The 72,089-nt window shown below is 35.4% G+C and overlaps 4 protein-coding genes across 6 annotated transcripts; 2 read left to right on the top strand and 2 right to left on the bottom strand.

Moving 5' to 3' along the window:
• The first annotated feature begins 2,053 nt into the window (after window positions 1-2,053).
• LOC144979534 (syntaxin-6-like) lies at window positions 2,054-16,261 on the top strand. The gene is made up of 9 exons (XM_078926244.1): window positions 2,054-2,214; window positions 2,971-3,147; window positions 4,291-4,460; window positions 5,111-5,205; window positions 5,704-5,757; window positions 6,850-6,951; window positions 8,290-8,396; window positions 8,991-9,085; window positions 10,084-16,261. Exons 2-9 carry the CDS (start codon window positions 3,113-3,115, stop codon window positions 10,158-10,160), a joined length of 735 nt encoding a protein of 244 aa, XP_078782370.1. The 5' UTR covers window positions 2,054-2,214; window positions 2,971-3,112; the 3' UTR covers window positions 10,161-16,261.
• Window positions 16,262-20,655: 4,394 nt separating this feature from the next.
• On the bottom strand, window positions 20,656-36,696 carry LOC144979533 (selenocysteine-specific elongation factor-like). The gene is made up of 9 exons (XM_078926243.1): window positions 36,427-36,696; window positions 32,068-32,370; window positions 31,251-31,420; window positions 28,931-29,020; window positions 27,672-27,854; window positions 26,175-26,258; window positions 24,539-25,138; window positions 23,608-23,794; window positions 20,656-23,105 (listed from the first exon to the last, which is right to left on the bottom strand). Exons 2-9 carry the CDS (start codon window positions 32,348-32,350, stop codon window positions 22,918-22,920), a joined length of 1,785 nt encoding a protein of 594 aa, XP_078782369.1. The 5' UTR covers window positions 32,351-32,370; window positions 36,427-36,696; the 3' UTR covers window positions 20,656-22,917.
• A 721-nt stretch (window positions 36,697-37,417) lies between these two features.
• LOC144979532 (uncharacterized) lies at window positions 37,418-54,937 on the top strand. Of its 3 annotated transcripts, none has more exons than XM_078926241.1 (8): window positions 37,418-37,446; window positions 42,302-43,219; window positions 44,376-44,530; window positions 46,759-46,882; window positions 48,437-48,477; window positions 49,525-49,575; window positions 50,261-50,521; window positions 53,104-54,937. In XM_078926241.1, exons 2-8 carry the CDS (start codon window positions 42,349-42,351, stop codon window positions 53,164-53,166), a joined length of 1,566 nt encoding a protein of 521 aa, XP_078782367.1. In that variant the 5' UTR covers window positions 37,418-37,446; window positions 42,302-42,348; the 3' UTR covers window positions 53,167-54,937. The 3 variants fall into 3 exon arrangements, with proteins under 3 accessions (XP_078782367.1, XP_078782366.1, XP_078782368.1); XM_078926240.1 differs by having other exon boundaries at window positions 37,422-37,668; XM_078926242.1 differs by lacking the exon at window positions 37,418-37,446 and adding an exon at window positions 38,384-38,470.
• Window positions 54,938-63,964: 9,027 nt separating this feature from the next.
• On the bottom strand, window positions 63,965-67,585 carry LOC144979531 (uncharacterized; the record flags this gene model as incomplete). Its single annotated transcript, XM_078926239.1, is given in 3 exon segments — window positions 63,965-65,568; window positions 66,084-66,194; window positions 67,401-67,585. Coding segments are annotated over 3 exon segments (347 nt in total), but the record flags the coding sequence as incomplete, so codon positions are not given.
• Between the last annotated feature and the right edge of the window lie 4,504 nt (window positions 67,586-72,089).

Raw genomic sequence — 72,089 nt, 5'->3', positions numbered from 1 at the left:
GTACCAGTTCGCTGATGCGCGTTGTACTCTGGACTTAGTGGTTCTGTGTTCGATTCCGACCGAAGCCAATTTGTACTGCTTTCCTAGAGCACAAAAATTTACTCCAATCACTCACTCCATTCAGGTGTAAAAGGGTGCCTGTCAAGCTGGGATAGTAATCTGCGATAGACTATTGTCTGGTCAAAGGTTTTCAAACAAATACGTTAACTGTCCGCTTCACGCTATTGAAATCGGTATAACTCCTGCACCATTGGCTACAAGTACATGGTTCCAAAGGACTTAATTTGTCTTACAATGAGCCCAAGTGGCTCAGAAGGAATAAGGACAATATATTTTCATTGAGAATTCCCGAAATAAATAACGATAGAGATAATTGATCTCACAAGTTACCAAATAGATGTGCGACCGGTTTAGACAAAATGTGACACTTCTTAAATTATATTTATAAACATACGTTATTAAATTGTCGAAAATGTTTATGTTGCTATGCATTCTATAGTGGTTTCATCATATAGAATTATTTTTTGAATTGTTCTCGCTTTTTTTATATTCAGAATTGAACTAAATAAATAAATAACATAACAAAATGAAATTGAATGCAAGCTTCAGTTTATTATCCGAAAACAGATAAAACGGACCCAAGAAGCTATTATAAACTTCTTGATTGTTGTATATCAATTATTCACGAGATTCACGGTAAGAAACTCGTGAATAATTGACATGATATACAATCAAGAAGCTTCTCGATAGCCATTGGCCTGGCCAATGTGGCCAAAATTGGTCTCACAGAGAATAATATTTCTTCAATTAATTAAAAATTAACATTTATATCTTTTTTTTTTAAATTCTCCTAGTCCGATAGAATTTTTGTGATTATCAAAACCGATGAGTTTTCAAAGGAGATCAGAGTTTTAGTATTGTTTGCCCAAGTAAGGTTCCATTTGGTCACTTTTCACATCGATCACTGGCTCAAGCATGGCTGTGCCTCAAGGCCCAGGACTTCCCCGCCCCGAGCAGTCTTGACTTGTCTTCTTCCAGTATCCTTTTCTTTCAAAATTTTTCCTTGTCCTTTGTCTTGTAGGGCTAGTCTATTGTTCATTGTCTATTATGTCTTGTAAAACTAGAATGTTTTGACTGGTATCCCATTTCTTCCTTTCTACTAGCCCTTAAATGGCCTCAATGTGTTATAAGCGTCATCAAACCTTTAAAAACAATAGAGTCCTTAAAATAATGTAGAGTCATCTTCCATGCGTCTCTCTCTCTCTCTCTCTCTCTCTCTCTCTCTCTCTCTCTCTCTCTCTCTCTCTCTCTCTCTCTCTGACGCTCCCTGAAACATATTCAAGACCCTATAACTATAAAGTTGTTCTCTTTCCTTTTTTTTGTTTTGTTTTGTTTTTTTTTGTTTTGTTTGTTCGTTCGTTTGTTGTTTTTATTTTTTGGTTTTTGATTTTGGTTTTTTTCTTCTTGTTTTTCTCCGGACTCATATTGTTACGTACAATGAATACACAAGGCAATAACAACTGTGTTATAAATTAAAATAATCTTAAAAGGGAGTACAAGTAAATAAATAAAACATGTTAAAAGTTGATCAAACTTCTCGAGTCACCAGGAATGGTGTCAACGTGTTGAAGTTGAAAATTAAGAAATTCTTATCCAAGGGAGTACAAAAAAATTGATATATCGGTATCGAGAATTGAGATCTATTTCAGAAAAGACTTTTCGCGAGTAAATAAAATGCTGTGAATTATATTATTAAGCCTTTGAATTACCATAAATTTTATGCCTGTCCATTTCTGATGATGCCTATATTAGGCTCAGTAACAAATGTCGTCAGTGTCGATTAAGGTAAGTATAGACGATAATTGGTCCCTTTTTAAAATGCCGTATAGCCAAGAAGCTTATACTGTAATATATAATCTCTTCCGGTGGACTGAATACACAGCTGTGTTTTCGGTCCACTGGTGGACTGAAAACACAGTTCCATATATGAAGTGAATAGAATAAACTATCCGAAGTAGTGTGACTTCCGTTATGATGCAGTTGATCCGTCTCCGTTCTTCTTTCAAATGGTAAACATCCGGAACAGATCATAACATTATTCCACATTCGCAGTTCCTACAATTACAATTTTAGAATTATCGAAATTACATATATCAAGTTCTGTAATGTAAATTTTTAACACGTCATCGTTAATACTGATGAAAGGAATAAATGGTAAACTATATCATCGTACTTCATTAGAATTGAATCTTGAGTCGGTCTGTATCGTATCATCTGTGTATCTGACTGAGGAGAAAGTAAAGAAAAGACTTTGGCGACTGATTTAGAATTTACTTTCGACTTGACTTAAACAGTCGTGGCTTACTAAAATAAAAAGCTGGTTATCTTGAATCAACAGAAGTCTCATGTCCTTAACATTTTATTTATTATTTCTTTAATTCAATTGGTCCTTTGATTTCTTTACTTGGCATGACGACAATGTTGAGCCTGGACTTACCGGACCGGCTGATACTGATAGTGATAGATTTTCATAATTAAAATTCTTCCACGAAGTTCATGATGTCAGAGTCAAACACAGGCCTCCCCCCTGATTTATTGATTGACACGAACACCTAATTATCAACATATTGACCACTTTCTTTGTCTCTAACCACTACTGCCACTACCACAATTTGAAGTACTAAGTATCAGTCAAACTCGGAAACTGCAAAGAATATTCATTATTCACCACACACTTATAATCACCAATACTTGTGATGACATTGGAAAGAAACTTCGTCTTGTCCTATTTATCATTTGACACTACACTAGTACTAGTGCACTTCCCTTCAACCATTTAGTTGATTCAGTATTTTGTACAGATTAGTCTGTGTTTGTTATACACTAAGGGATATTTCATCAATCCTAGAATAATTTATATATGTTTTGTAGTCCGTATGTTTATATTTTTATATATACTTGTATCCACAGATCAGAATGAGGTTTTAGAATCCCAATGGACATAAAATTGGATGTCATTATTTCTATAACCAATACTAAAAGACATCACTCAAGCACATCGTGAATCAAGATAGGATTTCATTTTTAATAGAATATAAACAAATCAACAGACATGTCTGTGGAGGATCCATTTTTTGTCGTGAAAGAGTAAGCTTTTATATATCTGTAGATGGGCATGTTAATTTAAAAAATATTTTTTTTAAAAATTGAGCTTTATATAGCGCAATATCCACTAAATGTGCTCAAAGCGCTTTACAAGGGGTCCCTGGTCAACAGCAACATTTAACATGTAGGACGGGACATGACGCCTATTAGGCGATAGTACCATTTTTCAGACAAAGACAACGCTGTTAACGGCCAGGTACTCATTTTACACCTGAGTACGGTGAGAGAATGTGAGTAAAGAGCCTTTTCCAAGGACTCAACTATGCGCCGAGCGCGAGGCTCGAACCCAGGACCTTCCGATCCGAAAGCAAGTGTCATACCACTAGACCACATAGCCGCACAAATTTGAAGGAGAGAATCTAAAATTGATGTTCCCTCAAATTAGTAAAAACCAATTTTCTCAGCCCATGTCTGCATCAGTATGTTTTTAATATTTATGATTGTTTGAAGTAGGAAATTTTGTCCGTACATGGATCCATTCAAAATTGATGAAAAGTCTTGTAATTTAAAAAACAACATCCAAATGTTATATGAGTAATGTTGCCTTGGGTGGTATAGCATTCTCTATATACATTTATCATATATACCACTTGCTTTACTTTAATGTTAAATCCAGATAGCTCAATGGTAGAGCACACGCCTCACAAATAAAAGGACTGGCATCGATCCTGAGATCAGTTGAGATTAAACATTAACATTTTAAAAATGTTTTATAACCGTCTTTATGTAGTTCCAGATATTCTGAAACTATAATTTAAATGAATCGAAATTTGACAATAGAAAGTCTGTGGCCAACCATCTCAAAGAGGTCATAATAAACACTGTTATGTAGAGCTCACCTTATATATGCTTTGTTTTATTAACGGCTTTCATAGCGGAGATTAATTGCAGTTTCTTGAGCTGAAAAATACTTCCCAAAGATTGCAAATGCAAGGAACAATATTGTAGAATTTAAAGAAAATTATACTTAGAATATTTTAATAACAATCCCTTTTATCAAAAAGTTAAGCACTGTTATTTCATTTAAAAAAAAAAATTATTTTATCTATCCATCCATCCATCTATCTATCTATCTACATATATATTTTTTTGTTTTGATATTTGTTTTATTATTCTTCATCACAGTGAAGTTCAAAAAGCATTGCTTGTGGTAAGAAACCTGTTTTCAAGATGGAGGGAGTTGGAGGAAAATGGAGGACTTACATCAAGGGAAGAGGTGGAGTATACTACAAATGAACTCCGTAACAGTCTTCGCAGTATAGAATGGGACTTGGAAGACCTGGAAGAAACAGTCGGTATCCTTTGTGTCAGGCTGCCAAAATTATAGACTTTATTTCAAGTCGTTGAATGTTCTTTAGTTGATAACAATGGGAAAAAAAGAAGCGAAAACAAAATAACGAAAAAAAAAGTGCTAGACTTGAGAAATGTTGCAGCTTTGCCTGGGCCCAAACCAAGGGAAGTTACTCTCTACGGATAATGAGCCTTTAAAATCTTTGTAACAACGCTTTTCACTTTACATTGTGTAAATTAATAAATGTAGCCTCCATAAATGTAATTAATTCTCTTTTATATATATTTTTTTCTGTATCGCGTGTTAATTTTTACTGAAACGCTTAGTTCTCCTCGGCAAATTTTGGTCTTTTTGGCAAATTTCTTGGCAAATTTTGGCAAATTTTAGGTCCCAATTTGGCAAAAAATGCAGATGACAGATAAACTCTCAGTATATTTTCCAATCACCTGCTAAATAGAAAAAAGTAAGTACATTTAATGTCATTTCACTGGAGTTCAGCACTCAGAAAAGGATAGGTCTATGTGTTTACGTAAAAGTTCAGTAAATTTTTCCCTCCTGAGTTGGCATCCCTGTTTAATCTGTATTCATTGAAGGGAGTCACAGATGATATTTTTAGAATTTTGCAGCCAAAAAGTTTTCCTTAACTCCGAGTAGGTATTGTTGAAAAAAATCCTCGTAAGTTTAAAATCTCAGAATATGAGCTGGAGGAAAGGAGAAATTTTGTGGAAAGGACCAAGACCATTGTCAGAGTAAGTAACCAATTAATCATCTCGTTTTCTTGTTTATTTTGCATCTGTTATTTTAATACATTTTTTTTCTTCCTTTTCGATATAATCATCACTACCATCATTATGATCAATATCATCATCATCATTTATCATCATTGATCATTATTATCTTTATTGTTAACCCTCATTATTATCAGTATTATTGGACCATCTAATTATTATCCAGTTTTGGTCTTAGTCAAGGTCAAGAAAAACTTTTTTTTTTTTCACACACACACACACATTTTTACCTATAATATTGTTTTAACCATTATGACAATCTTATACATATAATAACATATTTCGTGTTTACTTAAAGAAGGCCAAAGGCCGAAATGTTGTTTGTTTTGTGTTGTTCCCTTATATATGAGTCACATTTACTCCCTTTATCTTTCTCTCCATTTTATGTATTTTATAACCCAGTCAATAATTAAAACTTTTGTGACAGTTTTATTGGTTTATTTATATTTTGTCTCTCAGGAGATGAAAGGGCAAATAGTCAACAACGGAAATCAGAGAGACGATTCCAAACAGGTATTTCGCTGAACATTCAAGAAAATGTTTACATTTTTATTTTCCCTTTGCTTCTTCTTTGTTGTAATTGGTATTGTTTCTATCTTCTTCTTTTCAGCTCCTTCTCCCACTCCTCTTCTTATTCTTCTTCATCTTCCAATTATTGATTTATTATTATTGATATTTGTGCGGCTATGTGGTCTTGTGGTATGACACTCGCTTTCTGATCGGAAGGTCCTGGGTTCGAGCTTTGCGCTTGGCGCATAGTTGAGTCCTTGGAAAAGGCTCTTTACTCACTTTCTTTCACCGTACTCATGTGTAAAATGACTACCTGGCCGTTAACAACGTCGTCTTTGTCCGAAAAATTGTAATATCGCCTAACAGGCGGCATGTCCCGTTCTACATGTTAAATGCTGCTGTTGACCAGGGAACCCTTGTAAAGCGCTTTGAGCACATTTAGTGGATATTGCGCTATATAAAGCTCAATTTTTTATTTTTAAAAATTTTATTAGTGTTGACAGTAATAATTGTCATCAAGGACCTCTAAGCAAGCTCAGAATTCTTTGTTTTGATGATGATAAATTAAGGAAATGTTTGATTCTTTAAGGTGGATGAAGATTTTATAGTGCCAGGTGACTGACTGGAGTTGGGAGTCGACTAACTTTAGGTCAGAAAATTTGTTCAAACTGGAATCTATTTATTTCTGAACACAATCTCTGGCCCAACCTGAAGTCTTAAACCAATCAAAATGCAGAATTTATACTGAACAAAGTGGAATGATTGGCTAATACAATATTCAGTACTGATGTTATACATTAAACATGTTTTAAATGTTGGCATTTCGCCCAAACGTGTTCATATAAAAATTATTTCAATTACCACCTTTATATATTCCAGAGAACATGCTCATATTTATTTTGTAAGATTTGTATTTTGATTTTAAAAAACTAATTTTGCTGAGTTTATTATTTCATAATACATTTATCAATATTTTATATCAAGAATGATGGTGTTATGATAAGCAGTGCTTGATTGTCTACTTAATGTACAAAAGGCAAACATAAGTTCTATCGTCTATTAGCATTAAAATAATTGCCTTGATTCATCTTTCAGCCCATGACGACCACATCAAAGGGAGATAAGTACATGCAGTTGGACAGGGAAATGGAAAAGGCCAATCAACGTTACATCGACGACACACAGCAGCAACAACAGGTAAGCTTCTTCTAATAGTCATAGTTTGCACAAGGTCTTGATTTTATCATTCTTCTTCTTATTTTATTATTATTATTCAGTCATACCTCGGTAGGCCATAAATGCAATCATTAAGAAGTTGCACATTTCTGCATGTTTTAATGCTGAAGATGAGAAAGTTGGGAAATTTTCATTCTTGAATTTGAAGAAATCATTGATGGAAAAAAAAGTCATTGATGGTGATCTGCTAGAATTTCTCTTGGAAACTCTGTCTCCAACTGGGGGAGTGAAGTCAAATGGGGCATCACTTTTGGGATGTTTTTGGGCAAAGCTACGCAGGGCCTTGATTGCTGCAACTGTGGCTCTGCCTCATACAGGTTGTGTTGGTGGGGGAAGATTTTGTCATTGTCATCATTGAGCTTTTATATAGCGCAATATCCACTAAACATGTTCAAAGTGCTTTACAAAGGGTCCCTGACCAACAGCAACATACATATAGAATAAGACATGACGCCTATTAGGCGATACTACAAATATTTTACCCGACAGAAACAACGCTGGAGTCAGGTTCTCATGTAATGTCAGCAAAAATTGCATCAATGGAGATGACCTTGCTGACTTCCACATTTTGACCAATGTTAATTTACCATGGGTGCCAGTTTTCTGGTTCATGCCGGAATTCCGGTTTCGCGATATCTCAAAGTCAAATACCTCTAGTTTCAGTGTTTTGAGTAAAATAACCTAATAGCATCGGTAAAAATTCAAAAACGTGTTTCAGCCACCTTTTCAGGTTGAGCAAAGTGTCAAGATTTTAGTTTCAGGTTTCAGCACTTCTTCCTGCTGGCACCCGTGTAATTTACTCCGTGGGCTTTGTTTCAATTGGATATTGGAATGATGTCACTGTATTCACTGAGCCCAGGAAATAAGCTCCCTATTTCTGTGTATGGTGGAAAACATTGATATGAAAATGTGGTAATTTTTCATGCAACTGGAGACTTCATTACTTTTAATTTATCCAAACCAGCGACAAGCTGTGCTCTTGCCTTTCAGTCGTGTGCGATGACGAAAATATTTGGTTGTCTTTTGTAGTTGGATACATGAACTGATAATCTCTTATTGTCATTTGTTTCAGATCTATTATTGTCCTTATCAATAAACTTGCAATTTCAATATAAGAGTCTTCTGCTCAAATTTAGGTTGATAAAGCGCTTTGAACACGTTTAGTGGATTTGCGCTATATAAAAGCTCAATTTTTAAGTCAAATAACTCACGATTGACTGTCTACTAATGTAATGAATTAGAACAAAATAATTTTATAATATTATGTATAATGTCTCATTTATTTGTTGTCTCGACCAGATGTTGATTCGCAATCAAGATGAGCAACTGGATGTGATTGGGTCCAGTGTCGGCGTGTTGAAAAACATGAGTCAGCAAATCGGCAATGAACTAGAGGACCAGAATTTGTAAGTTTCACAACAGAAATGGCAAACATAAAATTCTCAATGAATTGGTTTTGTTTCTGGTGTTTTTCATCTGCAAATTAAAAATTGTATTTATCAGTTTTGATGTCTTTTTTTAAGTTTAGCAAATTTTTTTTGAACATGAATTGCTGTATTGGGGATATAAATATCTTTTATTAAGTTCAAGGGAAATCTGTCCTAAGGATTTAATTTATATATTATAAACAAAAGACCGATAAAGGTGCCAATTTTCATGAAAGGAACAAAAGGTAGTCCTCAGTTTATCCCAGTTTTTATAATGTGAAATGGACAATAGGAATTGCTTGCTATCCTATTGATAGGACACTAGTCTATCGCAAAGTAATGTCTACCAGATCTCACAGACCCAATCACTGCTGGGTGGACAAGGGGGTGGGGGCAGAAAAAGAAATCGTTGACTACACCCGGAATCGATCTAAGTCTCTTTGCATGTGAAGTGAGTGCTCTACCATCTGGGCTTCAGGACCCCCAATTTGCGATGTAATTGTGTATCATATTTATTTTTTAAATTAGTTGTTATGACAATTAAAAAAAAAATTGCATTATTTTTTTGTCTAGAATGTTGGATGAGTTCCACCATGAGATGGAAAACACAGAGAGTAAAATGGATATCACAATGAAGAAAATGGCCAAAGTTATGCGTATGTCAAACGGTAGGTTTATGGAATTCGTTTTTTAATGATTTTTTGTATGTATGTATGTATGTATGTATGTATGTATGTATGTATGTATGTATGTATGTATGTATGTATGTATGTATGTATGTATGTATGTATGTATGTATGTATGTATGTATGTATGTATGTATGTATGAATGTATGTTTGTATGTATGTATGTATGTATGTATGTATGTATGTATGTATGTATGTATGTATGTATGTATGAGCAATTGTTTTACCACCAGTGAATCAATATAATCATTTGTAGTACTTATCACATACTGTTGCATTCTTTTGGCCCATATGTGGCTGTGTGGTCTTGTGGTATGACACTAGCCTTTGGATCAGAAGTTCCCGAGTTTGAGTTTTGATTTGATCTGCATAGTTGAGTCCTTGGAAAAGGTTCTTTAATCACATTTTCTCACTATACTCAGGCGATTATCTGGGTATGAGTACCTGGCTGTTAACAAAATTGTCTCTGTCAGAAAAAATAGTAGTATTGCCTAACAGGCATTTTGTCTCATCCTACATGTTAAGTGATGCCATTGGAAAGGAACTTCTTGTGAAGCGTTAAGTGGATATTGTGCTATGTAAACGCTCAAGTTTAAAAATAATATTTTATTCTGATATAGGCGTGTTATTTATAAATAGAAGTAAATATTATAAAGCCATGCGAGCATTAAACTAAAACATAGATACAAGAGTGCTATTATAAATTCAATGACTCTTCTTCTATGCCGTGTTTTAATCCTTTGTTTTTAAAGGTTATCTTTTATTTAATTTTTTGAAGTGTGTCAGAGCTCAATTTTAGACTGGTTTCTATGCTTCTCCAAATTCTATTATGGAAGGTAAAAACCCCACTACTAAATCTATCAGATCTTAGGGAAATGTTGAGAATTATAGATTATTAGAATGATAAAGAAAAAACACATCTTACTAAATTCAACACTCCTTGTAACAGTCAATGATATTTTAATTAATTTTTTTTCAGATCGACGACAGTGGTGTGCTATTGGTGTGTTGTCCGTCATGCTTCTCATTATCCTCATCATGTTTTTCACTATATAACAATATATAAGATATTGTAACATAAGACTTGGAGGAGATGATAGATTAAGGAAATGTTTGATTCTTTAAGGTGGATGAAGATTTTATAATGTCAGGTGACTGACTGGAGTTGGGAGTCGACTAACTTTGGGTCAGAAAATTTGTTCAAACTGGAATCAATTTATTTCTGAATACAATCCCTGGCCGAACCTGATGTCTTCAACCAATCAAAATGCAGAATTTTTACTGAACAAAGTGGAATGATTGGCTAATACAATATTCAGTGCCGATGTTTTTCCTTGGATCTGCAGAAATCTGCGATATCGTAGTCAGAGGTCTGAATTTTCTCCTTTTAAAAGGTTAAATTTCCCTCAATCAAATGTACTGGCAGTGAGATACTTGATGTGTGGTGGAACAAATAGGTGCTGTTTCCCACTTGCCTGGAGTTAGCTAGTTTATCATCGGAATTGCTCTAAAAGTGCAGTAAAAATGGGGTTTAAAGGCAATCATGAAAAATTTACCTCCTTTTCCATTTTTTGTCACCATCATCACTGATGTTTTAGGTTTGGAAGGGCGTTTGGTCAAATTTCTGACAGAGCCCCTACTAAATTTCTTTGCTATTTCCTGTAGGGGTATTTTCCATCTGCCAATCAGAGCTGAACCAATAAATGGAGTAAAACAATTGGTTACACAAACAACTCCGAGTTTGATGGAGATGGTCCAGAAAGATGCCGAACCAGGTTAACAATGACACAAGACTACTGTCTGATTTTAACTTTTTGCCAGCCCCTATATTATGATATTGAGTTGTTCCTTTTTACTGTTTGAATGAAAATGAATTGCAAACCTGCCACATTTATTGATGAATTTAGAATTCACATATTCATTTAGTATTTAGAGATAATTTTATTTGAAATTATTTATCTCAGATTTGGATTTTATTACCTGCCATTGTGTGTCAGAGGAAAGTGTTTGAAAGTATGATAAGTGAAGTCACCAAAGTAGTTTGTGTCAGAGGAAAGTTTTTGAAAGTATGATAAGTGAAGTCACCAAAGTAGTTTGTGTCAGAGGAAAGTTTTTGAAAGTATGATAAGTGAAGTCACCAAAGTAGTTTGTGTCAGAGGAAAGTTTTTGAAAGTATGATAAGTGAAGTCACCAAAGTAGTGTGTGTCAGAGGAAAGTTTTTGAAAGTATGATAAGTGAAGTCACCAAAGTAGTTTATGTCAGAGGAAAGTTTTTGAAAGTATGATAAGTGAAGTCACCAAAGTAGTTGATGTCAGAGGAAAGTTTTTGAAAGTATGATAAGTGAAGTCACCAAAGTAGTTGATGTCAGAGGAAAGTTTTTGAAAGTATGATAAGTGAAGTCACCAAAGTAGTTTATGTCAGAGGAAAGTTTTTGAAAGTATGATAAGTGAAGTCACCAAAGTAGTTTGTGTCAGAGGAAAGTTTTTGAAAGTATGATAAGTGAAGTCACCAAAGTAGTGTGTGTCAGAGGAAAGTTTTTGAAAGTATGATAAGTGAAGTCACCAAAGTAGTTTATGTCAGAGGAAAGTTTTTGAAAGTATGATAAGTGAAGTCACCAAAGTAGTTGATGTCAGAGGAAAGTTTTTGAAAGTATGATAAGTGAAGTCACCAAAGTAGTTGATGTCAGAGGAAAGTTTTTGAAAGTATGATAAGTGAAGTCACCAAAGTAGTTTATGTCAGAGGAAAGTTTTTGAAAGTATGATAAGTGAAGTCACCAAAGTAGTTTGTGTCAGAGGAAAGTTTTTTGAAAGTATGATAAGTGAAGTCACCAAAGTAGTTTATGTCAGAGGAAAGTTTTTGAAAGTATGATAAGTGAAGTCACCAAAGTAGTGTGTGTCAGAGGAAAGTTTTTGAAAGTATGATAAGTGAAGTCACTAAAGTAGTTTATGTCAGAGGAAAGTTTTTGAAAGTATGATAAGTGAAGTCACCAAAGTAGTTTGTGTCAGAGGAAAGTTTTTGAAAGTATGATAAGTGAAGTCACCAAAGTAGTTTATGTCAGAGGAAAGTTTTTGAAAGTATGATAAGTGAAGTCACCAAAGTAGTTTATGTCAGAGGAAAGTTTTTGAAAGTATGATAAGTGAAGTCACCAAAGTAGTTTATGTCAGAGGAAAGTTTTTGAAAGTATGATAAGTGAAGTCACCAAAGTAGTTTGTGTCAGAGGAAAGTTTTTGAAAGTATGATAAGTGAAGTCACCAAAGTAGTTTGTGTCAGAGGAAAGTTTTTGAAAGTATGATAAGTGAAGTCACCAAAGTAGTTTGTGTCAGAGGAAAGTTTTTGAAAGTATGATAAGTGAAGTCACCAAAGTAGTTTATGTCAGAGGAAAGTTTTTGAAAGTATGATAAGTGAAGTCACCAAAGTAGTTTATGTCAGAGGAAAGTTTTTGAAAGTATGATAAGTGAAGTCACCAAAGTAGTTTATGTCAGAGGAAAGTTTTTGAAAGTATGATAAGTGAAGTCACCAAAGTAGTTTATGTCAGAGGAAAGTTTTTGAAAGTATGATAAGTGAAGTCACCAAAGTAGTTTGTGTCAGAGGAAAGTTTTTGAAAGTATGATAAGTGAAGTCACCAAAGTAGTTTGTGTCAGGGAAAGTTTTTGAAAGTATGATAAGTGAAGTCACCAAAGTAGTTTGTGTCAGAGGAAAGTTTTTGAAAGTATGATAAGTGAAGTCACCAAAGTAGTTTGTGTCAGAGGAAAGTTTTTGAAAGTATGATAAGTGAAGTCACCAAAGTAGTTTATGTCAGAGGAAAGTTTTTGAAAGTATGATAAGTGAAGTCACCAAAGTAGTTTATGTCAGAGGAAAGTTTTTGAAAGTATGATAAGTGAAGTCACCAAAGTAGTTTATGTCAGAGGAAAGTTTTTGAAAGTATGATAAGTGAAGTCACCAAAGTAGTTTGTGTCAGGGGAAAGTTTTTGAAAGTATGATAAGTGAAGTCACCAAAGTAGTTTATGTCAGAGAAAGTTTTTGAAAGTATGATAAGTGAAGTCACCAAAGTAGTTTATGTCAGAGGAAAGTTTTTGAAAGTATGATAAGTGAAGTCACCAAAGTAGTTTATGTCAGAGGAAAGTTTTTGAAAGTATGATAAGTGAAGTCACCAAAGTAGTTTATGTCAGAGGAAAGTTTTTGAAAGTATGATAAGTGAAGTCACCAAAGTAGTTTATGTCAGAGGAAAGTTTTTGAAAGTATGATAAGTGAAGTCACCAAAGTAGTTTATGTCAGAGGAAAGTTTTTGAAAGTATGATAAGTGAAGTCACCAAAGTAGTTTATGTCAGAGGAAAGTTTTTGAAAGTATGATAAGTGAAGTCACCAAAGTAGTTTATGTCAGAGGAAAGTTTTTGAAAGTATGATAAGTGAAGTCACCAAAGTAGTTTATGTCAGAGGAAAGTTTTTGAAAGTATGATAAGTGAAGTCACCAAAGTAGTTTATGTCAGAGGAAAGTTTTTGAAAGTATGATAAGTGAAGTCACCAAAGTAGTTTATGTCAGAGGAAAGTTTTTGAAAGTATGATAAGTGAAGTCACCAAAGTAGTTTATGTCAGAGGAAAGTTTTTGAAAGTATGATAAGTGAAGTCACCAAAGTAGTTTATGTCAGAGGAAAGTTTTTGAAAGTATGATAAGTGAAGTCACCAAAGTAGTTTATATATGTTTTATTTTTAATATAGCATTTATTGTGTAAAGTAGTCCGAAGCAATGATTTAAATTTAGAATGGCTGGAAATATTGGATTATGGGGCGATAATGATTGTCCTCCATATAATTTTCATTCTTTATACAAGAGATTTGTATGCTAAGATTTTTTAATAGTAAATGTCTGAAACAAGTCTGAATTATGAAAAGTGAATAAAACGGTGATAAGTTGTTAGGATGTTAAAAAAATAATATTATTTTAATTTTAAAGGACATATATTTTTAAAATATCATTCTTCACATATTTTCCAAGTCTTCCCTCATCGTTATCTCACAAACAATCTGCATACATTCTGACGTTACCATTTTCATTCACCTTGGAGGATTCATGGTTTTCTTAATTTTTCTTTCATCCTTTTAACTGTAAATAATAAATTGTCGTATTTTTGTAGAGATTAATTTATTGGTCTGTGTGGTGATTGTCTTAATTCAAATAAACAATGAACTGAGCAGAAATTAAATTTCATTAATCATTCATTTAATTAAGTTTTGGAAAACTGACCTGTCTATCCAGCAGTTGTTTGGTCGATAGTTTTGGTATTTCATAAGGTAGAACGTACTCTGTCAAGGACTAGATTTCCACTCAGATGGTGATCAAATGTTGGTAAGATATTGATATACGTGCTGGTCAGGATGAAGGAAGATTAAGATGTATCGGGTGTTTCAAACTTAATGTCTTCATGGAAATATCGAATATCATATAAAATTCGTTGAACATGAAATACATTAACATTTTGGAACCATTCCAAAAAACAGTTACATGTGTTTTAACCAAAAAAAAATCAAACATATCCACTAGTATATTATATGGTGAATTTATTAAAGGAGATGCTTGAAATGACCTTCTTTGCTCCACACACATTTGCGTATTCTCGTGATGAAATGGTGTGTGGTTCTCTCACAAAGCTGCTGAGGGTCAATAACCTTTACTAGTTGTTCAACTCAATTTCTAAATTCATGAAGACTCTGGAATCTTGCACCTGACATTTGGTCTTTTTAATAACCCCAAAGAAAAAACCCCAGAGGTTTCAAGTCACGGATGTGAGAGACCCAAGGATCCTACGTACAACGGCTAATGACACGATCACTAAAATGAGCTCAGTTCCTGGTCAAGGAATGCTTTGCTGTTATGGGAGCTGCACCATTGCTGTTGTCGTTCTTCTTTGCCACACAATCGTCCCAAAGACCACCAAAATTATTCCAATACTTTGACATAACAATCTGCAGTAACAATTTGTGTCTCTCCATTTTCATCACAAAACGAAAATGGCCCAATAATGCCCTGAGCCCTTAAATCCACCCATGGTGTTGCTCTTTGTACATGTCGATCTCGTTCGATGACTTCGTCTGGTTAGATAAAATTGTGTTTAATCGCTGAACTAAATGGTCCTTTAAAATTTGTTCTTTCCCATGTTTGTTAGACACCATTGACATATGATCTTTCTCTGTTGGGAAATGTCTGGAGTGATTTCTTTATGAATCAAAACTAGGGCTTTTTAAGAAACAATATGTTGAGCTGTTTGACAAGCTCAGTTCACGAGACCGTCTATGTACAGACTTTTTTGGCGTCTCACATAATTTCGAACTCTTGCCAGATTTCCATCAGTACAAGAATGGCTGCCCGATAGACAACAACTTTGTCTTGCCAGATGGTACATGCGATTTCAATCTGGAATCAATTCGTACTCCCTGCAAAATTCAAGTTGCACTTTATTTGGTGACTCCAGATGCAGGTATCTTTCAACACAAAATGCTTTTCTGTTGATGTCGAAAATAATGCTATTGTGTCGGTAGTTTTTACAATAATAAAAAAAATTGTGACCCAGTATGGCCTCCGGATGTTCATATTTACTTCCTTTCAAATTTGGTGCAAATTGGTTCATAAATAATGAAGTTATAGAAAATTTGGTGAGGGACATTAAGTTTGAAACAGTAGGTACACAGCTTGAGTTAAAATTGAACATGGGTAAAGTTTCTTTTCAAAGAAATGTATGTTAATTGTCACCAATGCATGTTTTTGTAAATCCAAAAGGTGACTTAGTTTTATCAACTTATTGTACATAATCATCATTATTTATTATTGTAGTTATGATACTTTGTCATAAATTATTATTATCGTCTCATAGATATGCTCACGATTCTATTCACATTTTCAAGATCTATTATGATGAAGGTGCTGGAAATATTTTTAAAAAATACAAATTTGTGAATGATTTGCGCAGTTGTATATTTTGTGTGTGTGTGTGTATGTGTGTGTGTGTGTAGTTGGATGGGTGGATGAGTGTGTGTGTGTAGTTGGATGGGTGGATGAGTGTGTGCAGTAGCGGTTAGATATGGTATCAGGATAGTAAAAAATTGTCAATATTAATACTGTGATGTTTATTAAATCGAACTCCTCGGTACACTCAAGTTCAAAATGTTGCTGGATTATTTGTGTAAATATTTATTCTATTTCATTTATTTAGCATGTAACTGATTTAAAAACAAAAACATTTCCTGTCCCGTTAAATTAAATTTGTTTTGTGATTGGATTTGATCTTTCCAACTAAGAGACTGAAACTGACTAAGAAGATAGTAATCCTTTCTGATGGAAGCCATCCACACAATTTCACCCCCCAGAGTGGGGCCCTGCTGGGTGACTAGTCAAAATGTCACCTTATTACCAAAGTAAATTTATAAAAAGTTTGTTTAAAGAAATAAAGCCATAAAAATATACATTTTCTGAAAGAGGAATAAATTCTATGCATTATTAGCATTGTTGAAAGTATAATTGATGATATTGAAGCTCACATGAGTTGTGATTTCAAAAGAATTTTAAAAAGTAAAAAAAGCATACCTTGACCACCCACCACCACTGGTCAAAACATCACTAGCACCACCATCATTTCACTGAAACTCAAGTCCACTTTCATCATCACAATTACTATTGTCAGTCTCCCGCTCCTCTTTATCAAGACAATTTCATAGAACTATCCCGCTCTTCACCTCCAATTTTTACTTATTCTTCACTCAAACTCATCACTAGCTTTCAAACGATGCAGCTTGACCACAAGAATGAATACAACTATAACAACAAGACAAACTGAAACTGAAAGAAGAAACTTTCCCCTGTTAGAGTTAGTCTACAATCATTCATTACGGCACGATGGAGCAGAGGGATCAAATTGTTTTTTTGTTTGTTTTTTTGTCTGTCAGTCTTGTTTATGTTTTTTTCCCCCAATTATATGCAAGCCATTAAATTTCTCTTCTAAGCACGAAGCTGATGACCACATTTTATTTCACTTCAGCTAAAGATTTTATCCAAGGGGTTTTGTTGTTTTTGTGAAAAAAAGAGTTCATTCCTGAAACACTTTTTACTGGTTTCTTGTTTTGACTTTGACTTAAAATATTTAAATTTCACCTTATGCTTAAGAGTAATGATGCAAGATTTTCTTTTCTTAACACTTAAATAAATGAAAATAATGTGAATTTAGTTTTGAGGTTACTGATCTGACCCCCGTAATTCCACTGTTTGGTCTACAATTGTGATTTTGTTTCAATTTTGAAGCCATCTTTTGTTGCTTACTATTTTTTTAAAAGAGTGCCATTACAAACTAATTGTTTCTTGGGGTTTCTTCAGTAGTGATTAATATCGGTAACTAGACTATTACTATTAACATATTTTAATTATTTTTTTAAATATAATAATAACAATTATCATCATCATCATCATCGCTACTACTACTACTGCTACTACTATTACTAGTCCTACCACTACTACTACTACTATTATTATTATTATTATTATTATTGAGGGGATCTTGTGTGGCCATTTGTCTGTGACTTTGGTTGGTTCGAGAATAGGCACACGGCTGTATTGCTTGTGGGAGTAGGATCAGTTTAGATGAACTCTTCCCCTTTGTATTGTATTGATTTTTTTTTTAAACTTGGCGACCAATGACCTTAGTGTTTTACAGCTGGCTTTAAATCTACTGGTTCTTTGTTTTATAAACTAATATCCTTTTCTTAGACACTCTGGGTGGGGTTCCTGACCTCCCACAGTGGGCAAGGGGGTACATACTGTGTCTTCTATCCCCTTATATCTGTTTTCCAACATGCTTTCTGTCTTTGTCTTGGAATGAGATTACTTGGTTTTGTCCTGGTCCTGGCCGGAGTCCTAGCTGGGAGGGAAACAGTCAAATGCGTAGTTATTATTTTGGGAGATGATATTTTTTTCGTGGTAAATCATCTCTCTGTTATGTATTATTATGTTTGTTAATTTGAATGTATGATGTAAGCACGCTTTATGAAACTGTATTCAATCTCCTCAATAAAACATGACATTACGAGTTTCCTATTTTTAAACAGATCATACGTATCATGTATCTCTCACTTGATCATTCTCATTATATGTAAAAATTGTGCAAGCTATGCAATTTTTGATTAGATGTCACAATGTAAACATATCCATCACCCGTATTAAAAAATGCATGGAGGCTAAATTTTTACATAATATAATGGGAATGATCATGTGATAGATACACGATGCATGATACAGATAAATATGAACTGATAAACCTCTCTAATGATTTCATTTTACAACATCAAAATTACCCCGACATAATAATGTTTTGAAGGGACGGGTTGCATGAGAAATCTGATCCAGTCAGACCAGTGCTGTAACTGTAACTGAGAGATAAAACATGTAGATGTGAAATGGAACGAGTTAAACTTAAACATTAAAACCAATCAAGTGTCACTTACTCTGTCAACTTGGGTCGCTTTGCCTTTAAGGGAAACTTTTCCTCTGTGCAGGGGGCGAATTGACCAAGTGGTTAAGGCATTGCACTGTGAACCAGAAGGTCCCGGGTTTTAGCCCTGCTTCAGGCACTTTCGTTTTTTTCCTTGGGCAAGATTATTAACCCCAATTTGCTCACTTGGACAACAAGGGTGATTCCTGTTGATATCCGACATCTTGTTTGATGAATTATCTATATTCCTTCGTGGAATGCCTAAGCAACGATATCTTATGATACGGCGGGTGGGCATAGTTTTTAAAAAAAATTTTGCCACTGTGCATTCAGAGCATTTTGAGTCATCTCATCTGGTTAAAAGACTTGACTGTATATCAAAGGAAATAATTGACACAACATTAAATGATGTACTCTGATTGGTCCAAATTAAAGAGGCAAATTTTCCCCATATCAAATTTAGAAATTAAGGAGCAGGCACCGATGTAAGATATAGATCTGAACAAGTGTGTAGAAAACCTCTCATACACACTCGTTCAATTCTTTATCAAATTTTCCCCTTGTGGCAAAGTTGCCCCCGGTTGACGGTATGGATTTCATCACATCTGTCAAGTTTTTTTGTAGCTCCCATTGATTGACAACGAGTTATTCAAAGTCAACTCTTCTATGCTCTTTCTTGGTCTTTGTTAGAAATCGACCAAAAAAGATTTTTTTTTTTTTTTTTTTTTTCTTGTTTGTCTGAACAATCTTGTAATAAAAATGTTTATGTCCAATTGCTTACCATTGTTTGTGAGTTCTTACATGCAGATGTTATTATTTTTTAGTTTATTTACAGTATTTATATTTTTTTTTGCTAAAATGAATAGACACCTAGTGGAAGGTAACAACGACATCCCTCGACAGTCGTATTGTAAACACTCGGAAATGTAAACAAAGGCAGTAACTGCGAAACTGAGCAAACTACACAGTATTACCTTCAATGGTAGAATATTCACGAGTTCTACACACCTGATCAATCATACCATCACAGAAAACAATGTGTAACCTTTAATGTTGTTAGTCTGATAGAGCAAATCTAGTGAGAACTTATCACACAAAAAAACCCCCCAATAACAAAGAGCAGAGTGATGTCAACTTCCTTCATTCTATTATTTGTAAACAACAGGCTTTATTTGTCCGAGCAGGCTTGAGGGTGTGTCAGAAATCCCACGTTTTGATTGGACGAAAATCTATTAGTTACTATTAGTTAATTACAGTAGTCAAGAGAATATATTTGGCAGTGGATATAAAGACCACAGGGATACCCGCATATCCGAGAAAGACTGGATTTTAAATGAAAAAAACTCATTATACTAAATTAACAAGAATACCAATTTTACAAACATCCTCTTGCTGGAATGTTGAGGTTACAATGTTAGTAAATTGTAAACATAAACAAGAGTAAATATAGTAAATGATAACGGAAAAAAATGCAAGTCCGTACTCACTTTTCCATTCAGTTTAGTGTGGAAACCAACATGCCCATATTTGCAGGTCTGATAACTGATTGTAGTTATAGGCTTTTTCAAACATTGTTGTCATGTAAAATACAGCGCAGCACAGAAATCTCGAAACCACGCAAATCTCAAACTTGTCTCAATTCTCCGTTTCACTCCTTCTATTTTCATAGTATTTGCAACGCAAAAATCTCAAACACTTTCGGACTCAAACACAGAATTCTCGAACAAATGGGAAATTCACTTGTGCAGTTGTGGATAAAATTCTTTTGATTTTTGTTTGTATTGAACGGAAACATGTGGGAAGTTTGGTTTCGTCAGGACCCTGCATAGAGTTTTTTGCTGAGAGGGAAACGGAATGTATCTTTTGGCAAGATGATTTCATTCCCCCCTAGTAAATATATAAATAATTTAGCAGACCTCACTACTCACTCAATGCTGAATGGATGGAGAGGACAGAAAAAATTAAGATACACAGATGGGTACCATTTACTTGGGCAATGAGGTGAGTGTTCTATCACTAAGCTGTTGGGATCCATAAAATCACTGATGCAAAGAGAGAAAAAAAAATTGTAATTCAATGTGTACATTTGTATTCATTTAATGTTAAAGGCAACTGTAGTGCAAATGGCAAATTTAATATGGCAAATTTTGTCATTTGTGATAAATGTTGTTAGTTCATCACATTTTAATGATTACATAATATGTATTGTTTTACTGAATACCATTAGAATCCAATCACTGAAGACATACAAAAAAAAAGATTTCAAATAAAAAATGGAATAAAAGAAAATGACATTAAAAAATAAAAGTACTCATCTCTGACTGCCAAACTTGTCGAGTCAACAACAACAACAACAAAAATGAAGAGAGTAGAGGACAATAATAGATAATAGAAGCATCGGGAAGTCAAACCCACGATCCGACTGTTACGACACCTCAACTTGGCTATAGAGGGACGCTCTATAATCAACGCCATCCACCACTCCATTAAAAAGTGGTTTCAGACGTAGTGTCTATCTCAAAAGTCTCCTGTGACTCCTTGAGGTTATGAGGACAACACACAAACACCACGAAGGTTGTTGGCGAGCTAGCAGTAAGCTGTGAACTCTATTCTCATCAGGAACATATTATTATAATACAGAGACGATTGAGATATTGAGTTAGCTCCGATATATTGGGCGAATATTAATTCAGAAAAGTGAGTTAAATGAATTTGGGAACAACAAACATCATCTCACAATGCACTGTATTGGGGAAGAGAGTGTGTGTGTGTCGTCTGTGTGTGTGGGTGTGGGGTGGGGGGGGGGGGGGGGGGGGGGGCGGTGAGGCACTATAGGATTGGATCACAGCAATCAAAAACATAAATAATATGTTGATAAATTTCTCTCTCTCTCTCTCTCTCTCTCTCTCTCTCTCTCTCTCTCTCTCTTATATATAGAAATTGCTAAATGTCTTCACGTAAATGTGACCAATCTCCTTGAATCGGTATTGTGTCATGGTGATATAGGGGTGGAAAATGGAATTAGCAATTTTAAAATATTAGACTTCAATGAAATGTAAAAATGTTATTGAAACAATTGAGATCAGTTTCTAAAGGTCGAAAAACTAAATTTTCAAATTTCTCAAAATTTACCCTTAAAAAAACATTACACTTCAATGAAGTTAATGCAATTCTTAAAGGAAAGTGACTTAGATAAGTCTCTATAAAGTTTAATTCATTTTTAAAATTTCTTATCAATTTTACTTTATATTCACTTTTCAGCATCTGATTCAATTGACACAATAATAATTCTTAGCATTGGGTCACAAACATTGTTTTGAACCACATCAGTAATGGTAAAAATTGCACATTGATGAATACATTGACAAAACACACACACACACACACACACATTTTCTCTTACTCTTCTCTTTCTCTCTCTCTCTCTCTGTGTTCTCATTGTGTGCTCAGACATATAAAAAATCCCCTTAATTCATCTCTAAGATCTATTCCAAGTTAAGACTGGAATAACCCAGGCATCTGCCGCAGTGCAGCGCTGCAAATTGAGCTAGGGCAAGGTGACTTGCTCAAGGCCATACAGCGCAGCGGATATTCAAACTCGGTACACAATGTTTTTAAAAGGAAACTGAATCAGAGAATTAGAGTAGTAGTTGTGTACAAGTGACTCAAAACAGTCTCGATAACTCACTTGGTAGAGCACTTGCTTCATGTGCAAAGGCACTGGGATTGATCCCAAGTGCAGATAAGATATTTTTTCTCACCTTCCTTTCCGCCCAGTAGCTATTGGGCCAATGGGTATGTTAGATCTGATAGAAATTACGTGACAATAGACTAGCCTCTTACCTAAAGGGTAGCAAGCAATTGCTATTGTCCGTTTAGCACTATAGAAATAGGGACAAAGTCCTGCTGTATGGGCTTATTGGATCTGAAGGACAACTACATGTTCTCAAAGGATTTCTACAGAATCAGACATGATTATATGAAGTATCAATAAGATGCAGCTCACGGTATGTTTCATAAAAGATAAATAAAATCTGATTAAGTAGATTGAGAGGAAAATAAGAATGAAGATAAGATATAAACGAAAACCATCTTATTTTACATCAAAATAATTGGACTCGAACCATCAAACTTGCTCTGTGTGTTATAAAACTTATGCTTGGAAAAGAATATGACTGTTATGGTTAATTTCTCTAAAAGTATGTGCAGAATCACACATTCTGCTACACTCTTAAAAACAAGAAAATTTAACAAGAAATGTTTGTTTGATTTATCACTCATGTAAAGTCACTAAAATGGTTTACGATTTGTGCTATAGTTCACATAATTGCATTCATCTGATGCTATGAAGACTGGATCATCTTCTTCTTTGGATCATAAACGTAACGTTTAAACGTCAAAAAAATCTTCACATGCTCTTTACTACTTTCTGATGTAGCTGCCTCTTCCATCTGGTTGGTCTCCCCTTTGCCCTTCCCTTTCTTCTTGCCAGTTGCAGAATACCGTTGAAATGTCTCGTCGCACAGTCCCTCTGAATAGGATAGATGATCAAGGTTCTTAATTAAATTAATATCAACAGCTGAATGGGTAGCACATTTTGTAAAGGTTAAGAAACAATGGTATTGAATAGTGACTGGAGTTTGGGTGAGGATGGGGTTGCAACAAAATGCTTTGAAACTTTGGTTAAAGAGCCATGTAAATTATAAAATGTTATTATATATTATCATCGTCATCATCATTATCATTATTAATATTATTATTATTATTATTATTATTATTATTATCACTATCGTTATTATTATTATTATTATTATTATTATTATTATTATTATTATTATTATTATTATTATTACTATTATTATTTATTATTATTATTATTATTATTATTATTATTATTATTATTATTATTATTATTATTATTATTATTATTATTATTATCATCACCTTTATTCTTTATTGTTATTGTTAATGTTGGCATTATCATCATTTAAATTATAAAAATCATCACTATTACTGTTATCACTGCAACTTACCTGGGATTCTAATTTTGACCTTTCCACTCTGACCAAATCCTCCTTCAATGACCCCCATCTCACCAGAAGACAACGTCACACGTAGATTGGAAAAGGCCTCCATGTTCGTCTCTTTCTTGAACAAATTTTTCCCGATGACAGAGTTTCTATCACTAGCCCTTTCTACTACTCCTTCTCTGACCTTCGTCTATAAGAAAAACAATAGTATCAGATTTAGTTTTTGATATTTGAAAAACCACTTCTGATATTCTGCTGTTGCCAGATTGTAAGTTTTTAATTATTTTCTTTTTCATTTAACAACCCAAAGAAAGTGATGAAAACAAAATCCAATCATATATTTTCAAATTAGGTTAACATTGAAGTCTTCTGAGCCAATTGTAACAAAATGCATATATTAAAATGCACTTCTTTTTATCTTTCTCTCTATATAATTCTTTTTTTGATAATGGTATAGGCAGATGGACCAGGAGATCCAATAAATGGATTTACTTTCCAATATCAATAAAAATCAACATTGAGACAGTGGAATAGTCTCACATCTCCACTGAAAGAAAAACACTGTAGTCTGTGGAATCTTCAAAATTGAAGTTACCGACTTAATTTGATCAATGATTTTGCATATCTCGCCAAATATAGCGGATTAGACTACCTATTGATAGTTACTAAAATCGTAATTTTGATTTGCATTAATTTTATGTAATTATCAATAATTAAAAAACAAAAAACAAAAAAATAAAAATAAACTGCCACGGTTGACTATTCAAACTGAGTCTGAATAATCATTTGATTGCACATGCGCATTGGAATTTGAGTCTGAATAGCCATGGGAGACTATTCAGTCAGACTCGAGTCCGAATATCCGCAGCCTTTAAAAAATAATGAATTCATTACAAGCATTCAAACAACAATGAAATATTTCAATGTCAATTACCTTAAATACTTTGATGGACGGCAAGACGGTGTCCTTGTATTTCAAGTCGGTGATGGCGTGCAGTATCACCCCATGGAATGCAATCCGGCAGGCACTAGAATGGATGTCTGCATCAAGACGAGAACCGATAATAAACGACCTTGATGAACATGTGACGGGTTTTTCTAATTCAATCAAAGCAAATTGTTTACCACAGCTTTTTTCTCCCTCATTCTCAACACTCTCCTTCCCAGAATTCTCAGGAACAAGTTCATCAGAATACCGATACTCTTTTGAAAAGTCAAATTCAGAACTTTCAACTTGTAATCCTCCTAAAGTTAACTTTGCTTGCAAATCTTTTTCCATAGAATTCTTCTCCTTCTCACTTCCTGTTCCTGTTTTTAAAACTTCTTGAAAGAAAAATACCCTGCCCATTACAGTTTCATGGCCGAGGGTGATGTGGAACTTGGATTTGGTTAGAATTGGACTTTTATAGTAGCTGATTTTAGTAGTTGATACAATAACAGCCTCCATAGTGACAAGAGCTCCTGGTGAGCAGACCAAGCCTCTCTCCAACTGACTTGGGTCAAACTGGGTCACACAAATACCTGCTCTATCCCCCTGGAGAAAAAATAAAAAGTTAAATGACTTACCATATAAAAATAAATATAAATAGGAGCCTATATATTTAATTTTTTTTTAAAAATCAGACTTCTGAGAACTAAAATTTGATATTCACGAAAGATTATATATCTAAAAACTTGTGCAGGATCAAATAATCCCTTTTAACTAAACACAAGTCTGGCACCAAAATTTCATTTCCTTTACAACTGACACAATTTTAACTTAATTGTATTAAGCAATTAATGGTTCGAGTATTTCTAAGTATTAACCAATCAGAACATTTCTTCCATTTAGTCCGTTCTGTCCCCTTGACCATTTATTTCCAGTCAACAAACAGGACTGTCAAACATTCCTTAATACCATAGCTACTTTCAGTACATGCCAAACAGACAAATAGGTCAGTCCTGCAGTTAATGGGTATTTATTACAATATTTTGACACACTGATGGAAGAGTTACATTACAGAAAATGAAGAAGAATTACATTGCACGATCTGATGGCATGATGCAGTTTTTTCAACAGTCTGTGTTAAAAATGAGAGTGTTGCTCAGGATCTATGGGCTGTTTGCTTCCAGTGATATGCAAAAGTACTTAAGGTGGCTATGGGTCGTCTGTTCACGGTTATTGATTGATATCAGTCAGGGGTAAAATATACTTCATGTTAAATTTTTGAGTCAATAATAAAACCACTGAAATGTTTATCCGACTACTTTTAATAAATAAATGATATGAAAACATGTAATTTTAAAAAGTGTATGCATGGTATGTTCATTGAATAATCTGAGACTCATCCTATAAAATAATAGTAAAAAAGGCATCCGTGTTGATGGCTTGCCAGGCATAGCAACAAGAGTCCACACACATAGGAACCACTAATTGTTAATGTCGATTTCCAGCTACAGAAACTGGGATAAGCTCCAGGTCGGTAAGGCTTGACACCTTGAGAGGGCTATTGTTACTACCAACCAATATAATGAGAGCGAATAAACATTCATAAAGCGATAACCATCCTTAAAGTTTAAGATATTCTTACTTGTTTGATGGAATTGACTGGTTTGCGAAACATCTGCATGGACTTTATTTTCTTTGTCGTAGCCAGTGCTGGAATTTCCACAGTCTGAATTAAAATAAATAAATTTTAAAAATTCAATGGAAGAATTAGAATTCTTTACCTGGCTCTGACAGGCAAAAAATTCCTTGTGAGATTCCTTTTTGAAACAATTCTATCTACCCCATTTTTAAAAAACCCACAAAAAAAAAAAAAAAACACAAATTACTAAACTAACACATGAGGTCATAGATATTGTGATATAGAGCCATAATCTAACACTATCCCACACCACACAAATGTTGCGTCTGTCTTCAGTCCTGAAATTGCAACGATATGGATTAGATTGGATTGGGCATAATTGTTCATAGACTATCCCATTTTCACAATCAAAACAGGGAAAGCCCACGCAGTTGCTCAATGGATTAAGAGTTTGTGCTGCTTAAATTCAAATTTAAATAAGGAAGATAGGGATCTGGGCTAAAAAGGATCTTCCTTATTCGTTTCAATTCATCCACATTAAAGCGATGTTTATTTTCTTGTAATTTACGAACATCAAAGTCGTCGTTTCCTAAAAAGAATAAAATAGTATTATGACATTATAGAAAATTGTTATTTAATGGTGTCACAGATTATACTTTTAAGTTTTTAAATTGTTTATGCAAAATAATGACAGTGTTTAAAAAAAGTACCTAGTCATCAAATCATAATTTCAAAAAATATGAGCAGTCCTCGTGTTAGGATAGTTAATAGTATGATCTTATGTCTATTGGCATAAGATTATTATTATTATTATTATTATTATTATTATTATTATTATTATTATTATTATTATTATTATTATTATTATTACTATTATTATCATTATTATTATTATTATTATTATTATTATTATTATTATTATTATTATTATTATTATTATTATTATTATTTTTATTATTATCATTATTATTATTATTATTATTATCATTATTATTGTAATATCTCCTTTAAAAAGTAAATAAAAGTGTTGCTTTTTAAATGGAATTAGGGAGGGAGAGGGCAAACACACACACACACACACACACACACACACAGAGAGAGAGAGAGAGAGAGAGAGAGAGAGAGAGAGAGAGAGAGAGAGAGAGAGAGATAAAGATAGATAGATAGATAGAGAGAGAGAGAGAGAGAGAGAGAGAAAGAGAGAGAAAGAGAGAGAGAGAGAGAGATATATAAAGATAGATTGATGGATAGATAGATAGATAGAGAGAGAGAGAGAGAGAGAGAGAGAGAGAGAGAGAGAGATAAAGATAGATAGATAGATAGATAGAGAGAGAGAGAGAAGAGAGAGAGAGAGAGAGAGAGAGAAAGAAGAGAGAGAAAGAGAGAGAGAGAGAGAGAGAGATAAAGATAGATAGATAGAGAGATAGAGAGAGAGAGAGAGAGAGAGAGAGAGAGAGAGAGAGAGAGAGAGAGAGAGAGAGAGTCCGTATCAAAACTTACATCATTGACAGAAATCTTTCCACAAATAGCAGTGCCCGTCATGACAGTTCCCTGACCTCGTATAGAGAAACAATGATCTAGGGAAAATATAAATGGGCCTTCCTCTGTACGATCTGGAAGAACTGTGCTGTCTTGAATTGTCTTCACTAGTGTGTCAACGCCTAAGGCCTCTGTGTCTGTTGCCTGAAAATTTAAACCTTAATCATTATTCAAGACACCATCACAGCCACCAGCATAAAGTCCATAATAAAATATCATGATAAAAAAATCAGAATTTTATCCAGTGGGGTTCAACAGTATTGGATAACGTGGCTCAGTGGTAGGTCTTTGTTTCTTAACCAAAATGTAAAAAGGTTGACTACTGACAACACTGTGTGGCCTTGGGAAAGTCACCTCACCCTAGCTCACTTCGTGGCTCTGCACTTCGGCTGATGCATGGGTTATTCCAGTCTTCTCTTGGAACAGATGCTACATATAAATTTCCCCCTTTGGATGAAAAAAGGGAATAATTTGCTAGTCAATACAGCATAATCCTGTGACGTGCAAGGGTCATCTCCACACACACAAAGTCCAATTTTTTCTTTCTTTAAATAATTTTTCTAAGAGAGAGAGAGAGAGAGAGAGAGAGAGAGAGAGAGAGAGAGAGAGAGAGAGAGAGAGAGAGAGAGAGAGAGAGAGAGAGAGAGAGACAGAGAGAGAGAGTCCCTGGCCAGTTGACCGCAATGCTTTATGTCTTACTAAGAGTATAAATGAGGCACTGGAAAGCTTTTGAAAATGTGCTGCAAAAGGATATGTTTTGTTTTTGTATCGTTCTATATGTTAAGTGTTGCTGTTGGCTAGGGACCCCTTATAAAGTGATGTGAGAACATTTAGTGGATACTGCACTATATGACCTATATGCGACTATGTGGTCTAGTGGTATGACACTCGCTTTCGAATTGAAACCATGGGTTAGAGACCCGCTCGGTACATAGTTGAGTCCTTGGAAAAGGCTCTTTATTCACATTCTCTCACCATTCTCAGGTGTAAAATAAGTACCTGGCCGTTAACAGCATTGTCCCAGTCTGAAAAAATTGTAATATCGCCAAACATGTTAAGTGTTGCTGTTGGTCAGGGACCTCTTGTAAAGTGCTTTGAGCACGTTTAGTGGATATTGTGCTATAAAAAATCCAAAATTTTTAAATTTAAAAATAATAAATGCTCACAAGTTTGTTTTTTTTGTTTGTTTGTTTTTTTTTTTCTTTGTTACCATACAATACCTCTTGGCCTCCTGGCTTTGCAGCTACAGCAATGATTGGACATCCTGAAAACCTTGTTGATTCAAGAGTCTTCCCCATCCGTTTCTTCATCTTCAGGAAACAAATAATAAAATAATGGAAATTTATAATCGAAAAGAAATTTAAAAATTATTCAAAAGAGGCCACATCTTTTTCAATTTATAATTTTATAGGCAGCATCAATTTTGTTCTAAAAAATAATAAAAATTTTGTAAAAACTGAAGCAAAAGTTGTTGTATTCATTTTTAAAAACCATTTTATTTATTATAACATTTTCAATAACTCAAGGAGTTATAATACATCTTTTTATTTGAGTTGAATGTGTTTGAATAGGGCCAATGGGAGCGATCTACATTCATATCTTCGTCCAACCAAGTCATCAATCACATGATTTGTTGCTGTACAACGATTGGATATTTCTTTAAAACTGTAAACACGCTGCTTTGTTTATGAACGTTATAAACATACCCATGTGTCAAGCTGAACAAAATGACCAATCGTGATGTTAGCTTTTTCAAAAACTGTGAACACTTTTCACTATGTGGGTCACTTTGAGCACATATTCCAATGTGACTAATGACCTCGAGCACATGGAAATGTAATATAGATCATGCCCATTCTCTAGAAATATGTAATTTCATGATATGACAGGGCTGATAACTCTTTTGGTTTTTTTACACTGTTATCAAGGTGTTCTAGCTGACGATATTTATATTGTCTGAAAGAGATTAAATTCCCTTCCAGATGATACCAGATATGATAATATAATCATCCATTTTGAAAATTTGCCAAATTTGGTCTGAAAAAGTAAATCTTGAAATTTCCCCTGTAGAATCGGCCTAGCGTCATAACATAGCCATGTGGGAACCATTAGAAACTGCCTTAGACTATAACAATATTATATGTATATTTTATGATTTTTTCAGATGTGTAATAGGATCAGTTTAATTATACATTTATTTTGATCATTCCTATCCACTCTCTTAACTCACTCAATGCTAGAGACTTTGGCTACTTTTCAAAATGTATTAAAATGAGCATGCACATAGATAGTTTTATTCAACTTCCATTAACATGTAAAATCTAAAAACATATCCTTTGATACTTCGGCTATAATTTGTCTCATTAAAAATGTAATAAATAGGCATGGGGTAAAAGTAACCCGGATAAATTACGGATATAGTCGGTGTTAGGGTTGAGTGAGTTAATGCTTTATAATTATCATTTAGCCCTAATTGGCTCAGCGGTACGGTCTTTGCTTCGTACCCTAAAGGTACCGAGTTCGATCACCCGCCACTGAACTGTGTGGCCTTGAGCAAGTCACCTCACCCTAATTCAATCTGCAGCGCTACACTGCGGCTGATGCCTGGGTTATTCCAGTCTTCCCTTGGAATAGACCCTAGAGACAAATTTCCCCAATGGGACAAATAAAGGGAATTATATAGTGAGAATCGAATTTAAATTAGCAATATTGTGCTATAAGTGCCTTAATGATCAAGCACCATTGTATATTACTGAATTTTTAGAAACTTATAAGCCAACGAAGAGTCTACGTTCTGCACTAGATTCTACAAACTTAATTGTTTCAAATAACATAAATATAAATTTTACGGTGGCAGATCGTTCAGCCACGTCGGACCTTCCATCTATAAGAATAAGAGAAGTGAAGTCCTTATCAATATTTAAATCAAAGTTAAAACACCATCTCTTTGTTAAAACACATCTTGATTAATGCTCTTTGTAATTTGACCCCAATATGAATGCAAATTTAGTTTATGTTATTATATATTATTTTAGTTTATGGAGAGATGTACTGGAGGGCATGGCGGAGGGCAAAAGAGGCAGAGGAAGACCACAAAGAAGATGGCAACAGGATATACAGGAATGGCTCAACAACGGCGTGACGGAATGTGGCAGATGGGCACAAGACAGAGACTTCTTCCGAAGGACTGTGTGGGAGGCTACGTCCAAGTGATATGCCACAGAGAGAGAGAGAGAGAGAGAGAGAGAGAGAGAGAGAGAGAGAGAGAGAGAGAGAGAGAGAGAGAGAGAGAGAGAGATATTATTTTATATTATTTCCGTATTTGACATAGCATGTGGATGTATTATAACATATCTTGTATTAATGACTTTATGTTTATCAAAATCGTTGATAATGATAATATTATGTTGATGTAGTATGCATAATGTTTCATTTGTATAATAATGTCACTGTATTATTGTTTCACGCATTGAGCATCACCCAGTGATGAAAATGCGCGATATAAATGTCATGTATTATTATATTATATTCAATTTTGACCTTTTCAATTGATCCTGCCTGCTTCTCTTGTGGAATCATGTCTATTTTGTTGAGGACAACAATCATTCTGCTGCAGGTGATTTCCCCAATGATAAGGCACTCGGCAGTCTGCGTCTGCATCCCCTTTGTTATATCGACCACTAGAATCATCAAGTCTATGATTTGAGCACCTGAAGTCAAAGTAAAAAGAAATGACGGCAGACTTGACAATTTTTCAGAGACAAATTTTGTGAAAAGATTTTGGGCAAATATGGGTTTTAAATGAAGATGTGAAAATGATGGTGATGATGATGATGATGATGATAATAATAATAATAATAATAATAGATGACATTTCTATAGCGCCTTACCTTGATTACAACAGGCTCTAGGTGCTTTCCATTCATACAATTACAATGAAATGAAAAAAAATTAAATTAAACCCAAACAAAAAACAAACAACAAAACAAAACAAAATAGCAATTTCAACTACATAGCGCAATTTACACACATGATAGGTAGGTAAAACTTCAGTTACAAAATAGAAATCATGAGACAAATAGGTGAGTTTTCAATTCTGATGATGATGATGATGATGATTGCTACCCTCTGGATATGACGCTAGTCTGTCCCTAAGTACTTTCCACCAGATCTAATTTTCTCAGCTACCCAATCACTGCTGGGTGAACAGGGAGATGAGAGAGAGGGGGGGGGGGGTCAGAAAAAATCTCTTGTGAAGCAAGTACTTATATCAACTGTGCTGTCAGGATCCCCAATGCAACTGAGACTGGTTAATTATCATGCAACCTCCTTTTCAAATAACAAAAGAATCACTTACCCCCAATGATAGTCCTGATCAAGCTGGCATGCCCAGGGCAGTCGACTAGTGTGTATTGAATTTTATCAATTCCATTCAACTCCTTTTTCTTGTGCTCAGGGCAATCAACGGTGAAAGAAGAAAACCCCAAATCCAGTGTAATGCCCCGCTCTTTACTTTGAGGGTTTTTATCAAAACATGCAGTGCTTGCTACTGTGCTCAAAGACTTTGACAAGCTTGTCTTTCCACTGTCGACATGTCCCAGAATGCCAATGTTGAAATTTAGAACACGTTCCGATGCCATGACCAACTATATGACAGGCTCTATAAGAAGAGGATAAAATATTTAAAGTCAACCTGTGACAAAAATTCTTTGATATTTTGTCATTGTGCTATATAAATGCTCATTTCTTTTTTTTTTTTTTTGGTTTAATATAGGACAATTTACTCCAAAGTGATGTGGTATTGGGGGTTGTAATGATAATGATGTGGCTATGATTGTAGTAGTCGTAATAGTGATGATGAGGTGTTGCTTGAGGTTGTACATATGATAATGATGATGATGATGATGCTGATGGTGATGATGATGATAAGATAAGATAAGAATTGTGAAGATGATGATGATGCCGAGTCATCCAAGTTAGTTTCAGGCCATTCATGCTTGCTTCATTAATGGCAATTATCTCTATCTACTGAGAAGGTTTTGTGTAAAATTCTTGTCATTTTTCAAGCTCCAGTCATAATCTTTAAAAGCACGTTGTTTATATAAATTGTTTCTAACATTTTCTCTAATTTCATCAAAGTCACGCATTCCTATTTTCCCTTTGTTTTCAGTCACTATTTTATACACTTCCATACAGTTTATCTAATTAAATTATATCGTTCATCAGATCAGTTTATAAGTCAAATATCAATGGTTGTCAGATAGTTGTGATCTCCTCCTCCTCCTCCTCCCCCTACACCACCACCTTCTTCTCTTCACTCAGAAGGCTCACGGAATGGGACTTATCTACTGCACCCTTATACTTATAGTTCTTCTTACAGGGTTGCATAAGCCCACGCCTATTTTTTCCTGCCAGGCTACCAGGATACATTTACAGCAAAATTGAAAACTCTTGTTTGGAACACATAGGCTGCAGCATTACCTCCTGATGATGATAGAACAATACTGAAGGGATGGACACAAAGTAGTTTGTCTACAGAAATGGAGAGAGAAAGAGAGAGAGATAGATAGATAGATAGATAGATAGATAGAGAGAGAGAGAGAGAGAGAGAGAGAGAGAGAGAGAGAGAGAGAGAGAGAGAGAGAGAGAGAGAGAGAGAGAGAGAGAGAGAGAGAGAGAGAGAGAGAGAGAGAGAGAGAGAGAGAGAGAGAGAGAGAGAGAAAGAGAGAGAAAGGGAGGTTGTTTTTTTTAAGGGTTTCACAGCGCTTGCACAACACGTTTAGGTCATATCAGCACCAGTAAAAACATTCTAGATGTACAATTAAAAGGACTTGAGGAAAAAAGACATAGGGGAAATGGTTCAAATCGGGAACAGATGTAGATTCCAAGAGCACACTATCAGTGTACTTAGTTTGAGATCACCTAAAAGTCTCACCCAGACACAAGCACAGGATCCCACGTAGAAGAATATACTCAAATGTTTAAAATAAAAAATTACAGTATATAAGAGAGAGATGATTTACAAGTAAAAAAATATAATCTTCCAAAACTATAACTATACATTTGACTGTTTCCCTCCCAGCCAAGGACTCCAGCCAGGGTCAGGATAAAACTAAGTAATCTCATTCCAAGACAAAGACAAAAAGCAATTGGAAAACAAATACAGGGGGATAGAAGAGACAGCAAGTACCTCCCTGCCCACTACGGGAGGTCAGGAACCCCACCCAGGAGTGATCTGTGCTAGGCTAGTGTGGTCAGTGAAGGATGTAACATGCATGCATTTGAATAGCAGAAGATGGAGAAAGAATGGGAATTATAGTCTTTTGAAAAAAATGGTATGAGTTGATAAAAAATAAGAAAGAAGGAAAAGTAAAATACATTTTAAAATCACATTATTAGCGTTTGATTGGTGACGAATGACAGTAATAGGAATTTTTGGAAAAATGTAAAAGGGGGGTAATAAAGCATTGCTTATGCAACTTGTCATATGTATGCAACCTTATTGCATTGTACTCTCATTTCAGAAATTTAAGGTCTAATGATCATCTCCGATTAACTGTTCCCCCCCCCCCTCCCCCCCCCCAAAAGGCTATCAAAAGTTTTCTGAAAGGTCTTTTTCTCATGCTGCCCCTTCTATTTAGAAATCTCTTCCAATTTCCTTAAGAAAATGCAATACAGAAGCTACTTGTAAGACAAATATAAAGATTTATTTTATTAGGAAATATTTGATAGATTAAAATCAGTTTCCATTTATGGATTATTTTTCATGAAATGAACATCTTAACTTACCCAACCCTAACACCGACTACATCCGTAGTTTACTCAGGGTTACTTTTACCCCATGCCTATTTATTACATTTTTATGAGACAAATTATAGGCGTAGTATCATAGCTAATGTTTTGAACTTTTTACATGTTAATGGTAGTTGAATAAAACTATCTATGCACATGCTTATTTTTAAAATTTGCTCCAATTTCGAAAAGTAGCAAAAATCTAGTAAGCTCCTCTTCCTCCTCTTTCTTCTTCTCCTCACTCAGAAGGTTCAAGGGACTCACTCACCCACTGCACTCTTATATTTATGGAAGTGTATAAAGTAGTGAACGAAAACAAAGAGAGCAATTTTGCTACGCTTTGTTGAAATAGAGAAAATTATGTCAGAAAAACCTTGGATATATACGCTTGGTATAAGTGCTTAAAAAGGCTATCTGGGTGGGGTCCTTTGACCTCCCATGGGCACGAGATCTTTTTTCAGAGTTTCTTTCTGTCTTTGTCTTGGTATGGGATTGGGACTTTGTCCTGGCCCTTGCTGGAGTCCTTAACTGAGAGGGAATCAAATATTCAGTTTTAGTTTTGGGAGATGATTTTTTTCCTTGTCAATCATCTCTCTGTTATGTCTTTTCAGTTATGCTTTCTGTTTTATATATATATATATTCTGTAAACATTTGAGTGTATTCTTCTCAGTGGGAGTTTGTGCTAGTGTCGATAACTTGATAGGAGTTTTTGGTGATCTCAAACTAAGTAGGTACATTGATATTATGCTCTTGGAATCTTCATCTGTTCCCTATATGACTAGACAATATGAACCGGTCTTCTTTGTCAAAACTTTGTCTTACTTTTACTTGGGTACTTCCAGAATTGTTCACTGTCTCAATTTCTTTTTGGTGGCGTTTTTATACACCTCCGTTGGAGGTGTACAAAAACGCACCGTTTTTATGCACCTCCGTTGGCGGTGATGGTAAATTAATGAAAATGTTGCTGCATACGTCCATGAGGTTTAAATAGTTTTAGATTGTAGTTTAGCACGCTGCTTAGTGATTACCGATGTACAATGACAATAAATTAAAGAATAATAACAATAATTTAATAAATCAAAAGTAAAAAGAAACATGGCACACAAATACTGATCTCAAATAAATAAATAATTTTAGAAAATTAAAATCGAAGACTTTTAAAACCATGATAAAACGTTTTTGAAAAAAAAAAAAAGAAAAAAAGCAAACAAAAACAAAGTAAATCCAAAAAAATAAAAGAACAACAACAAAATGTCAACAATCGGAATCGAACCCAGTACTTTCAAGGTTGGAGTCTGACAGCTTGTCCACTGCGCTACGGAGCCACCTAACTGTTCATCACATTTAATAAGGTCTTTCCTAAACATTATTTTACCTTCAATGCAACTTCTATTTTCTGGTTTTATATTTCGATTTTTTAAATTATTATTATTTTTATATAAATTTATTAACAAAAACATCCTATAGATGTCACAATATAACTTTCGCCATATCCAAATACAGAAACACAATATCGCTAATGAAATTGGGTGGAATGCGCATGCGTGACGGAGGTGTATAAAAACGATCCGTTAAGATACACCGTCAACGGAGGTGCATAAAAACACTACGTTTCTTTTTACTGGTGCTGAAATGACATAAATGTGTTGCAAGCGCCGTAAAACCTTAGAAACAAATAACCCGACAGGCTACCATTCAGGCCCCGTGTGTTGAGTGAACGTAGGCGGCAGGCGGGCACCACTGCCACTGCTCAGGCTCAGTAGTGACTCCTGCTGCTGCGATGGATAGAGTTAGAGTTAGAGTGATGGCACCAGCCATCAGAACTCTAAATCTGGAGTTAAGTCTAAGTTACTCATGTACGTTTACATCAAATTATTTTGATCTCGGTCTTTGATCGAACAAATTGTTAACATTACAATGTACCTCTTATTCTTATTCTTTAGTCAATCAATTTAGCTTTTTAACAGCTTTATGGTCACGTCTTTTGTTGTTTACTTCAAATCGATTATTTTGTATGGACTTGTGGCAGTCAGAGCAGTTTTCCTATTTTCAATGTATGAGGGAACCACATGAATGCTTTGCCATTAATTAAAATTCCACCACGTCTGAATCGCTAATTTAAATTTGATGATGATAGTGCAATATCTTAATCCTATTAAAATACAGGTTTATAGATAGCTTCCAGTTAACCTTGACCGAATACACGTAAGCAATGTTTCCATTTGTTTGCCTTACATGTGTATTGATTCATTTATTTTGCGGATCAAAAGCAAAATAGCGTCCTTAACACCATACAATTACTTCGACCAACATCTACTCGCTCACTCTCGCTCCAGGGTTGCCAGTTTGGCATTTTAAATGCCAGATTCCAAAAATCTGGCATTTTTGAAAACCGTTTGGCATTAGAAAAATCATTTGGCATTTGGCATTTTCATTTGGCATTTTCTTTTCTTGTATATTATACTTCAAATGGCACCTTTTCTTAATTATATCTAAACGCGTAAAAACAAATCTCTTCACATCGGAAAACTTTGTTATTAAAACTCACACCCTGAACTAGCCCTGCCTCCCTCAGATATTCACTCAAATTCAGCCCTCGACAAGTATTTAACTGTTTACGTATTTACCTTTCATGTTAATGTATTTCTTTTTCATTCTTAAAATCCAACCGTGGTGTAGTGGTTTAGCACTCCACTAAGTAGTCAGTAGGTAAAACATTTAGTATAATTTTTTAAAAAAAGAAAAGAAAACACGCAAGCCACCAGGATATGATAGTAAATTGTCTATCGAAATATATCAAAAGTGAGTAGTTTTCTTAGTAGGGGTGGGAGTCAACAGACTTTGGCATTTTTTTGAGTGTTTTGGCATTTTTTGAGTCTTCCCCTGGCATTTTGTTGAAAAATAATCTGGCAACCCTGTCTCGCTCTAGAAGGTACGAGGAAAGTAAGTTACCCTACTGTTTTGCATAGTTTCCGAGTGTAAAACCTTTATCTTCTCTTTAATTTTTACGTTGGAATAGAGGAATAAGACATTAGCCATGCATAAGCGTCTGAGCTGACTTTTTCAGCGTTCCTCAATCTCGAGATTCAAGACTATTTTTCGGATTTTTCCTCTTCACTTCGCCAAAAGTCGGGATCTGGTGGCTGGCCATTCTCATTCATTCAGGTATACGTCCGTGTCGTGGTCCCCGAGTCCCTGCCGAGTGGAGTAACTTTACCGATGTTTTGTTAGCCAGATCTTTTATGCTGCTCAAGACACCCTTATCTTTACCGATGTTCCATGTCGGACACGACGTTGGAGATCATGGTTCGCCATCTCTCTCTCTCTCATCTGCGAGTTTCGCACATTGATTTATGGGGCTTCCTATTCCTACGTACCAGGGTTGCCAGATTATTTTTCAACAAAATGCCAGGGGAAGACTCAAAAAATGCCAAAACACTCAAAAAGATGCCAAAGTCTGTTGACTCCCACCCCCACTAAGAAAACTACTCACTTTTGATAGACAATTTACTATCATATCCTGGTGGCTTGCGTGTTTTCTTTTCTTTTTCTTTTATTTATTTATTTATTTATTTTTTTTTTTTTGAATTATACTAAATTTCCTGTTGGGGTAATTATTTACCTACTGACTACTAAGTGGAGTGCTAAACCACTACACCACGGTTGGATTTTAAGAATGAAAAAGAAATGTGAAGATGTTTGTTTTTACGCGTTTAGAAATAATTAAGAAAAGGTGTCATTTGAAGTATAATATACAAGAAAAGAAAATGCCAAATGAAAATGCCAAATGCCAAATGATTTTTCTAATGCCAAACGGTTTTCAAAAATGCCAGATTTTTGGAATCTGGCATTTAAAATGCCAAACTGGCAACCCTGCTACGTACGACTACGACATTTCCAAGCCAGCTTGTCCTTCGTCCTCGACTATGCTTGCCTTCTATCTTTCCCTCTGCAATGGTCTTCTGTAGTGAGTCGTGCCTTCTGATGTGGCGAAATATCGGGTTATCCTCTTTCTAATAGTTGAAATGATCGTTGTTGATGTTATTCCTAAAGTAAAGTAGGCACTTTGTTGATAACTCCGGTCATGTGGCCGCCGATAGACTCACTGCAAGGTGAAACTCGTTTTTTGGAACTTTATTTTTGACCCTTTACTGTTTTGGTCACCATGGCGTTATTTGTGAACCTATGTGAATAATTTTGGTATCATTATAAAGGGCACAAAACAAGCTTTCTAACGGTGTATTTCATTCTTAATTCCTGATTGTATTTCTCAGAAAGCTTATGTAATAACAATTTATAAATTTTTGAATTATAAGAACTTTTTAAATTATGGATACATTTTAATTATACTTCATACATCGATAGACAATTAATTGAAGAATATCCCTGCCAAATTTCATCAAAATTGATACACTCGCTCATTATTTTATTTTTCCCGCCATCAACCCCACTTTTTTTGACAAAAACCTCATATTTTTTTACATTTCATTTATCCTTAATTTTTTCCATATTTTCCATACATGAATATGATTTATATGAAAATAAAGCTTATTTTCTGACCTTTAAAATGATACCTAACATTTGCCAATAAGTGGGCCGTGTTGACTGCAAAACTCAAAATTTCCCGATCGCCGCGAGATGCTGGTTTTGAGGCAGCGGTGAGATCACAGATTCTCTCTGTAAAATTGACAAAAAATTTCAATAGAAAACTATAGATAACTCTGGAACCGTAGGTCGTAGAGAAACAAATAAGGTATCAAATTTTATGTTTTTTTTCAAGTCCCATCCCCTTGACTGAGTCAAATCAAGATATTTTGAGTTTGAAAATTTTATCAAAGTGCCTACCTAAAGTTTGGAGTACTTGATGATTTGTTTTCTTTTCCTTCCAGGATACCCTTGCAATTCTTCTATAGGTCCACATCTCAAATGCTGAGTTTCTTTTCTAGTGTCTTTGTCAGAGACTCAAGATAAATAGCAGGCAATTTTTATATGTTAGTAGTGTTAGCCGAAAAACAATAAAATTGCGACGAGTCTGATAACCCATATTGTTTGGACTCTTACTCTTCTTACTCTTGACTCTTGTACTTGTATGGAAATTCGAACTCAAACTAAGGCAAAGTGTTGTCCATTACTCTAGATAGATAGATCTACAATGTTAAATCAAGCCCATAGTTGCGTTCCATTATCAGTGCCAGGCCCTGCTAATATTACTAATATGTACTCTTCGGTACATTGCCATCACAATGGAATAGAAATGCATAATTATAATGTTGAGAAAAATTAGCGAGGGGAAAGGCATGGGCATGGTTGGCATTTGAAATAAACACGCAACAAGCTCACCAAAGAATAAAAGAACTATCAGGGAAAAGGAAAAGCAAAGCAGCAGGAAGTTGTATCCAAAACAAACAAGGGGAACTGCTATTTGAAGAACAACATATAGAAAGCCGATGGGTAGAATACATAGGCGAACTGTACAATGATCCAAATAGAAATGAACCACCACTGAAATTCAAAGCACCATTAAGCGGACCAAACATCACCAAAAGTGAAATTGAACATGCCATGGAACGAATGAAGGATGGTAAAGCAACAGGCCCTGATGAAATATCTGTAGAGGTATTAAAAAGCCTAGGAGATCTAGCAATTGATGAACTTCACATATTATTCAACAATATATACAATACTAGGAAAATCCCAGAAGATCTCTGTAACTCTATTTTCATAGCAATACCAAAGAAAGCAGGTGCAGTCAGATGCGAAAATTTTAGAACTATAAGTTTAATAAGTCACATCAACAAAATACTGTTGCGTATAATTATCAACAGGCTAAGGAATAAGATTAACCCCGAAATCGCAGAAGAACAATATGGATTCCAACCTGACAGAGGGACAAGGAACGCAATATACCTCCTCCGTGTTTTAAGTGAAAGAGCTATACAGGTTCAGACCCCACTATACCTCTGTTTTGTCGACTACAAAAAAGGTTTTGATAGAGTACGCCACGAAGAAATACTAAAACAACTGCACTCCATTGGCGCTGATGAGAAAGACCTCAGACTCATGCAAACATTATACTACACCCAGCAGGCATCTATCAAAATCGGAAACTCTACAGGAAATTCCATTCCTATTAAGAAAGGAGTCCGTCAAGGGTGTGTTGCCTCACCAGATCTGTTTAATCTATACCAAGAAACAATCATGAGGGGCATAAATAATATGGAGGGAATAAAAGTAGGAGGTCACAACATAAATAATATAAGATACGCAGACGATACGGTACTCATTGCAACATCAGAAATCCAACTTCAAAAGATTGTTGACAAAGTGGTAGTAGATAGTGAAGCCAAGGGAATGGAAGTGAATATCACCAAAACAGAATGCATGGTAATACAGAAAAACCCCGAAAACAACAACACCTGCAATATAACGATTCACGGCGAGCAGCTTACCAACGTAGAAAGTTTTAAATACCTAGGTTCAATAGTGACAACAGATGGAAGATGTAACCGAGACATACGAGCAAGAATAACTCAAGCCAAACAGGCCTTCATGGACCTGGGAAACATTTTGAAAAACAAACAGATGTCGTTCGGGATTAGATTCCGAGTCTTGAAGTGCTACGTGTGGCCAATCTTGTTCTACGGATGCGAAAGCTGGACTACAAATGCAGAAACACAAAAGAACATTGAAGCTTTTGAAATGTGGTGCTTGAGAAGGACGCAGAGAATATCGTATACTGCACACAAAACGAACGAAGAAGTGCTAAAACAAACATACCAACAAAGGAAACTAATGCCCTTAATAGTGGATCGACAACTATCCTTTTTCGGACACATAGTAAGGAAAGATAAGAATGAATACCTGGCAAGTTGTGGAAAAATACCTGGTAAACGCGCCCGGGGGAGACAAAGAAAAACACTCATAGACCAACTGAAGGGCTTCACCAACCTAACAATCCAAGAGCTGTTTGAAAAAGCAAGAGACAGGGAGGAATGGAGAGAGATAATTCATGCAGTATCCGAAGCCTGGACCAGGCATGGAACCTAGAAGAAGAAGAAGAATAGCGCAATATCCACAAAACATGCTCAAAGCGCTTTACTACAAGGGGTCCCTGGCCAATTCAATAGCAACATTGAACATTTAGGACGGGACATGATGCCTGTTAGGTGATATTACGATTTTTTTCAACAGAGACAATGCTGTTAATGACCAGGTACTCATTTTACACCTGAGTATGGTGAGAGAATGTGACGATCGATCCGAAAACGAGTGTCTTACCACTAGACCACATAGCCGCACATATATAATTGTATAGTATAGTAGGTATAGTCTGTCCAGCAAATTAGGCTTATCAGTGACTTTGCTGGCCTAAGTCTAGGGTATGGATAATTCTTTACATTTACAGTCATCTCGGTTTGTTGATGGGGATCTAAAAAGCAGCTCACAATGTTTTGCAAGGCACCATCTCCACACCTTGTTTTAACACTATTCATCACACTAATCAAATTTGTTGTGATTGCAGTTTTCATGAGAGGGGCAAATAAAAGTGTTGTTAGTTGTGTTTAATAGTTAGTAATCTGTGTGCTCGACAGGGATGGCTTACTGACCTAGCAATGAAACATTAAAATGGTCTCATATTGATTATCACAAAAAGACGGTAATTGGCATTTTGTAAACCAGATTTAATATTGCCAGTTGAAAACATTTCCATTTAATTAAATTATAAACTTGATGATTGATGTTGATAATTATAAAAAACAGTTTATTTAAAGCCGTTGTATTTTAAACTCTTTTTCAGGTGTCTAAATGTAAGTTGTTCAATCCCAGAGCTGCAGATACACTAAAATGGATAATGAAAGAACACTTCACAGTCTTAGAGCTCCCACAAATGCTACATCACACGACACGGGACAACAAAATAATGGGACTTCATCCTTAGGAGCTAATCCAAGAAGCACACAGCCTCGGTCAAATGGAAGATCCTTGTTAAGTTTAAATCGTCAACGAAACTCCCATCAGGCAAACTCATCAAGGGAGGAAGGCAGTACTACTAACAATGTAGCTTCTTCCAGGAACAATACACAACAACTCCCACACATTCCAAACATCCGATTTAGAACTCGTCATCAACCATCAACAGAATCTGCTGAAGGTGTTTCACCTCTTGCCAATGTCAGAAATAGAGGGGAAGGAATTCCAACATTCTCATCACATGATGATGTTGAATTGGGTTCAGGTGGAGTTTCTGCAGCTGCTGGGAGTAGCAGAAGACAGACTCAGACCAGAAATAGACTTCAACCCACTGCAGCAAGTGGTCTTAGTGCTGCTGGCAACTCTTCAACCGCTCCATCACGATCCAGTCCTAAAGGAAGACGGAGTAGTAATGGAACAAGCCCAAGGAGAAGGTATAGGACTAATAATGCCACTAGTGGCAGTAACAACACAACTTCCTCGTCTTCTAACACTTCTGCTCCTCAACGATCGGGGGGCTCGCAGTTCCAGAATCTACCAAATCAGCCGTGGAGACCTGCTACAAGATTTTCTGATGATTCCGATGAAGATATAACTCTGTTGTTAATGAATACACCACCCAGACTGCCTGATTTGTCAACAGATGATTTTGTACCATCACTTCCCCGTGATTTAAGAAGTCTTAGAGGATTTAGTGACTTTAGAGGGAGTGGTACAGAAGAATCACCATTTGAAATTCTTAATGGTAAGAAGTCTGTACTATCTCTAGTTTTGTAATGAATAGGTTATAATTATTTGATTTTGTAGCAATGGAGAAGATACCAAAAAAAAAATCAGAATGTCATTGGTTTTAAGGTGCGGCTATGTGATCTTGTGGTGTGACCAGAAGATCCAGGGTTTGAACAGTGCATAGTTCAGCTATGTGGTCTAGTGGTAAGACACTTGCCTTCAGACCAGAGGGTCCAGGGTTCGAGTCTCACTCTGAGCGGCGCATAGTTGAGTACTTGGAAAAGGCTCTATAATCCATGTTCACTCATCCCACTCAGGTGCAGAATGAGTACCTGTCATTAAAAAACAGCATTGTCTGTTGGAATATAAATGTAATATCGTCTAATAGACATCATGTCTTGTCCTACATGTTAAGTGTTGCTGTTGGCTTGGGATCCCTTGTTAGAAGCTCTGTGCATGTTTAATTAGAGTAATAATAATAAAATTTATTGAACGCCAATCTCCTCCTAAAGTGTTTAATGGCACTTTACAAGAAATAGATGGCATGAGAGTTTTAAGAAAATTGGATGTTACAATTATAGATCTCTTAAATTATTTATGCTGATACCAATGGAATATGAAGAATGTGATTTTGGAATGATAAGGAAGATTTAAAACCTAAAATTAAAATATTCTGTCTTCAGTCTAGAAGCACTCGATAGTATGAGTGCTTTTATGGTAAAGACTGAGAGAGAATTCCAGAGTGGTGATCTTGTCCCAAAGTAAAATGCACTTCCGAAAATTTTGTTTTAAACAGATTCAGACTTTATACTGTTTTTAACTTTTAAAACATTATATGACAAATCATCATGTTCAAAATAGTTAAATATAGTCATTACTGTTTGTTGTGTTCTTAGATCATTACTTAATTAGTAATATGTATATTTACAAGAATAAACAAACCAAATTGTTACAGTAAAGATGGTTTGTTAAACTACATTAACATAGCATACATATATGTACAGGATGACGGTTGGATATAGAATGCCTCCCAACAAGGTAGCCAATAGAAGAGACTCTAGTTGTGAATGATACTATGTTAGATGGACGATACAAGTTACAGTACTTGAATACAATAACTTTCATTCACAACTCTATTCTCAAGTATTGTCTGACAACTGTTGTTTTCTCAGACTCTGATGTGTCAGGCACAAGAGAGGACACATCGTCCTCATCCTTTTTAAGAGATGAAGAAATGGCCAGGCAGTTACAACAGGAGGAGTGGGAGAGATCAAACACACCATTAACTATTGGTTTCCGTGACCCGAGTAGACTACAGTTTTTACAGGTAGAAAGATCATTTTTAACGAGTCAAAAGTTGAATCTTGGTTGCTAAGATATCATAATATACAGAGCTGCCAACCTACTGCGAAAAATGCGGAATTGTACGCATTTTCAGCGATTGTACGCTTGTACGCATTTCCCCCAAGATTGTACCCATATTCATGTACAGAGTCACTTCAGTTTTGTTTAGTTGTAATTCATATTATTACTAGCCTATTGAGAAACATATTATTCAACAATATATACAATACTGGGAAAATTCCAGAAGATCTCTGTAACTCTATTTTCATAGCAATACCAAAGAAAGCAGGTGCAGTCAGATGCGAAAATTTTAGAACTATAAGTTTAATAAGCCACATCAACAAAATACTGTTGCGTATAATTATCAACAGGCTAAGGAATAAGATTAACCCCGAAATCGCAGAAGAACAATATGGATTCCAACCTGACAGAGGGACAAGGAACGCAATATACCTCCTCCGTGTTTTAAGTGAAAGAGCTATACAGGTTCAGACCCCACTATACCTCTGTTTTGTCGACTACAAAAAAGCTTTTGATAGAGTACGCCACGAAGAAATACTAAAACAACTGCACTCCATTGGCGCTGATGAGAAAGACCTCAGACTCATGCAAACATTATACTACACCCAGCAGGCATCTATCAAAATCGGAAACTCTACAGGAAATTCCATTCCTATTAAGAAAGGAGTCCGTCAAGGGTGTGTTGCCTCACCAGATCTGTTTAATCTATACCAAGAAACAATCATGAGGGGCATAAATAATATGGAGGGAATAAAAGTGGGAGGTCACAACATAAATAATATAAGATACGCAGACGATACGGTACTCATTGCAACATCAGAAATCCAACTTCAAAAGATTGTTGACAAAGTGGTAGTAGATAGTGAAGCCAAGGGAATGGAAGTGAATATCACCAAAACGGAATGCATGGTAATACAGAAAAACCCCGAAAACAACAACACCTGCAATATAACGATTCACGGCGAGCAACTTACCAACGTAGAAAGTTTTAAATACCTAGGTTCAATAGTGACAACAGATGGAAGATGTAACCGAGACATACGAGCAAGAATAACTCAAGCCAAACAGGCCTTCATGGACCTGGGAAACATTTTGAAAAACAACAAGATGTCGTTCGGGATTAGATTCCGAGTCTTGAAGAGCTACGTGTGGCCAATCTTGTTATACGGATGCGAAAGCTGGACTACAAATGCAGAAACACAAAAGAACATTGAAGCTTTTGAAATGTGGTGCTTGAGAAGGATGCAGAGAATATCGTATACTGCACACAAAACGAACGAAGAAGTGCTAAAACAAACATACCAACAAAGGAAACTAATGCCCTTAATAGTGGATCGACAACTATCCTTTTTCGGACACATAGTAAGGAAAGATAAGAATGAATACCTGGCAAGTTGTGGAAAAATACCTGGTAAACGCGCCCGGGGGAGACAAAGAAAAACACTCATAGACCAACTGAAGGGCTTCACCAGCCTAACAATCCAAGAGCTGTTTGAAAAGGCAAGAGACAGGGAGGAATGGAGAGAGATAATTCATGCAGTATCCGAAGCCTGGACCAGGCATGGAACCTAGAAGAAGAAGAATTGAGAAACCTTGGTGACCAAGTGGATGTTCATATATTTTTTGACCTATTATGATCTTCATGCTGGGAGGTAGAATTCTGAAAGGATTGGATTATAGTCTTGGGAACATCATTGTTGCTGCAATTGAGCTTGTGCGGTGTGACTTTGTGTAACTATACCTTCCTCTTGCTTTCACAATGGTTAGTTTTCGTCGATTTCAGGATTGTACCCATTTTTATGAAATCTCCCCCATTTTGAGGTCCCATTGTACACATTCTCATCAGATGGGGTTGGCAGTTCTGTAATATATAAACACTTTTTTTTTTTAATGTGACTCATCTTCTGAAAATGGTATAATGTGTTTGTGTGTGTGTGTGTGAGTGTGAGAACAACGTGTAATAATTGTTAGGGGCCCAGAGCCCTCACATTGAGCTATCATTTCCATTTATTCAGCTTTGGTCAGAGATTTTCGGTCTCTGCCAAAAAGCTGAGACTGAGAGTAAAATTTTTAATAAACCAGACATCAGCATAATTTTGATAATAAATCATCTGAACCTAATTTTTTTTTTTTTTTGTTTTGTCATATATGTGGAAACCCTCTAGTTTGTATCATATTTATTCCATTTAGGCCATGCATCAAGCACTGGGTGATGGTCCTGCAGATGTGATGCCCAACATTCCCCAAAGAGGGAGAAGGAGGGCACATTATCCACCAGTTTTAAGGAGTATTCCCAGGGAATCGAACCCTTTACGTAAGTGTTTATATCTGTGGCTGGGTCAAGATTTTATTTTCGAAAGAGTGAAAATGGAGAGGCTTCGTATGGGAACAAAACAGACAATAGACGTTTCGGGTACAAACCCTTCGTCAACACAACAATACACAAATAAACGTGGAAAACGTGGAAAACGAAAAAAATATAATGCAAAAAAACTTTTGTCGTCTGTACTCAATGGTGGCTGGAATATGAATGATTGGGAGGGGAAAGTCAAATGTATAATAATTGTTTTGAAAAATGATATTCTTTTTACTCTCTGTTATGTGTTGTTAGATTTTTTTGTTTTGAATAGTGTTCTGTAAGCATTTACGTGTATTCCATTTAGTGCTTGTGTCAGGGTGAGAGTTTTAGGTACACTGAAGTATGCTATTGGAATCTACATCTGTTCCCTTTTTGAACCCTCCCAAAGTGGGCAGGGTGGTACTTACTGTGTCTTCTATCCCCCTGTATCTGTTTTCCAAATTGCTTTGTCTTTGTCGTGGAATGAGATTACTTAGTTTTGTCTTGACGCTGGCCGGAGTTCCTTGGCTGGGAGGGAAACAGTCGATTGTATAGTTATAGTTTTGGGAGATGATAATTTTTTCCTTGTAAATCATTTCTTTGTTATATGTATTGTTATTTTTTTTAATTTTTAACATGTGATTTTTAAACATTTGAGTGTGTTCCTCTTAGTGGGATCTTGTTCTGGTGTCTGGGCGAGACTTTTAGATGATTTCAAACTAAGTACTTTGATAGTGTGCTCTTGGAATCTACATCTGTTTCCTTTTGAACAAATTCCCCTTTGTCTTACCTTTTCTTGGGTGCTTTAATTGTAATTCTAGAGCTTTTCACTATCCCATTTTCTTACGGGCGCTGATATGACCTTAGCCTTTGCAAGCGCTGTAAAACCCTTAAAAACAAAACAAAACTTTTTGAACCATTCCACTGTCTCACTTTTTCTTGTGTGCTTTTAATTGTAAATCATAGATTTTTTAACATTGCCTATTTCTTCCTTTTTATTGGCGCTGAATTTACTTATATATGGCACAAGAAAAAAACCCTTTAAAAACAAACATTGTTGCATGTGCTGGACTCTAAATCTGTCTGACCCTTTGGGTTGTCTATCACTTTCTTTTTTAAGGCACTGAAGTTATCTTAAAGTGTTATATTGGCTGTTTAACTTGTATGATTAAATTATACTACCCTCTGCTCTATGTAACTTATAGAAAATGACTCTAAGCATTTATCAAGCTTCATGACAACAAATATAGGATTAAAATCAACGCTTCTGATTTGTGGTTTGGATAAGAAAATTATTGAGGTCAACGTTCATAAAATATGGAAATTGCTTTGTAATTTTTTTCTTCTGTATTCTTACCATTTATTTAATTTATTATATTATCATAAAGACACCAATATGTTGTTTACAAAAAATTAAAACCATTTCTTGACAGAAAAAACAAAACGTGTCAAGGCTACATTTCCAATGTTTTGTAAACCATTCCTTCTTACTCACTCACTATAATCAGTATGTGTTTATTTTGTCCTCAGAAATACCAACTTTAATAGAAATGTTACCACCTGGACTGCTGGTAAGTGTTAAAGACTTTTTGTGTAATGATATTATCTGGGTGGGGTTCCTGACCTCCCATTGTGGGCAGGGAGGTACATACTGTGTCCTCTATCCTCCCTATATCTGTTTTTCAACATGCTTTCTGTCTTTGTCTTGGAATGAGATTACTTGCTTTTGTCCTGGTCCTGACCGGACCTAGCTGGGAGGGAAACAGTCAAATGTATAGTTAGTTTTGGGATGTGATATTTTTTTCCATGTAAATCATCTCTCTGTTATGCACTGTACTATGTTTTGTTTACATATTATATATGATTTGTAAACATTTGAGTGTATTCCTCTTAGTTGGGACCTGTGCTTGTGTCTGGAAGAGACTTTTAGGTGATCTCAAACTAGGTACTTTGATAGTGTGCTCTTGGGACCTACATCTGTTTCCTATTTGAACCAATTTCCCTTTGTCTTACCTTTTCTTTGTTGCTTTGATTGTAATTCTAGAACTTTTTACTATCCCATTTTCATCCTTTTTACTGACGCTGAATGGACATTAATGTGTTGCAAGCGCCATAAAACCCTTTAAAAAAATCTTTTTTAAATGGTATAATGAATTTTCTCAAACGGGTCCTTTTATAAATAATCCATTGCTTGGTTTTACTCCTTTTCTCTCCCTGAGCTTGTCCTATTTATCATGGCTTTTTTTAGGTAGTTACTTTATTAAGTGTTGATAATGATAAAGTTGGAATCAATGGGTTTTTTGTTGTGTTGTTTTTTGTTTGTTTTTTCGTTCTTTCTTTTTTTTTTGTTGTTGTTGTTTCTTTTTCATGCTGCGGTCTAGTCAGTTTCAATTTTTAAAGAATCTATAAAAGACCAACCCTCTTTCAAGTCTCTTCCTCTTCCTTACCCCCCCCCCCCCCTCTCTCTCTCTCTCTCTCTCTCTCTCTCTCTCTCTCTCTTCCTCTCTTTCTCTCTCTTTGTTCTTTTCCCTCTTTTTCCTTGAAAATGAAGAAGAACTTAAGTGAATTTGTTTTGACAATCCAAATCACCCTAATTTTTTTTCCCACTTGTTTTCCAGCAAGCAATCCTTGGAGATGGACAGTTTCCACCAGATGGAGATGACTATGAGGTAGGTCAACTTGAGGGGGGGGGGGGGGGGGTTATGGGGCAGGTCAACTCAAGGGTTTGGGGGGGGGGGGGGGGGCGGGGGGTTATGATGTAGGTCAATTCAAGGGGGAATTGGACTCTTTCAAATCCAAAGAACGTATTCTCCAACCTTAAGAGTTTTATCACGGGCTTGGGTATATTATTAGGAAATTCACTCAACTTGCAAACAGTTGGTTATGGCTCTGACCTGTGTTCATTGCAATTATTTTCTCTGCCTCCAATGTGCACCAAGTGTGTGTTAGCATGGTGTAGTGTTACACTCTTGGACTCAGAACATCACCTAGTTAAGGCCCATTAATCACTTCAGGGGAATGCATTTTGCACACATTATTCTCTGTCCACCTAGCAGTGATTATGAATTTGGGGAGTTTCCTTTGGATAGGATGCTAGTCTATCACGAAGCACTTTCAACCAGATCTAACAGACCCAGCTGCTCGATCACTGCTGGACTGGATGGATAGAGGGTGGGAGGTGAGGTCAGAAATAAACCTCGACTTCACCTGGGATCGAGGCTGTGTGAGGCTCGAACTCTACCAACTAAGCTGTTGGAACCCTTTATAGTAGAGCAGAGTCTAACAATAGGACAAAAAATTCTACAAGTGAAGAGTCATACCTTACACATTTTTTATATGTCTTTTTTTCCCCAGGCGTTGTTAGAAATGGGAGAGCAAATCGGTGCCGTCAGCCGAGGCATGTCCCAGAGAGACATCAACAAAATTCCTGTTAAAAAACACAGACGTCCTCCATCCGCATCTGGTAGAGAAAACGCTGCATCATCGTCATCATCTCCAGATAGTGCCTCAACTCAGTGCTCCATCTGCCTGTCAGAATTCAGTGTCGGAGACTCCAAGAGGATTTTGCCTTGTCAGCACGAGCTTCATAAGGACTGTGTGGATCAGTGGCTCAAGGTAAGGCTGTGACAACAATATTTTTAGACTTTGCTCAATTTTAGGATGATAAACAAAAACGAATTTAACATCTTTGAAAAAAAACAAAATACGAAGCACAGAACATTTCGATTCAAAACCTTTCTTCAGCGAATAACATAAACAATGAAGATTTTTTTTTTTTTTAAGGAGTTTTTATATAGCGCAATATCCATTTAACATGTTCAAATGCTTTACAAAGTGTAGAAAACATTGATACATCTCCTAAAATCTAGACAGATGACCGAAGTATTTTGGTATGTCTTGTCCGCAAGTATTAAACAATTTTTCTAGTTTTTATTTTTACAATTTTGTTGCTTATGCTGTTTCCATTGTAACTCATTTTCCCGTACGTATATATATATATATAGAACTATATTTACAAAATCGTCAGTATTAGCATAAGATAAAAGTCGTTTTTCTAACAATTGACACAGAAAGACATTAATGCTGTTGTACTCTGTAAAAAAAAAAACAAATTAAAAAAAAGTTTGGTCAAAAAATACATCCTTCAACTATCGATCGATTAAAATAACCTTCATCTTGTCAAAAACTCTCAAACCTGGGACTTCACTTAAGGTTTGAGGATTGAGAGTTTTTGATTAGTTCAGGGATGTTTTTACCAATATATATTTGAAGGACTCGTTTCTGGCTAAAATTTCTAATATTTTTATTTGGGTTTTTTTTTAAAGAGTATGGCAGAATGCTAAGTCATTTTGAAAAAAAAATAAAAATTACAAATGGTGTTTTGTGTTGTGGTTCGTAATCGTAAACTAATAGCCTGATAAATTAGGACGTAATGAAAGGTGACGAAAACCAAAAGGAAGTAGATAATGAGTTGTAATCAATAATTTAACTCTCTCGAGTTCACCCTCATTGAAAATAGAACAAATTTTGGTCGATTTTCCATGCATATGTGAACTCGAGAGTGTTAAACAATTAGATTTGCGGCTAGCAGCTACTCACTTTTCACATACTTTTGGTGATTGTTGACTTTTATTATGGTATAATTTTTAGGGAAATGTCCATCTATACTATAAGTTAACGAAGGCTACGATTGGTTACAACTATTTTGTGGGCAGGACTGGTGTGACAACATGTATTATACCAATGTGTTTATCATTTTTCTGGACTTTCATGTATTTTGTATCTGGCTTGTACATGGGTCACAATAGCTCAGTTGTGCGGCTATGTGGTCTAGTGGTATGACACTCGCTTTCGGATCGGAAAGTCCTGGGTTCGAGGCTCACGCTCGGCACATAGTTGAGTCCTTGGAAAAGACTCTTTACTCACATTCTCTCACCGTACTCAGGTGTAAAATGAGTACCTGGCCGTTAACAGCGTTGTCTTTGTTCGAAAAATTGTAATATCGCATGAGAGGCGTCATGTCGCGTCCTACATGTTAAATGTTGCTGTTGGCCAGGGATCCCTTGTAAAGCGCTTTGAGCACATTTAATGGATATTGCGCTATATAAAGCTCAATTATTATTTTTTTTTTTTTATACACCCTCTTTACCCACACAGGGACCTGGATCAATCCCTGGTGACGTGAAGTGGAGATATTTTTTTTTCTGACCTCCCTGTCCATCCAGCAGTGATTGGGTAACTGGGAATGTTATATCTGGTGAAAATACTTTGCGATGCTATTGTTTATAGATTAGCATCCAGTCCGAGGGGTAGCAATCAATTGCTATTGTTTATAGATTAGCATCCAATATGAGGGGTAGCAATCAATTGCTATTGTTTATAGATTAGCATCCAATATGAGGGGTAGCAGTCAGTTGCTATTATTTAACAATAGATTTGTATCCTATCTGAGGGGTAGCAATCAATTGCTACTGTTAACGCTATAGAAACGGGACTTAACTCCGGCTCCATGATGGGTCTTACGGCTCTGAAAGGCTACTTATACACGAGCTCTGTTTGTTTGTTTTTTTTTGTTTTTTTTCCAAACTCATCCATACCTGCCTATTATTACAGACCGTCCGTAATTGTTACGGAAGTGTAAGGACAATTACAGACTTACGGAAATAGAAGAAATATTACTGATACAAATGGTCGCAACGTTAAATTAAATTTGTAAAAAATTTTTTCATTGTTTACCGCATGCTACAATAAAAAATCTCAATAATGTGTAGAATTTGTAGCAGATGTAGTTTTTACTTATTCAATGGACTTGATTTCTTATGAATATTTTGCCATGCTGTGGAAAATGGACTTTGATTGAGGCTTGACCCGCATAAGTAGTAGGCCGATATAACATGGTAAGTTTATTTTACATATATAAATGGGTGTATCTATCATTATTTTTGTTTGCTTTAGTATTACTGAAATTTGACCATTAATTACAGATGAATTTTGTATTTCTTACTGAATTTGAAATTTTCAAGTAGGCAATACCTGCCTACTTGAAAATTTCAAATTCAGTAAGAAATACAAAATTCATCAGTAATTAATGGTCAGATTTCAGTAATATTAAAGCAAACAAAAATAATGATAGATCCTATACATACTATGCATACCGCTCATCATAATTTTTCATTTTTGATTCTTGTTACTTTCAGACCAATGCAACGTGCCCGATTTGCCGGAAAGACATCAGAGAAGGGAGGGATGAAAGGTTATGAATTAGTTAAAGATTGACAGGAGGGCTGTCAGTGTCATTTCCACCACCGATGATGATTTACATTGTAGTTTGTGAGAAATGAACTTTTCTTAAGTCAATGTTTAATGGTGAAAGTGTATTTTCTCTTTTATATTGTATTGAATATCGGATGATGTCAACACTGCTTCACTTAAAGATGATGGCATCATTGTGGAAGTGAATGTATTTTTGGTATTATTTTGAAAATGAAAGTATTGAATTTTTTTTTTTAGCATGTTGTGAATTTGACAGTTTTAACTTTTTTGGCACCATTGTGAAATTAAAAGTATTAACTTTTTTGGGGGCATCATTGTGAAATTGAAAGTATTAACTTTTGTTATCATTAAGTGATGGTATTAAATTTTTAGTGTCAATGTGAAAGTGAAAGGATATAGTTTTTGGCAACATTGTGAAATTGAAAGTTTTACAATTTTTGGCATGATTTTGAAATAGAACGTGTAAACTTTTTGGTATTGTTGTGAAAAGGAAAGGATTAACTTTCTGGCATCATTGTGAATTTGAAATTTATTTAGTTTTTTTTTAGCATCATTGTGAAATTGATAGTATTTGTTTTCTGGCATCGTGTTAAAGTAACAAGTATTAATTTTTCAGCTGAAGAGTTAAGAATGGCTGTGTCTCTTTGCTTGTTGATGTGAGTACTCGACATGTGGATAATGATATGATACTGTACTACTGGCATAAAATGTCTTTCTCTGCAAGAAAAAGATTTTGGATTCGCATTTAATTTTTTTTTTTCATTTTCTGAAAGAATATGATTCCCAGAGTATTTTAATCTTTATTTGAAGTAGATCAAGTGATTTTTCATGAAGTTATGGTCAGATGTATGGGAAAGGTATCCAGCAACTTTTCTCAAATTTCATACTTTTTTCAACTTGACCAGCTTTAAAAAATATATAGAAGTGAAATTAAGCTTTGATATTTCCCGAAGATGTACAAAAGGGTTGATTTAATCATTTATGACAAGAACTCATTTTTGATAAGAATTGACCCTCTAACTAAACTTGGCAATATCTGAGTTCAAACCTTTTCACCATCCGACTGATTACTTCATTCACTGTAACAAATCATAATAAGACATAAATGACATGAACAAAAAGAAGTTTATATTGAGAATGATTTCTTGTTGTTTCCAGTTTCAATGACAATAGCAGACCTGCCTACTCTACGAAATGCAAATTTTTGGCTTCAACAGCAGAGATAAATAAAAATTCTTGATTCATTACAATGTGTTAAAAAAAAAACCTTGGTGCCACAAAGCATCTATTCAGGGTTTTGAAGACATATTTTTTACTGCTAAGGGTAAACTAGTAATTTGTTAAGTTGATTATAATAACTTCTATTTCTTCCGTCTGAAAATGACAAATTTTTAACATTCCAGTTTGGCAGGTCTGAAATAGGCTTTTAGTACACTTCTTCTTTGTGTAATGAGAGGAAATGCCCTGAGATGTAATTATCATGATCAATTTTGAGATAAGCATCTTGTGATAAATGTTCGATTCGCCAGCTGGTGGTCACATCGGTAGCAAGGCGTAAGGACGATAGCCACTTTGAATGGTTGGAATTTCCATGTGTTTGGAGGTATACAGCCAAAATGGGGCTCTAAACGTGTATAATATGTACATAGACAATGAGACAACTGTGACAAGATAGAGAGCAGGCACTGGTCTAAGATGAAATTCTGAAGAAAAAAAAAGTGTATATGAAAGAGTATTAAAAAACAAAACAAAAAGAAAGTTATAAGAAAATAAACACCCCAAAATATTCGACCTGTCCCAGTTAAGCCTCGCGTGGTCCCAGGTTGGAGAGTTTTTGTCAAGACGAGGGTAGTTTAAATCTATTAAATAGAGGTGCCAAAATGAGTCAATAAAATGGAGATAAAGGTAAAGGGAATAAATCTGACTCATGAATGAACATCACAAAATTTTAATTTAAATCAATCGATATTTGAAGGCCGAGTTTTCTGGCCAAATTTTTCAATACATGTTTTTCCAGAGTATGACATTTAACTGGTTAATCTTGTATTACAATAGGGGGGAGGGGGGGGGGTGGGAAGGTGCAAGAAATTACATCTAAAAGTCAAAATTAGTAAGGTCTATGAATAAATGATGTTCATGTTTTATAGGATGCAGGATGATCTCCTTGCACGTGACTCTGTATCCTTCAACTGAAATAAGACCATATATTTTTTTTTTCACCCAGGCTCTGTCTGAAGTCCTTTGCCAAGTTGAGGGTAGTTCGGATGTTTATTTTGTGAGAGATGATTTTTTAAACATTTGAGATGTTTTCCTAATTTATATTTATATGTAATTTTCAGATGTTAAATTTATGCATATTGTAAACATTTAGATGGAAATCCTGCTACTAACTACTATGGCTATTCCTTGATAGATTGCCATTCGATGTAACGTCGATATCTGTGTGAACTAATTCCCTTTGTCTTCCTTTTTTCATGGGCACTTAACTCTTGACAAATGTCTTTTTACCCCCTAATTCCCAGCACTAATGAAAATGTTGTATGCACAGTTTAACTCTTTAAAAAATGGAATAACAATTATAGGTAAACTGAGTGGGCCTTGGATTAAACGAGCTGAGCTCTGTTGTCATGAGATAACAAATTCAAGACGGACATTTGTGTAGTATATTATTGTCTTGACGAGAAAAATATTCCGGCTTTTGTTTTATTTTAGCACAGGGCATCCCTGCTATCCAAGTTCTGCTGTGTTTGAAAATGAATTTGAACGTGATTTTAAAAAAAAAAAGTTTTTGTTGGGTTTTTTTTTCAAATAAAAGTTCTAGACTCAAATGATAAATACAAATGTAAAATATCAACAAATACCATTCCATTCACATTTCATTCAGATCTGTTGTCACCTCATCCCATACAGCTTTCTTCCATTTTTCTAGATTGAGACTTCTTGGTTTCAGCCTGGTCTTGGCTGGGATCCTTCATGGAAAGGGGAACAGTCCAGTGTATGTTTTATTTCTTAGTGAGGCTTTTTTTTTTTACACCTTGATAATTTGACTGTATCTGGGTGGGGTTCCGACCTCCCATAGTGGGCAGGGGGGTACATACTGTGTCTTCTATCCCCTTATATCTGTTTTTCAACATGCCTTCTGTCTTTGTCTTGGAATGAGACTACTTGGTTTTGTCCTGGTCCTGGCCAGATGCCCTGGCTGAGAGGGAAACAGTCGAATGTATAGTTAGTTTTGGGAGATGATATTTTTTTCATTGTTAATCATCTCTCTGTTATGCACTTTATTATGCTTTCTTTATATTATATATGATTTGTAAAACATTTGAGTGTGTTCCTCTTAGCGGGGACCTGTGCTTGTATCTGGATGAGACTTTTAGTGATCTCAAACTAATTACTTTGATAGAGTGCTTTTGGAATCTTCACCTGTTTCATATTTGAACCAATTCCCCTTTGTCTTCCCTTTTCTTGGATGCTTTATTGTAATTCTAGAACTTTTTACTATCCCATTTTCTTCCTTTTTACTGGTGCTGATATGACCTTAATGTGTTGCAAGCGCCGTAAAACCCTTAAAGACAAAACAAAACGAACCTTGATAATTTGATTGTTTCCATTTGGTTGGGATTCTGGACTGTATACTATGATATGAAATAAAGTATTTCTGCTGTTCTCTTTTTGCACATTGTCTGTGGAAAAACCAAACCTTGTCAAGTTACTGTGAAAATGGTTACGTGTAAACTTTATATATATGTATATATTATTTTTTTTTTTCTTCCAGCTGAATTTAGTTAGTCCATCCCAACACATTTGATGACCACTGGTCAATATGCTTTTATGTCAGGATGATCCAAGTGGGAAAAAAAATATAGAATTTATGATGAAAATGTAACATTTAATTGTCTTCAAATCCTCATGGCGCCTATGTCTTGTAAAGCGCCAATGAACACGTTTGGTGGAGATTTTTTATAGATTTTCATTATTTATATATTTATTTATAAAATGTGCAGAATTAAGAAATTTATTTATTGTAAAAATTTAATTTTAGCCAATCAGGTTTTACCTGACATCATACCGGTTGGAGACTTTTGGTCACATATTTCTGTATTTTCCTAAATGCCGCAAATTCCCCCCTCCTGATCTCATCAACCCTGTGGCTTACAGTCTGGTGTGGTGGACACGAGTATTTTCTTCTTTGTCCGTGTCTGCCAAATCTGTAGGCTTTGTGGTTATTATTTTGATATTGTAATAAAAAACGATAGAAGTCACATATCATATCACTATTGCTCATATTTATTTTTTTATGAAGCTGCGGCTTATATCTGGGAGTGGCTTATTTTAGGATAAAATTGATTTAAAAGAAAAAAAATATTGGGTAGTGTGGCTTATACCTCCTCTTTTAGCGGAATCATTCCTATTTTTAATGATTGCCAAAAGTGAAGTAAGTAGGAGAATATATTGCACTCCTTTCCCATTCCATTTCCTACCTAACACACGTGACAGCTGTGTCAGAATATACACTCTTTTGGTGGTAATTTTGATAAGGAATTATCTATTGTTTAGAAATTCCTATTTTTTGTCTCAAATTCCTAATTTTTGACCCACTCATTCCACTTTTGGAATGTAAAGGGTTGGCAGGCCTGCTTATGGTCCCAGAACTGCCTTGTAGAACATTTTAGAATTCCTACTTTTAAGGAGATAAAAATAGAAGTCGTTGTAGTTAATTTTATAGATCAACAAATTATCCTCACAATGGTTTCAATAACACTTCAAAATCCATCCTGACCTCCCATAGTGGGCAGGGAGGTACATACTGTGTCTTCTATCCCCTTATATCTGTTTTCCAACATGCTTTCTGTCTTTGTCTTGGCATGAGATTACTTGGATTTGTCCTGGCCCTGGCCGGAGTCCAAGCTGGGAGGGAAACAGTCAAATGCATAGTTATTGTTTTGGGAGATGATATTTTTTTCCTTGTAAATCATCTCTCTGTAATGTATTTTTTGTTATTTTTAATGTATAATGTAGGCATTTGAGTGTATTCCTCTTTGTTGAATTTTGTGCTTGTGTCTGGATGAGACTTATAGGTGATCTCAAACTAGGTGCATTGGTGGTATGCTCTTGGAATCTACATCTGATCCCTATTTGTTCCCAGTTCCCCTATGTCTTACTTTTTCTTGAGTGCTTTAATTGTAATTCTGTAACTTTTTACTATCCCATTTTCTTCCTTTTTACTGGCGCTGATATAACCTAAATGTGTTGCAAGCGCCGTAAAACCCTTAAAAGCAAAAGCAAAGCAAACTTCAAAATCCTTAAAATTATACTAATCTAGCATCATCTTTCACTTTCAGTAAGTTTTATGAGGTAGAGATGCTCATGAAGGTCTGAAATTGGAGGCAATAATTCGTAATTTTACAACTTTTTCGTAAAGGTAGGCAGGACTGTTGTCCTGAAATGAAAACATGATGTTAGATATCGTTACAGATGTTAAATATTGGATCTGGTCCTAACCTCCCATAGTGGGCAGGGAGGTCATTGCTGTGTCTACTATCACCCCTGTGTCTGTTTTCCAATTGCTTTCTGTCTTTGTCTTGGACTTGGATTGAGATCACTTGGTTTTGTCCTGACCCTGGCTGGAGTCCTTAGCCGGGAGGGAAACAGTAAATGTATAGTTAGAGTTTAAGGAGATGATGTTTTCTTCCTTGTTAATCATCTCTCTGTTATGTTCTTTGAATTTTTCATTTTAACATATGATTTGTAAACATTTGAGTGTGTTCCTCTTAGTGGGATCTTGTGCTGGTGTCCGGGTGAGACGTTTAGGTGATCTCAAACTACATACTCGGATAGTATGGTCTTGGAATCTACATCTGTTCCCTATTTGAACCATACTCTTTTTTCTTCCCTTTTCCTCAAGTCCTTTTAATTGTACATCTAAAATGTTTTTACTATCCAATTCTCTTCCTATTTACTGGCTTTGATATGACCTTAATGTGTTACAAGCGCCGTAAAACCCCTAAAAACAAACAAACAAATATTGAATCTGAATTGTTTCCTTACTAATAATTTACACATCTGAGGGGTTTCTTCATGTTGTCGTATCTTTGATTTTATTGTTATAATGTTGTTACTCTCTTTCTTGGAATGGCAGCAATCATGAATGAATCACAGGATCACATGGTTAACACTTCAGAGGATATATTGGTAGTTCAGAAAAGTTTTTCTTTGAGACTTTGAGATGATCTTATATGGAAAGTGCTATACAAATGTAAATTCTCACTATTATTATTGTTGCTGTTATTATTATTATTATTATTATTATTATTATTATTATTGTTCTTGTTGTTATCATGATTATTTTATTGTTATTATTATTATTATTATTATTATTATTATTATTATTATTATTATTATTATTATTATTGTTGTTGTTATCATCATCATCATCATTATTTTAATATCATTATTATTATTATTATTATTATTATTATTGTTAGTATTATTATTGCTGTTATTATTATTATTATTGTCGTTGTTGTTGTTATCATTATTATTATTATTATTATTATTATTATTATTGTTATTATTATTATTATTGTTTTTATCATCATCATCATTATTATTATTATTATTATTATTATTATTATTATTATTATTATTATTATTATTATTATTATTATTATTATTATTATTATTATTGTTATTGTTATTATTATTATTATTATTATTATTATTATTATTATTATTATTGTTATTATTATTGTTAGTATTATTAGTATTATTCTTACGTATACATTGAATTTCTCTCCCCTCTCCCTCCCCCTTTTTTTTACGTCCAATGTATTGTATGTATGTATGCCATTTCTATGACCCCATCATTGTACCATGATATTATTTTGTGCCCTTTTGTCTTTGAGACGATGACCATGTGTAATGTGTTGTTGTACCTACCTTGTTTGAACGTGCACATCTGGGTGGGGCTCTTGACCTCCCATAGTGGGCAAGGGTGCACATCTGGGTGGGGCTTCTGACCTCCCATAGTGGGCAAGGAGGTACTTGCTGCTGTGTCTTCTATCCCACTCCATCTGTTTTCCAATTGCTTTCTGTCTTTGTCTTGGAATGAGATTACTTAGTTTTGTCCTGACCCTGGCTGGAGTCCTTGTCTTGGATGGAAACAGTCGAATGTATAGTTTTAGTTGTGGGAGATGATATTTTTTCCGCTCTAATCATCTCTCTGTTATGTACTGTTATTTATTTCATTTTTAACATATGGTTTGTAAACATTTGAGTGTATTCCTCTTAGTGGGATATTGTGCTGGTGTCTGGATGAGACTTTTAGGTGGCGGGTGGTTGGATGGGAGCATCACCCTTGAATCATATACCTATGATGTTCGCATGGGTGTACGATCCGATAGTGATGTCGTTTCTTCTTCTCTTTACTAGCCTATCCTGCTTCTTTGGTTTGTGATTGTATTTTTGACAGGGGATATTTTTTTTTCTGTAAATCTTCTGCCTGTTTGTCTTGGTTATTATAATTTAGCTTATGATATCTTTAGGTTATGATTTTGATTTACATTTGTACTATTTTTGTTAGATTGCTTGTTTTTTTTGTTTCAGCGGTCTCTCATATAACCTCAATTGTGTTGGAAGAGACCTAAAGCAACAAACAAACAAAACAAACAAAGACTTTTAGGTGATCTCAAACTAAGTACTATGATAGTGTGCTCTTGGAATCTACATCTGTTCCCTATTTGTACCAATTCCCCTTTGTCTTCCCTTTTCTTTTGTGCTTTAATTGTAATTCTAGAACTTTTTACTTTCCCTTTTTCTTCCTTTATCCTGGCTCTGATATGACCTTAATGTGTTGCAAGCGTCGTAAGACCCTTAAAAGCAACAACTACTATATGTTGCAAGCGCCGTAAGACCCTTAAAAGCAACAACTACTATATGTTGCAAGCGTCGTAAGACCCTTAAAAGCAACAACTACTATATGTTGCAAGCGTCGTAAGACCCTTAAAAGCAACAACTACTATATGTTGCAAGCGTCGTAAGACCCTTAAAAGCAACAACTACTATATGTTGCAAGCGTCGTAAGACCCTTAAAAGCAACAACTACTATATGTTGCAAGCGCCGTAAGACCCTTAAAAGCAACAACTACTATATGTTGCAAGCGCCGTAAGACCCTTAAAAGCAACAACTACTATATGTTGCAAGCGTCGTAAGACCCTTAAAAGCAACAACTACTATATGTTGCAAGCGCCGTAAGACCCTTAAAAGCAACAACTACTATATGTTGCAAGCGTCGTAAGACCCTTAAAAGCAACAACTACTATATGTTGCAAGCGTCGTAAGACCCTTAAAAGCAACAACTACTATATGTTGCAAGCGTCGTAAGACCCTTAAAAGCAACAACTACTATATGTTGCAAGCGCCGTAAAGTAAAATCCTTCAAAACAAACGAACGTGCACATGAACATGGTAACAACTAATTTATTATGTCAAAAATAAAGTCGCTTGAAACGTGTCTTGTTTTTCATTCAGTCATTAAAAAACGTTTTTTTTTTCTGTTTGTGGTCCTTCTTGGGAAGTGTGTGTGTGTGTGTGGGGGGGGGGGGGGTGTACATTATATATACAGGTCTGACATCCGAACCCAGTTATGGGCCTAGTTTAACGTTGTTGAAATGGAAACTATTTTGCGTCATTTTTTGAGATGACCATTACAACAATGAGCCCATGAGGAATCGGTTTATCAGACCTGCAAATAAGTGCACGTCGAGCCGTTCTGATGGGGTTACAATTTTCATGAATGAGGAGGGATGAGAACATTGGAACGCGTTTCCTCGCCTGGATTAATCAATTGAGAATACTAAAGATGGATTAGAAATATATCGATATTGACTTTGGTATTGATTCGAATCGGCGTCAGGGCCAGGGACGTGGTCAGTCTTTGGATTGTTGTGTGTACATAATTTATCCAGGACCAGGCCACAGATGCATTGTCGTAAAGGTCTTGTGCGGCTATGTGGTCGAGTGGTATGACACCGTAGCCATCGTTAAGTTATAGCCTGACACTGAACGTGGCCTTCGTAAAGTTATGGCCTGATACTGACCAAAAAATGCCAGTCTTTTGCCACAAAAGAAAACAAATCGTTAGTTGTATTCAATAGTTCAACCAATGAAACAATTTGTTTCCATGAGCTCTACTAACGACAACTCACTAGGCGGTTCAAAACCCAAATAATGACGTCAAACTGCCAGTCCTTTTGGATTTCAGTATCAGGCTATAAGATAACGATGGCGACGCACAGATGCATTGCCGTACAAGGTCTTGTGCGGCTATGTGGTCTAGTGGTATGACACCGTAGCCATCGTTATGTTATAGCCTGACACTGAAGCCCAAAAAGGACTGGTCTTTTGACGTCATTATTTGGTTTTTGCACCGCCTTGTGACTTGTTAGTAGAGCTCATGGAAACAAGTGGTCCCATTGGTTGAACTATTGAATGCAACTCACTATTTGTTTTCTTTTGTGGCCAAAGACGTCATTTTTTTTGCCAGTTAACGATGGCGACGATGACACTCGCTTTCGGATCGGAAGGTCCTGGGTTCGAGCCTCGCTCGGCGCATAGTTAAATCCTTGGAAAAGGCTCTTTACTCACATTCTCTCATCGTACTCTGGTGTAAAATGCCACTGTATAGAAGACAATAAAGACATAGCATCATCACCATCACCTTCTTCTTCTTCTTCTTCTTCTTCTTGTTCTTCTTCTTCTTCTTCTTCTTCTTCTTCTTCTTCTTCTTCTTCTTCTTCTTCTTCTTCTTCTTCTTCTTCTTCTTCTTCTTCTTCTTCTTCTTCTTCTTCTTCTTCTTCTTCTACTACTACTACTACTACTATTACTACTACTACTACTACTACTATTACTATTACTACTACTACTACTACTACTACTACTACTACTACTACTACTTGTTCTTCTTCTTCGTCGTCAACTTAACTGACTGACTTATCATTGCTATCGATGCTGCATACTGACCTCCCATAGTGGGCAGGGAGGTACATGCTGTGTCTTCTATCCCACCATACCCGTTTTCCAATTGTTTTCTGTCTTTGTCTTGGAATGAGATTACTTGGTTTTGTCCTGACCCTGGCTGGAATTCCTTGGCTGGGAGGAAACAGTCAAATGCATAGTTATTGTTTTGGGAGATGATATTTTTTTCCTTGTAAATCATCTCTCTGTTATGTATTATTATGTTTGTTATTTTTGATGTATAATGTAAGCATTTGAGTGTATTCCTCTTTGTTGGATTTTGTGCTTGTCTGGATGAGACTTATAGGTGATCTCAAACTAAGTTCATTGATGGTTTGCTCTTGGAATCTGCATCTGATCCCTATTTGTTCCCAGTTCCCCTTTGTCTTCCTTTCTCTTGGGTGCTTTAATTGTAATTCTAGAACTTTTTACTATCCCATTTTCTTCCTTTTTACTGGCTCTGATATAACCTAAATGTGTTGCAAGCGCCGTAAAACCCTTAAAAACAAAAAAAACGATGCTGCATATTTAAGAAAGGAAAATAAAATAAACATTAAACGTCACTTTTCTCAGGAGTCTGAATATCCGATATTATGCCTCGTTTTATTTATTCGTTGCGTGTCAGTTTCAACAAATCATTTTTTTTTTTTACACATGATCTAGATAATTAATAAATGTCTTTACATAAAATCGTATCTAGACGTCTAGTGACTTAGTTTTGAAAATAAACAATGTGTAGTTAATAAATAAACAACAAACTTAGGGCATTTTTGACAGTTTTGTCTTTATTCAAAAGTAAATAATAAAATGTTGACAATGATATAAGGCTAGAATTTTTTTTTCTAAAATCATATTGAATAATATAATTTTAAAGACTTGAATCAATGTTACCAAATACAGTCATGTCCCTGCCCTGCATCTTCACTTATAGAAGGAACGAAATTGACGTCATTCATCTCTTTGTAATTGTTTTTAGACAGCCATTTTGGTGATTAGTTCTCACTTAATTTTTATCAATCTGACTTTAAACGTTCAAGGTTACACATGTTTTTTGTGTGTTGGTAGGTTATATCTGACTGGCGGATGTTGTTGATATTTTACATAAACTCATAGCACGAATACGTCCATCATATATTTATTCAACAAGAAGATGTTCAACATGCATTTGTTTCATAAGTAGATACATGTGGACGTGAAGTCTGATAACCCAAATTGTAATGATCTCATTGTTGTCATGAAAATACTCTCAAACCAACATAAATTATTCGGATTGTAGAAACATCTGGATAACTGAGACACAACATCGCACCCCTTTCATATTTGGTTTTGGTAATTTGGTTGTTCGGCAAAATTGTCCACGGATTGTAGAAACATCTGGATAACTGAGACACAACATCGCACCCCTTTCATATTTGGTTTTGGTAATTTGGTTGTTCGGCAAAATTGTCCACGGATTATAGAAATATCTGGATAACTGAGACACAACATCGCACCCCTTTCATATTTGGTTTTGGTAATTTGGTTGTTCGGCAAAATTGTCCACGGATTATAGAAATATCTGGATAACTGAGACACAACATCGCACCCCTTTCATATTTGGTTTTGGTAATTTGGTTGTTCGGCAAAATTGTCCACGGATTGTAGAAACATCTGGATAACTGAGACACAACATCGCACCCCTTTCATATTTGGTTTTGGTAATTTGGTTGTTCGGCAAAATTGTCCACGGATTATAGAAATATCTGGATAACTGAGACACAACATCGCACCCCTTTCATATTTGGTTTTGGTAATTTGGTTGTTCGGCAAAATTGTCCACGGATTATAGAAATATCTGGATAACTGAGACACAACATCGCACCCCTTTCATATTTGGTTTTGGTAATTTGGTTGTTCGGCAAAATTGTCCACGGATTATAGAAATATCTGGATTAACGAGACATGACTGTATAGGACAACATCGACACTTATTTGATAATCCGTTTTTGGTAATTGAGTTGTAAGCAATAATAATAATAATAATAATAATAATAATAATAATAATAATAATAATAATAATAATAATAATAATAATAATAATAATAATAATAATAATAATAATAATAATAATAATAATAATAATAATAATAATAAAATAAAAAAATAAAAATAATAATAATAATAGATAACATTTGTATAGCGCCGTAACCCGATGTTAACAGGCTCTAGGTGCTTTAAGCAAAACTATGTACTTTCTGCTTAACCTACAGACTAACATGAATTCTAGAATAAGTAATACATTATAACTTGGCTAGATGGGAATTATATTGTAATAATAGACTGACTAGACTTTCTTTAAATAACCCTTCAACTTCATGTCCTTGATCTCAGTGTCCTGAAATAGAAATTTAAAAACGAGTTAACTGATGAAAAGTAAAAATAAATAAGACTCAATCTTTGAAACGGGGGTGGGGGGGGGGGGGGGGGGGGGGGGGGGGGGTTAGATCAGATAGTAGATAGCACGCAAAAGGACTAATATCTAACCCGAATGAAGTCGAGATTATTTTTTTCGACCCCCAGTTCACATAACAGTGATTGGGTAGCTGGGTCTGTTAAATCTGACGGAAAGTACTTTGCGATAGATAGTGTTATTTTTTTAATGACTGTTACACTTCCCGTGATCATTTCTCCGTCATGAAGGTAACGATATTATATAGTCAAGGTGATACTGGGGTTTTCTTTGATGACTGTTACACTTACCGTAACATTTTCACTGTACTGGAGGTAAACGGTTCAGGTAACACTGGGGTTTTCCTTGATGACTGTTACACTTACCATAACAATTTCACTGTACTGGAGGTAAACAGTTCAGGTGATACTGGGATTTTCTTTGATGACTGTTGCACTTACCGTGATCATTTCACCGTCCTGGAGGTAACGATATATAGTCCAGGTGATACTGGGATTTTCTTTGATGACCGTTACTTCCTTGGTCTTATTGCCTTCGATATAAATGGTAATCTGTGGATTATGGTGATATTGATGGTAAGTTGAAGGTATTGTTGAATCTAAATGATTGCCGTGATGGAGGTGATGGTGATGATTGTGGTGGTGGTGATGGTGATGTCGGTGGTGGTGATGATGCTCATGCTGCTGCTGCTGCTGCTGATGATGATGATGATGATGATGATGATGATGAATGATGATGATAATGATGATGCATCATCAGGGTTATTATCATCATCATCGTCTATTTACTGTTTCCATCTCTTCAACAATCATTATACATATATATTGGTGATTGATTTTTGTGTCAATCACTAATACATTTACGATTTTGTATTCTTCTGGATTAGCAAACTGCTTAAATTATGAATTTCGAACATGAACATGGTACTAGTCTGGTGTCGCGACGGTTCAGTTGGTGGAACGCTCACTTCACACGCAAAGGACTGTTATTACTTTGTACCTAAAAGATACCGAATTTCATTTCCCGACAAGCTGTGGGGCTTTGAGCAGGTCACCTTGCCCTAGCTCAATTTGCGGCGCTGCATTGCGGCTGATGCCCTGTCATTCCCGTCTTCCATTGGAATAAACCCTAAAGACAAATTTCCCATTGGGAATGAAAAAAGGGAATTTTATATAATCATTTATTTATATGTTTTATCAATGAAGGGTGCAGTCAAGATTTCTTTTTGACCCCTCAGTCTATTCAGCAATGATTGGGTAACTGAATCTCTTAGATCTGGCGGAAAGTATTTTGCGATAGATTAGGGTCATAGCAAAGGGTGACTAAACAATTGTTATTGGCCCTTTAAGTTATAGAAACTGGGATAAGCTCAGGCTTCGGGTGGTTTATGGCTATAAAAGACTATATAACAAAAAGTAGCCCCTCAGAGCCATTAAATGAAGCCCGTGGAGCTGGAGTTTATCCCGGTTTCTATAGCGTGAAATAGACAATAGCAATCGCTTGCTACCTTTTGGATCGGACGCTAATCTATCGCAAAGCGCTTTCCTGCAGATTTAACAGATCCACATACCTGATCACTGCTGGGTAGACAAGAGGGTCAGAATAAAAAATCTCGTCTGCACCGGGATCAATTTTTGTCCCTTTGATTGCGACGCGAGTGCTCTACCAACTGAGCTATAGGAACCCACCCATCCCCCCTCCGACCATATCAAACTGCCTTATTGAACTTTGTACTTGTACTTGAAACTTTTCAGTACCTGTTCAGTTCTTTTACAAAACGGGTCGTAGAATTCAAAGGTTTCTCCCAACGTAAAGGGCCCGGCGACGTGGACTTGTGGCATACCCTCCATGGTGAATGAGTATTTATATTTGTCCCCGTCCTTCTCGATGGCTAATGTGTAGACGGCTTTGGCAAACATTTCGATGTATTCCTCCGGGATCTCTGAAATTTGAAAACAAAACCTAGGTTAATTAAATAACAAGAGATGCATGAGAGTGGTCTTATATCGAAAGCAAGCTAAAGACATATTACTTTAGAAAACATTTCTTTGCTTGATTTTTCTCTCTATGTTGAGAGAGTTTTAAATATTGAATATTTGTATCCATCTATATTTAATAGCTATGATAATTGTTTAATGATATAATATATCCATATATTTTTCTTATCTATTTTTGTAAAGCGCAAAGAGCTCATATTGCATGAGATGTTGGCACTATATCATAAGCGCACATTATTATATTATTATTATTATTATTATTATTATTATTATTATTATTATTATTATTATATAATATTATTATTATTATTATTATTATTATTATTATTATTATTATTATTATTATTATTATTATTATTATTATTATTATTATTATCATTATTATTATTATTATTATTATTATTATTATTATTATTATTATTATTATTATTATTATTATTATTATTATTATTATTATTATTATTATTATTATTATTATTATTATTATTATTATTATTATTATTATTATTATTATTATTATTATTATTATTATTATTATTATTATTATTATTATTATTATTATTATTTATATCAAAATCAGTATCATTATATTCATTTCTTATTCTTGCGTCATTGATTGCTTGTTAGGATTGTCATCTAAATTAAACGATCAATCGATTGATTTATTGATTGTTTTGTTGAGTAGTTGATTGGTTTATTGATCGATATTTTATGATAATATGTCGCTTTGATTTATGTTTAGAGTGTCTTGATTCATTGATTGAATGATATAATTTGGAGTGAGTGAATGTTTGGTGCGGCTATGTGGTCTAGTGGTATGACTTTCGCTTTCATATCTGACATTCCTCGGTTCGAGCCTCGCTCGGCGCATAGTTGAGTCCTTGGAAAAGACTCTTTATTCACATTCTCTCACCGTACTCAGGTGTAAAATGAGTACCTGACCGTTAACAGCGTTGTCTCGGTCCGAAAATATTGTAATTTCGCCTAACAGGCGTCATGTTTCGTTCTACATGTTACGTATTGCTGATGGTCAGGGACCCCCTGTAAAGCGCTTTGAGCACTGTTAATGGATATTGCGCTATATAAAAGCTCAACATTTAAAAAAAAAAAAATTTAAAATTTTCAACTGGCCGAACATTACCTCTAAATTGAGAAGGTGATTTTTCCGAGAAAACTGCAATATTTTGTCTTATCTCATGACTTAACCCTCTCCTTTCCAGCCATTTTCAAAATTTTCCCAAAAACTTCACACCCACCCATTACAAAAATAGCCATTTCTTACTCAAACAGAAAAGCAACAAGCACATTCTATACGTAATATTGTTTGACAATGTGAATTCTATTACAGAATGTAAAGCTTTTGAAACTAGAGCAAAAAGAAATGGAATCTGGATGAAAAAAGTGACGGTTGCATCGTAACAAATGTGACGATTTTCCAATAGGTGGTAAGGAGAGGGTTAAGATGAAAATACTCGTCTTCTTTGCCTCATAGAACAATACTCTGGTTGTTTTCAAACATCTATTTTTCTCTTGTTATTCTAAGATGTCTCAAGATTGATTGAGACAGTTAACTCATTTTTCTGTCTGAATGTGACTTACGACATCTCCTCAATACTCTTCAGCAGTCATAACGTCACTTCCTTCCTAATGACGCATGGTAACTTAGTAACACTGGCTCTAAACTATTGGAACAATGGCGGACGCCCGTATGAAATATTTCCCCGGCAAGCATAAAAGCGTATCCAGAGGGAAAAAAACCCCATAAATTTGATCATGTTTTGACTTTTACACATTCTGATCACAAAGCATATGAAAAGTTCTAGCCAGCATGAAGAATAAAAAGTAATGATTTTCTTTGTTTAGAACCAAGATGACCGCCGTTGCCGGGCGGCGTGACATCAGACTACCGAATCCAATTGAGAAGGTGATTTTTCCGAGAAAATTGCAATATTTTGTCTTATCTCATGACTTAAGATGAAAATACTCTTCTTTGCCTCATAGAACAATACTCTGACTGTTTTGAAGCATCTATTTTTCTCTTGTTATTCTAAGGTGTCTCAAGATTGCTTGAGACAATTAACTCATTTTCTTTCTGAATGTGACTTAGGACATCTCCTCAATTATAGATATGGAGTGAATTCATTACATGCACGTTACACATTCATATTGCACTAATACGCATTCAGAAGATCAAGGCGTTCGCAACAAAAGACAAAAATACCGGTGTACCACGCGAGAATGACTCTACCAAAAAAAGACTAGAGTTAAATTGACGTACGCGAAGCACACTCTAGAGCAAGTCTCGCGGCCGCGAGGCTAACTCTAGAGTCTGTCTCGCGTACGCCAATTTATCTAGAGTCTTTTTGGCGATAGAGTCATTCTGGCGTGCTACACCGGTGTTCACAGCCCCCTCGTCCTCGCACACGGTTCCGCCACTGATAGTCACGTGATCTCTACCATGACTCTCCAAGACAGGAACAAGCAAAGTTATCTAACAACCAGTACTTATCTACCCACCTAATCGGTTGTCAAGTACTTTAACACTGGACTGGAGTGTATTCAACAAAACTCGTCAAATATTAAACACTCGTGAACCGCGCTGCTTTGGTTATATCTAATATAAACATTCGACCTTGGGATCAAATAACACCACTCGTGCAGGAACACCCACTTCATCATTATAATCTTTTGGACCATCATAAAAATTTAAAAAAAAATAAAGATATGCCATACCACCAGGACATCATAAGACATCGTCGCCTAGGAATTCCATGAAGGAATATAGATAATTCATCAAACAAGATATCTGATATCAACAGGAAACACCCCATTTTGTCCAAGTGAGCAAATTGGGGGTTAATAATCTTGCCCAAGGAAAAATACGAAAGTGCCTGGAGCGGGGCTCGAACCCGGGACCATCCTGGTCACAGTGCAATGCCTTGACCACTCGGCCACTTCGCCCCCCCCCCCCCCCCCCCCGCCCCCACTTGGAATATCATAATGTTAATAACCAATCATCTGAAAACTGTACCATATTTAGTGATCCCGATGTGGGGTAATGTCTGTAAAGGGACTATACTTTGATTAATTCGATTTGTTTCTTCGATAAAATTCCTGGGATATCAAAGAGCGTATTTTTAAAAAAAATGTTTAGGGCGTTCTAATGGTAGGGCAGAGAAAGAAAGGCTCTCGTGATCGATGCCTTCTTTGGAGAAAGGCTGTAAGGAGGGTCATCTCCTCTAAGACACTGGGAGCATTTTAGCCACAAACTAAAAGGACATTTTTGTTGTTGTTGTTGTTCTCTTTGTTGTGTTATTGTTGTTTTTTGTTGTTGTTGTTGTTGATTTGTTGTTTTTTGTTCTTGTTTTTGTTGTTTTTGTTGCTGTTGCTGTTTTTGTTTTTGTTATTGTTTTGGCTAGATAACTTATACTCTTTATTTCAATTGACTAACATAACGTCCAACTTGTCAACATTTCTTAAACCCGAGAATTCGTCTAATTCTGGCATTATAAGACTTTTTGACAAGTCATGAGCCATCTAGAAATCGATCGATAATAACGTTAAAAAAATTAATTCTAGCCAAACTTTAAAAAAAAGACGTTTCGTCAAAGTTCACAGCCATGGAAACCACTTCTAGAAGTCTCAGGTTTGACGATATGTGACAATATGAGGGTCATTTGAATCGATCGATAATGGGGACGATCTATATTACATTCCATGTGTTCGAGGTCATTGGTTACATTGGAATGTGTGCTCAAAGTGACCCACACAGTGAAAGTGTCACAGCTTTTGAAATATCTTAACATCACAATGGGCATGATCTATATTAACTTTCCATGTGCTCGAGGTCATTGGTCACATTGCAAAATGTGAAAAGTGTTCACATATTTTAAAATATCTAACATCACGATTGGTCATTTGGTTCAGCTTGACACATGGGTATGTTTATAACATTTGTAAACAAAGCAGCGTGTTTACATTTGTTAAGAAATATCCAATCGTTGGACAGCAACAAATCATGTGATTGATGACCTGGTTGGACGAAAACATGAATATAGATCGCCCCCATTGGTCATTTTGTTCAGCTTGACACATGGGTGTGTTTCCATCTTTCATAAACAAAGCAGCGTGTTTACAGTTGTTAAGAATTAGTAGCCAATCGTTGGACAGCAACAAATCACGTGATTGGTGATTTGGTTGGATTAAATGGCCAGCATGTCTCAGCGTCACGGTTTTTGCTTCGTTCCAGAAAGGTACCGAGTTCGATCACCCGACGCTGCGCCGTGCGGCCTTGATCAAGTCACCTCGCCCTAGATCAATTTGAGGCTCTGCACTGCGGCTGCCGCCTGGGTTATTCCAGTTTTCCCTTGGAATAGACCCTAAAGACTAATTTCCCCTATGGGATGAATAAAGGAAATATATTATTCATTTCTATTTTATTATGAAAAC

The sequence above is a fragment of the Berghia stephanieae genome, chromosome 9, assembly GCF_034508935.2.
Source record: "Berghia stephanieae isolate SIO BIC M18660-M18661 chromosome 9, UCSD_Bste_1.3, whole genome shotgun sequence".
Lineage (NCBI taxonomy): Eukaryota > Metazoa > Mollusca > Gastropoda > Nudibranchia > Aeolidiidae > Berghia > Berghia stephanieae.
The sequence above is the reverse complement of the archived record's forward strand: the minus strand, read 5'-3'. Positions and strand labels throughout refer to the sequence as shown.

Coding starts and splice junctions, on each gene's coding strand:
- LOC144979534 (XM_078926244.1), top strand. CDS start 3,113: ATGTCTGTGGAGGATCCATTTTTTGTCGTGAAAGA. Junction 4,461..5,110: donor AGACCTGGAAGAAACAGTCG/GTATCCTTTGTG, acceptor AACTCCGAGTAG/GTATTGTTGAAAAAAATCCT. Junction 5,206..5,703: donor GGACCAAGACCATTGTCAGA/GTAAGTAACCAA, acceptor TTTGTCTCTCAG/GAGATGAAAGGGCAAATAGT.
- LOC144979533 (XM_078926243.1), bottom strand. CDS start 32,350: ATGGCATCGGAACGTGTTCTAAATTTCAACATTGGCATTCTGGGACAT. Junction 31,421..32,067: donor GATCAGGACTATCATTGGGG/GTAAGTGATTCT, acceptor CTTTGACTTCAG/GTGCTCAAATCATAGACTTG. Junction 29,021..31,250: donor AGGCAGGATCAATTGAAAAG/GTCAAAATTGAA, acceptor TGTTTCCTGAAG/ATGAAGAAACGGATGGGGAA.
- LOC144979532 (XM_078926241.1), top strand. CDS start 42,349: ATGGATAATGAAAGAACACTTCACAGTCTTAGAGCTCCCACAAATGCT. Junction 43,220..44,375: donor ACCATTTGAAATTCTTAATG/GTAAGAAGTCTG, acceptor TTGTTTTCTCAG/ACTCTGATGTGTCAGGCACA. Junction 49,576..50,260: donor CAGATGGAGATGACTATGAG/GTAGGTCAACTT, acceptor TTTTTTCCCCAG/GCGTTGTTAGAAATGGGAGA.